The sequence below is a fragment of the Garra rufa genome, chromosome 20 (assembly GCF_049309525.1).
Source record: "Garra rufa chromosome 20, GarRuf1.0, whole genome shotgun sequence".
Classification (NCBI taxonomy): Eukaryota; Metazoa; Chordata; class Actinopteri; order Cypriniformes; family Cyprinidae; genus Garra; species Garra rufa.
The window spans coordinates 31,869,086-31,941,174 of record NC_133380.1 but is presented as its reverse complement, the minus strand read 5'-3'; the positions used below and the strand labels follow the sequence as shown (position 1 = coordinate 31,941,174).

General features: G+C 39.4%; 2 protein-coding genes across 3 annotated transcripts in view; one reads left to right on the top strand and one right to left on the bottom strand.

Moving 5' to 3' along the window:
* The window catches only part of arid3a (AT-rich interactive domain 3A), a 72,283-nt gene extending 64,358 nt beyond the window's left edge, over nucleotides 1-7,925 (bottom strand). The window contains exon 1 of the mRNA XM_073826136.1: nucleotides 7,779-7,925. The gene's annotated coding sequence lies outside the window, so the exon portion shown is untranslated. The remainder of the gene's footprint in view (nucleotides 1-7,778) is intronic.
* A 22,122-nt stretch (nucleotides 7,926-30,047) lies between these two features.
* sp1 (sp1 transcription factor) lies at nucleotides 30,048-71,743 on the top strand. Of its 2 annotated transcripts, none has more exons than XM_073825692.1 (6): nucleotides 30,048-30,125; nucleotides 30,760-30,839; nucleotides 51,667-52,939; nucleotides 60,127-60,268; nucleotides 63,020-63,213; nucleotides 70,513-71,743. In XM_073825692.1, exons 1-6 carry the CDS (start codon nucleotides 30,074-30,076, stop codon nucleotides 70,803-70,805), a joined length of 2,034 nt encoding a protein of 677 aa, XP_073681793.1. In that variant the 5' UTR covers nucleotides 30,048-30,073; the 3' UTR covers nucleotides 70,806-71,743. The 2 variants fall into 2 exon arrangements, with proteins under 2 accessions (XP_073681793.1, XP_073681792.1); XM_073825691.1 differs by having other exon boundaries at nucleotides 60,112-60,268.
* Nucleotides 71,744-72,089: the final 346 nt, after the last annotated feature.

Sequence of the window (72,089 nt, the reverse complement as noted above, 5' to 3'; positions counted from 1 at the left end):
TACACATTATAAACATATACACTACCAGTCAAAAAGTTTTTGAACAGTAAGATTTTTTTATGTTAAAGAAGTCTCTTCTGCTCACTAAGCCTGCATTTATTTCATCCAAAGTACAGCAAAAACAGTAAAATCTTGATTTTTTTTTTTACTATTTAAAATAACTGTTTTCTATTTGAATATATTTTAAAATGTAATTTATTGCTGTGATTTTAAGGCTGAAATTTTAGCATAATTACTCCAGTCACATGATCCTTCAGAAATATTCTAAGATACTAATTTGCTGTTCAAAAACAGTTTTTTAATAAAATTATTATTATTATCAATATTTAAAACAGTTGAGTACATTTAAGGATTCTTTATCTGAAATAAAAAGCTTTTGTAACATTATACACTATACCATTCAGTATATATATATATATATATATATATATATATATATATATATATATATATATAAATAGAAGTTTATAATTTTATTTAAATTGATCAAAATAAATAAATAGAAAATAGAAAACAGTTTATTAACAAAATATTTCAACATTTTGCACTTTTAGCAGTACTGTAGATCAAATAAATGCAGGCTTGGTGAGCAGAAGACACTTCTTTAAAAAAAATAAAAAATAAAATAAAATAACAACTTTTCAAAATCTTAAAGATCTGTTTGTATGAACCCTAAATCACCTAAAAATAAAATCGGTTTGAGCTTCTTTCTTCTGTTGAACAGAAAAGAAGATACTTGAATGGGTAACCAAACAGTTGACGGACTCCACTGAACTTCCATTAAATAAACAAATCAATCATTACTGTATCATAAAAAGTCCATCACATTATATTACCATCATTCTTTTTCTAGCTCTGACTGAAATCTCTGTACAACAACAGTGCTCGGGTCCATAGCTGCATTCCAGAATCTCCATGTGAATGCTGTTATTGTTCTTTAACTCTTTATGATCCCCATCGACAACGGAGCTCAGAGAAAAAGACAGCTTTGTAGACGACACAGACACTTTTCAACTTTTACTATCAAACACGTATTTGCATGTGCAGTTTTTAGTATTCATTCAAAGGGGAGTAGGTTAGGACTGCCAATTTTCCAGCCTTGTGAGGTATGTGTCTGATGGAAATAAACTGGCTGAACGAGTCAGTTGGTAGTTTGACGTAGGACTACGTTGTGAGTGGAGGGTATGTTTTGGCTTTGTATTATAGGCTAAAGAATCCAGTCTTTTCAGTTAATGACAGTCGTATAAATACACGACCCACAAAAGAGCACGGATGATGAATGTTGTACTTCAGCAAATCAAGTTTGTTGATTTTGTTTGCGTGCAACTATGATGGCAAACTGCCAGACTTAATACACCAGAATTGTTTGTTAACCAAATTAGACAATGACCCAAAACGCTCCAGACCACAGATACAAGGATGCAGTTTCTGTTACCCTAACGTATCTCCAAGTTGCTCGGCAGAAAGAAAAGCGAAGATCAGCTGGCCGGGATTCCCTTATGGCACACTCCCAAACTGTGAAATCATTGCTTTTTTGGCAGGTGCTTGAGGTGAACAGCAGTGCACCACAGAAACGTTTTAATATGTGGCTTTTGGCAAAGACGCAGTTTGAACCCGAGCCAAGCCACTCAACTGAATCCACACAACCTCCTCCTAACACTCAGAATGCTATTCTGAAGCAATGAAGTACACAAAGTCCAGTTCGGGATTTACAGCACACAAAGTATGTGACGTATATAACGTCAACTTGTTTTCCTTCCTCACAGATCACATAGCATTTTTGTTTCAATGGTGCTTTCTAGTGTTGTCAAAAATACTGGTATGTTGGCACTAAGTTAGCAGCCTTTCCGTAGTACTGGAGCGATTCAGTACAGGTGCTTTCAGACTTCCCTGTACACTCTTAAAAATAAAGGTGCTTCACGATGCCATAGAAGAACCTTTTTGTCTAAATGGTTCCATAAAGAACCTTTAACATCTGAAGAACCTTTCTGTTTCCCAAAAGGTTCTTTGTAGCAAATAAGGTTCTTCTGATTTTAAAAAGGTAAGCAAGAAATGGTTCTTTGACTGAATGGTTCTTTGTGGAAGCAAAAATGGTTCTTCTATGGCATCGCTATATCGTCAAATGTTGAGGATTGTAGCCAATCACAGACATGTTTGTTGAACGCATCAGGAGCTTTTAAGTCAGAATCAGTGGGAGTTTGTTCAGCAGGATCCCTGCGCGCTTGTGAATCAATTCACTATATCCAACAATGTATAAACCGTTTAACACAATCAGGGATTGAAATTAACTTTTTCACTCACCAGCCAATTTGGCTACTACATTTTTAAGTTACTCGCCATTCATAACTTCTACTAGCCAAAAAACACACCGAAATAAACCAACAGCTTGAGGCTGTCTATATTAGACGTGGCAAAGCGACCATTGCAAATCATTTTGTGTCAGTACTAGGGGTGTGCGGTAATGACAATAAATGATGTCTCAATATTTTCTGGTATTTTAATCGATAATGGTAATTAGACAATATTTTGCCGAGTGTGTTATTGTGCTGATATCTTAACAGGAGGATACTGATAATGTACTCACCCCCTTTCTGTGTTTCTTTCTTCAGTCGTAAAGAAATTAAGTTTTTTGAGAAAAACATTTCAGGATTTCTCTCCATATAATGGACTTCTATGGTGCCCCCGAGTTTGAACTTCCAAAATGCAGTTTAAATGCAGCTTCAAAGGGCTCTAAATGATCCCAGCCGAGGAAGAATGGTCTTATCTAGCGAAACGATCGGTTATTTTCTAAAAACATTTCCAATTTAGATACTTCTTAATCTCTACACAAGAGTACACACAGAGCTGGACAAGATGAGCATTTGAGGTTAAAAAGTATGTAAATTGTAATTTTTTTTAAGAAAATAACCAATCGTTTTTCTAGATAAGACCCTTCTTTCCTTGGCTGGGATCATTTAGAGCCCTTAAAAGCTGCATATTGGAAGTTCAAACTCGGGGGCACCATAGAAGTCCACTATATGGAGAGAAATCCTGAAATGTTTTCCTCAAAAAACATAATTTCCTTACGACTGAAGAAAGAAAGTCATAAACATCTTGGATGATGTTTATGACTTCAAAGGGCTCTAAACGATCCCAGCCCTAGTGAAACGATCTGTCATTTCCTAAAAAATAATTCAACATTTACATACTTTTTAACCTTAAATGCTCATCTTTTCTAGCTCTGCCATGCACATGTTAGACAGTTAGGGTATGTCAAAAAAACTTTTATCTAATTTTCTCCTCCAACTTCAAAATTATCCTTTTTTTGTAAAGAGCATTTGACCTTCTCTGCATGTTCATTTTGTAAACACTGGATCGGTACTTCTGCAGTGATGTAGGATGATTTTGAAGTTGGAGGAGAAAATAAGATTGGCGTTTTTCGACATACCCTAACTGTACTGACCCGGATTACACAGAGTACGCATGCCTTTATTCCTTGGCTTAGAGCTCTTTGAAGCTGCATTTAAACTGCATTTTGGAAGTTCAAACTCACGGGCACCATAGAAGTCCATTATATTGACAGAAATGTTTTCCTTAAAAAACTATTTCTTTACAACTGAAGAAGGAAAAACAAACATCTTGGATGACAATGGGGTGAGTACATTATCCATAAATTTTTGTTATGGAAGTGAACTACTCCTTAAAATGAAATTAAAACCACCAAATTTAGGGCTGGGCGATTTGGCAAAAATGTAATCTCGATAATTTTTTTCCCATATTGAACGATAACGATATATATTTCGATATAAGCTGTTGATGTTGCCAGCTTTAAAATAGTATCCCAACAATGACTAAAGCCACAAAAATGAAAGGGTTCATTAAATTACATTTAAAGTATAGTTTATTAACAAAAACAGATTACAGATTTGGCCTTAAAAATTAAAACAACTTACTAAAATAAATTAAAAAAAGAAAAGTTGTGACAGAGTATGGTAAATGAGAGTAAATGTACAAAATGTAAACATAAAATTATTGTAAAAACATAATTTGTAACATTTATTTATTTATTATTATTAACACAATTGTTTATTTTCTCTATTATAGGTTGAGCTATTTAAATTAGAGGCAACCACTGCATTTTGAAACAATCAACAGTATAAATAACAAAAAATTACGACACGGCTCTTTCTTAATCGTATTAAGTGCAGACAATTCAGCCATAATCTAAGTAGGCTACTCTCTAAATATTCAAAGTGCAAATAGAGACGGATATTTCAAGCATGATACAGAGCTATAGACATACACAACCTATTATAGCCTACATACTAATAACAGCCTAGATAGGTCATGTAGCCTAATTTGCGTGCATTGAGGGGATTAAAATTGCTTTTGAATGCGCATGCGTTTTTTGCTTTCGGTTTCAGTTTTAACAATCGCGCCAAACTCTCAGCTGAGCTAAGAGTCACTTTTCAGGTAGCCAAACCACTTATATAACGGAATTCGTGCTACCTTTTTTAGCGACAATTTCAACATCTTTGGATAATAACTCGAAGTTAGTTTCACTTTCGTCGCTGCTTCCTCTCTCTTTTTTTTGTCGTCCTGGTGTTAAGTTTGCTTCGCAAAGTGCGGTAGGAAATGAACTTTGTACTTTGACGTGCACACGCACGCTGTACGCTGATTGGCTGTTGTCGCATATTTCTACTGTGTGATTGGCTCTTAGATTAATCCATATCGAGCCAAAAATGTCTAGAGCCTATCATCGTTATTAACATAAATTTTATTGCGATTCGATATGATATCGTTTATCGGCCCAGCCCTACCAACAATAGGTAGGTCTGCATGCTTCTAAGTACACACCGCAAAATTTCAGGAGTGACAACCGTATTAAAATTTTACAAAACTGAACAATATCTACATGCTAATATTTAATGTATTTTTACTTCTAAGTATTAACAGCATTAATAACTAGTTTTATTTATTTAATATTTGTTTATAATATAGTCAAATAAAAAAAAAAGTTTGTGGTCAAAATTGGTAATGTTGGTATTGTTCCCATGACACACTAGTTCATACAGCATTTGTGTTTAAATGGTTCTTTCCGTTTCACTTGAGTAAAGTGTTGCCCAAGAGCTGTGCTAAAATGGCCACACCGAGACACGCATATGGATTAATCTAAAAACAGAGCAGTTCCCTCCTTGAGCTGCGACACTAGATATCTGATCCCGCTCAACACTACCTAGTAACACGCGAAGCTGAAACCAGTTTGGCCAGCTCCGAGCAGAGTTTGCCAAACAGAAAACCTGCGAATAAGATGAAGGCTGATACGGTTGCTTCATTCTGATCACGACAGGTGTGACAGGATGCAGGGCCTCATTCCTGCTCGTACCTCACCTTATCAGTTTATACCCCACACCCACTTATTTGACATACAAACAGCCCCAGGACTCGCTAAACATATACATCCCATATGCAGTTCACCAACACCCCGCAAAGGTTTATTGTTGATGGTACTGCAACATTAACTGTAGCATAAAAAAAAAAAAACGTTATCAGGAATTTGAGTTAAAACACAATTTAAGATCGTATCATGTCATTTTCCGAGCTCACAAGCATTATAGTTCCTCTTCCGCTGCTGTCCCTTCATAAAATCTTTATAAAAATCTATCCATTTGCATATCATGCAAATCTGCTGACATACAGTCTTCTACATTATCTATGGTAAAGCCACAGGACTGGTATAGAATCACGTCTGGCACATTGAAAACTGAACCACATTATTAGAAATGCACGTCTGCATTGTGAACATCGCTTCCTGTGCACAAGTTTGAGACTCTTAGACTCGGCTTGTTAGGTCTTTAAGACCTGAAATATATCACCAAACACGTCTTTAACACTAATCCGCTCTCTCTCTCTCAGGCCAAAGGGCATTTAGCAGGAGGCCCCGTAAACCAACACATGAGATTTTTAATAGTGCCTAAAGCACCCGGCGGCAGACAAACAAGCCACAGTGTTCGCTATTCCAAAGGAAAATATGAAGAAAGCAGTCTAAGACTGCCTAACCCCACTCTATACCATGCACTTTCTCTTCCGTTTTGAGCTGCCAAATTAAGTTCAACACAAAAAATTAAACACATTTCTCATTTATAGACATGTCTTGTCCAGGATTTGTTATATTATATCACAGCGTTCTCCAATAAAATATATTCCAAGTTCACTCGGATTTGCAAAAACTGACTAAAAATGCTGTGTTATGCATGTCGGGCCAGTAGTTGGCAATGTCACTTTGTAAAGAAACGCTACGCACCTATAGTTTGAACACATAACAGACATGCACATGATGTCACAGCTTTCACAGATTTGTGTTTTGGTAGTTTTCATGGAGACAATAACGCTATTGTTTTTCTAAAATCCTAAAATCGTCTGTTTTTAGTTGCAAACTCCACAGTCTAAACACTCCCTGCATGCCTATATATCCTTGGATTAAGTGCGAGTGGATACAGAATTAAATATCTTTTCCAGCTGCTGCTGCAAATCGTGCTGTGCACATGTGCGTGTAGTGTTTCAGTACAGCTGGTGATGAAACCATGTGTAGTCTGTGCAAACAAATGTGCTTTTCTGTTTATGTGGAGCAGAAATCTAATTAAGGCTGGAGAAATCTGCTCTGTGCTGATTTAAACAGGTTATTAAGAATGGAGAGAATGAAATCAAATCAGTCTTAACCCATATTTCCAACAGGACTGTTTAAAAAGGTTTGCTCTTCCCTTGGGAGTGATGGATCTGTAAGGATCTAAATCCACATATGAGATAACGCACAAATCAGATACAAGTTTATATATCTCACATTATGAAAGGTGGATGTAGCCTATATATATAACCTAAATAGGTTAGATATGATCCATAATTTGTGTATAATTACATATTATACATTGTGTCATAAAAAATCAGAGATTGAACCAAGTTGATTTTTGATCAATATTATATTAATACTTATTCATAGTCAATAATACATATGCCACAACAATGCCATTGCACTACTGTGTGTAAGATTTCGTTTTCCAATTTAAATCAATTTTTCCAAATGAGCAAATTGCAATATTTATAACAGTTAAAACTAGCTTAAAACAAGGAAGCACATTTGCGCACATTTAGAATGCAAACTACTTTACATAAATAGATATGGCTTAATTATAGTATAATATTGTTACTAGCTATTTATTATTATCATTAATAACAACACGTTTTTCTCAATTAATATTATGGTTTCTAATTGCTAAGAATTGACTAAGAATTTAATTTTTAGTTACTATTGTGTTAGAAGAAAAATTGTAATAAGAATAATAATAATAATTAATTAATTAAAATGAAATCAATACAATACTTCAATTCGCAAGATTACAGATAATCGACCTGATACCAGGAAAAAGTAATTAAAACACTACTTACCTTATCAAACCTACATCTAAGAAGTTGAAATCGTTAAAAAAATTAAAAAAAACAACAACCGGGGGACTTACACTTATTTGCATGTTACACATCGCGTGTCTGATGGCAGTTACTGTAACGTTATGTGTTTGTATCGAGTGTTTATTCCGACGGCTGTAAAATACTGACACTAGCACTACTGCCAGACAAACACATCATCAGATGATTAGCTTTAAACAAGCAAAGACAAAAAAGAAAACTCATCAAAAGTCCAGAAGTGTGATTATACGCCAGGGAGGTAATGTATTCCCTCACAGTCAACACAAACAGGAAAATGTGAATGTAGGCTGAGAGGAAAAAAGACGCACTTCACTTACCACTTTAACTTCCGTTTAGTTTTTCTCTTGGGAAGCGGAAGGAACATTCCTGATTTGCCCGTAAAAACAACCGGGTCGCGACGCTCTCTTAGTCAATATTTGATCACAGTCACGAACACACGAGAGCCTATAGGAACAGTATGGCTTGTGCTCTCTCTAAAGCACGTCTCTCTTCCTCATTTGATTTCGATATAGAGGTTAATTTGGCAGTAACATCATATGTGCGTCTAATCTGAGGCGGTGCCCGCGGTCGGGGAGTCAAACCATTGGTTGACAAACAGCAATCAGATGCAAATTCCAAACCTCTGAATCAATGGGGCTGCCTTCCCCCACTCTATAGGAAACATCTACAAATGACTCAACGCTAATAAGTAGAGGAAGGTCCCACATTAAATCACCTTTAACAGGGCTAAAGACTTGTGTTTGGGCCTAGTGATATATTTGTACTGATGATCGAAACCCATTAAAACAAGCCTCTCATTTAGACACCCGTGTGAGTATGCATACACATGTATATACGCTATATGATGCTATCTATACATTTGGCGACGTTCCCTGCCAGGGGCCCTTCCCTTTTATCGCAGGCACCAATAATGTGTAGCTGCTGCTGGAGTTCTCATGCAAACATATAGAGTGGTATATGTTCGATTATCATTAATAAACAACCTGCAGTGTTGCCAAGAACTAAGACTGTAATAACGAATGAACAAATTTAGGTTAATGACAGTAAGTGTATTTTAACTTCACTGAATGTGTGCACACACTACACACACATCATGTTTATTAAGTGTAATAGTCAACCTAACAATCCACTAAAGATAAATACGCGTCAGAGTACATTTTAAGAGATAGATTATGGCAGTATCTGTAATGATCTGATTAAGTGTGATAAAAATGTCCTATGTATCAAGTAGAGGCCATTTCTGAGAACCGATGTATGCACGTATCAGGTTAAAGTGCAGAAACTTTTGTACAGTGTTTAGTTTCCACCTACTGGACAGACAGAGTATTGCTTTTTTGTACAAAAGCTTTCACTATGGTGGTACACTTTCATATGCACTTATAGGTAATGTACAAAAGTGTACCTTTTGAAAGGTTACCAGTGCAATGGCAGCTTTTGTATATTATGTAATATAAAATGGCTCCAAAATTATTGCACTTCAACAGACTGGACAAAAAAATTCAAAAGTATCAAATTGTGAGAGGCACGCTTTTTATAAAACAAAACTTTTTAACCCTTGTGCATAAAAAAAAAAAAGAGTTACACATAGGTGCAAAATGGACAAAAATGTTCATGTCCAAAAACTGTCTTAAAAATATGATTTATTATTATTATGTTGATTTTTAACCAGCATCTGTTCTAATCTGGGTTGTTTGCATAATGCCACAGGTGTTTTTTTATGAAAAAATGAAAAATAGTAGTAATTTCCATATATATAATGCTAAGCAGAATTTTTTTTCTTTGCTTATTAGATTCTTGGGTGTGTCAGTGAAGAACAGCAACATTCATTTTGAGGCATTTATATTTTTATATAGTGTTAGATTAAAAAAAATGTGAAAAAATGGCACAATCTAGTAAAAAATGGTAAAAAAAATGTAAAATTTGAAGCCTTGCCGATAGAATGAATGCCTATTAGCAAATATTGCATCATTTTATAGTCAAATGGCCCTGGGTTAAAAATTGCAGTTTTAATGGGTTTCAATGTGGGCATTTTTGTCCTTAAGGTCCTGAGTGTGAGTATTTTTTGTACGGAGGGTAAAATTGATTTTTTGAAGGAAATGAGAGAGAACTATTAAAATTTCAATAAAAATAAACACCTGAGCCAAAATTTATGCAGTTGGCATTAACACAGGTACACTTATAAAAAAAACAAAACTGAAATGGACAAAAATGTCCATAAGGTCGCACAAGGGTAAAAGAAAATACAAAACAATGGATATATTGCTCAAAGTGAAGACAATGCATTACTTTCTATTGGACATGTAACCTGTGGTTAACTTTGTTGACGAGGGAAATTGACTTCGATAAATAGGAACATATACATCATGAACCCAGCCAATAAAAATTCATTGCAAAAACAGAAGTTAGTTCAGAGAAAAGCTCTAGACTTTTGTCAGATGCCATGGTTTGATATGTCATATTCATATTCATGTTCAATAAATAACTTTTGGAGCCTCTGTATTAGCCATTAAAAGAACTGTGATATTTATAGTGAAGAAAGCGGTTTCAAATTATTATTTTATTTGATTTAAATATTAGATATTTTAGTATTCACAACATACATTGATATTAATAAAAACAAAAAACAAAAAAAAAAACATGAACTCTGTGACAGACTGAGAAAGCTTCAGGTAAAGGTTAATCCTCAAAAGTTATTACATTTATTAGCATACACTCTTAAAAATAAAGTTTCCATTTATAGTGAAGAAAGCGGTTTCAAATTATTATTTTATTTGATTTAAATATGAGATATTTTAGTGTTCACAACATACACCTTAATGTGTGACAGACTGAGAAAGCTTCAGGTAAAGGTTAATACATTTATTAGCATAGGAAACCTTTCTGTGAACAGTTCTTAAAAGAGCCATTTTGAAGAACATTTCAAAAATCTAAGGTTTGTACTAGAAATAAAAATATTTTTTTGTTTAATGCTGTCATTAAAATGTTCAACTTAATAAATTATTTTTTAGCTTTAACACTGTTTACCCACAAATTCCATACTTTTAAATATTATTCTATTATTAATTTACTTACCCTAAACAAAACTGAAAAATATTAATAAAACCTTGGTCTCAAAATGTATTCGGGAAATGTATTGTTTCTCATTTGCTACATAAATCTGACGTTCGATTAAATAGAAATAAATCTTTATTAAAAAGCGGCTGTGGCTCTTGTGCCATCTAGTGGTTTAGAGGAGAATAAAATTTAGCCCCGGAGCGTTTTTAGACTTCCATTAGTATCCTACTGGGGCAAAGGCCCCTTATCAAAAAATGTGCCCATATTTTGATACTCCTTTTTAATCCTTTAATCCTCTAGGGTAAGGTTAAACGTAGTTTAACATTAGTGTAATCTATTAACTACACACTTCACAAACCTGTCTTTTTAAGCAAGTAGATATGGGTGTCATCAAGCCCAGTTTAAGGACACTATAGCAAACCCAACCTAATGGCCCCCCTTTATAGTAGCCTATATTGGTGCCATAACATTTTCCACCTCAGGAATAATTTGTGATATTTTAATCAAATTTCCAACACATCCCTGCTGAAAAAAAAAAACAAAACAGCTAAAACCAGCCTAGGATGGTTGGGTGGTCTTAGCTGGTTTAAGCTGGAAGTAGCTGGTTTTAGCTGGTCTCCCAGCCTGGCCAGGCTGGTTTTACCTGGTGGTTTCCCAGCCTGACCAGCTAAGACCAGCCTGGCTAGGCTGAGAAAGTGGCCAAAACCCCTCTAAAACCAGCCTGCTGACCAGCTAAAACCAGCCAACCAGCCTAGGCTGGTTTTAGCTGTTTATTTCACCAGGGATGGAGATACAATTAGTATGTACACTAAATATTCCAGGCTATAACTGTCATGATCGGGGCTGTGGGTCTCCCCTCAGCCTCCTGAGGTCGCTGTTCACACTGCACTTTCTGATTGCATTCACCTGTCTTTGTCATTAACACTGATTCACTCACATCTGTTCACTATCATCTGGTCTTTAAAAACTCTCACCTTTCACTCCTGCTTCATGGTTGCATTGTCTTTTGTCTTGTGTGTATTTCTGTGTTTCTGAATCCTGGCCTTTGATCGTGTTCTTGGTTTTGTTTATTTAGTATTTCAGTTTATGTCGTGTTGTGCCGTGTTGGCCTTTTGGTTTTGTTTTGTTATTATTTTCATTAAAAAATACTTACCTGCATCTGGACCCAGACCTCATCAATTCAACGTGACAGAATGCAACCATCATCGATGGGTCCAGCGGGGAGTAATTTTTTTTTCTGAGGAAGCGGCGTCTTTTGAGGCGGCGTCGGCCGCTCGGTTCGAGGAGGTACCTCCAACTGGCCGAGATGGAGGCCTGTAGGGCCGAGTCGGCGCGACGGCGTTCCTGCTTTGCGGTGGGGGCGGAGTGGCTCTTCCGTGGGAAGGCGGAAGTGTCCGTGGTCTCCGTTCCTAACACGCAGGTGACCGCGCCCTCTGTTCCTGACGCGGCGGTGAACGCCATCTCTGTTCCTGACGCGGAGGCGGCTGCGCTCTCTGTTCCTGACGCGGAGGCGGCTGCGATCTCTGTTCCTGACACGGAGGCGACAGCGCTCTCTGTTCCTGACGCGGAGGCGGCTGCGCTCTCTGTTCCTGACGCGGAGGCGGCTACGCTCTCTGTTCCTGACGCGGAGGCGACAGCGCTCTCTGTTCCTGACGCGGAGGCGACAGCGCTCTCTGTTCCTGACGCTGAGGCGACTGCGCTCTCTGTTCCTGACGCGGAGGCGGCTGCGCTCTCTGTTCCTGACGCGGAGGCGACTGCGCTCTCTGTTCCTGACGCGGAGGCGACAGCGGTCTCTGTTCCTGACGCGGAGGCGACTGCGCTCTCTGTTCCTGACGCGGAGGCGACCGCGCTCTCTGTTCCTGACGCGGCGGTGACTGCGCTGCACGGGCCTAGCGCGGCCGTGACCGCTCTCTCTGTCCCTGACGCAGAGGCGACCACTCTCTCTGTCCCTGACGCAGAGGCGACCGCGCTCTCTGTTCCTGACGCGGAGGCGACTGCGCTCTCTGTTCCTGACGCGGAGGCGACTGCGCTCTCTGTTCCTGACGCGGAGGCGACTGCACTCTCTGTTCCTGACGCGGAGGCGACTGCGCTCTCTGTTCCTGACGCGGAGGCGACTGCACTCTCTGTTCCTGACGCGGAGGCGACTGCACTCTCTGTTCCTGACGCGGAGGCGACTGCGCTCTCTGTTCCTGACGCGGAGGCGACAGCGGTCTCTGTTCCTGACGCGGAGGCGACTGCGCTCTCTGTTCCTGACGCGGAGGCGACCGCGCTCTCTGTTCCTGACGCGGCGGTGACTGCGCTGCACGGGCCTAGCGCGGCCGTGACCGCTCTCTCTGTCCCTGACGCAGAGGCGACCGCGCTCTCTGTTCAGGACGCGGCCATGGCCGCTATCTCTACGCCTGACGCGGAGGCGACTGCGCTCTCTGTTCCGGACGCGGAGGCAACCGCGCCCTCTGTTCCTGACGTGGCTGTGAATGCGCTCTCTGTTCCGGATGCGGCCATGACCGCTATCTCTGCGCCTGACGCGGCGGTGACTGCGCTGCACGGACCTGGCCCGCCATCCCTCCCCCTGAGTTGCCTTCCTCCGTGCCTCCTCCCTCCAGACTTTGGGAACGTCTGGGAGCCGTTCCGTAGGGAGGGGGTACTGTCATGATCGGGGCTGTGGGTCTCCCCTCAGCCTCCTGAGGTCGCTGTTCACACTGCACTTTCTGATTGCATTCACCTGTCTTTGTCATTAACACTGATTCACTCACATCTGTTCACTATCATCTGGTCTTTAAAAACTCTCACCTTTCACTCCTGCTTCATGGTTGCATTGTCTTTTGTCTTGTGTGTATTTCTGTGTTTCTGAATCCTGGCCTTTGATCGTGTTCTTGGTTTTGTTTATTTAGTATTTCAGTTTATGTCGTGTTGTGCCGTGTTGGCCTTTTGGTTTTGTTTTGTTATTATTTTCATTAAAAAATACTTACCTGCATCTGGACCCAGACCTCATCAATTCAACGTGACAGAATGCAACCATCATCGATGGGTCCAGCGGGGAGTAATTTTTTTTTCTGAGGAAGCGGCGTCTTTTGAGGCGGCGTCGGCCGCTCGGTTCGAGGAGGTACCTCCAACTGGCCGAGATGGAGGCCTGTAGGGCCGAGTCGGCGCGACGGCGTTCCTGCTTTGCGGTGGGGGCGGAGTGGCTCTTCCGTGGGAAGGCGGAAGTGTCCGTGGTCTCCGTTCCTAACACGCAGGTGACCGCGCCCTCTGTTCCTGACGCGGCGGTGAACGCCATCTCTGTTCCTGACGCGGAGGCGGCTGCGCTCTCTGTTCCTGACGCGGAGGCGGCTGCGATCTCTGTTCCTGACACGGAGGCGACAGCGCTCTCTGTTCCTGACGCGGAGGCGGCTGCGCTCTCTGTTCCTGACGCGGAGGCGGCTACGCTCTCTGTTCCTGACGCGGAGGCGACAGCGCTCTCTGTTCCTGACGCGGAGGCGACAGCGCTCTCTGTTCCTGACGCTGAGGCGACTGCGCTCTCTGTTCCTGACGCGGAGGCGGCTGCGCTCTCTGTTCCTGACGCGGAGGCGACTGCGCTCTCTGTTCCTGACGCGGAGGCGACAGCGGTCTCTGTTCCTGACGCGGAGGCGACTGCGCTCTCTGTTCCTGACGCGGAGGCGACCGCGCTCTCTGTTCCTGACGCGGCGGTGACTGCGCTGCACGGGCCTAGCGCGGCCGTGACCGCTCTCTCTGTCCCTGACGCAGAGGCGACCACTCTCTCTGTCCCTGACGCAGAGGCGACCGCGCTCTCTGTTCCTGACGCGGAGGCGACTGCGCTCTCTGTTCCTGACGCGGAGGCGACTGCGCTCTCTGTTCCTGACGCGGAGGCGACTGCACTCTCTGTTCCTGACGCGGAGGCGACTGCGCTCTCTGTTCCTGACGCGGAGGCGACTGCACTCTCTGTTCCTGACGCGGAGGCGACTGCACTCTCTGTTCCTGACGCGGAGGCGACTGCGCTCTCTGTTCCTGACGCGGAGGCGACAGCGGTCTCTGTTCCTGACGCGGAGGCGACTGCGCTCTCTGTTCCTGACGCGGAGGCGACCGCGCTCTCTGTTCCTGACGCGGCGGTGACTGCGCTGCACGGGCCTAGCGCGGCCGTGACCGCTCTCTCTGTCCCTGACGCAGAGGCGACCGCGCTCTCTGTTCAGGACGCGGCCATGGCCGCTATCTCTACGCCTGACGCGGAGGCGACTGCGCTCTCTGTTCCGGACGCGGAGGCAACCGCGCCCTCTGTTCCTGACGTGGCTGTGAATGCGCTCTCTGTTCCGGATGCGGCCATGACCGCTATCTCTGCGCCTGACGCGGCGGTGACTGCGCTGCACGGACCTGGCCCGCCATCCCTCCCCCTGAGTTGCCTTCCTCCGTGCCTCCTCCCTCCAGACTTTGGGAACGTCTGGGAGCCGTTCCGTAGGGAGGGGGTACTGTCATGATCGGGGCTGTGGGTCTCCCCTCAGCCTCCTGAGGTCGCTGTTCACACTGCACTTTCTGATTGCATTCACCTGTCTTTGTCATTAACACTGATTCACTCACATCTGTTCACTATCATCTGGTCTTTAAAAACTCTCACCTTTCACTCCTGCTTCATGGTTGCATTGTCTTTTGTCTTGTGTGTATTTCTGTGTTTCTGAATCCTGGCCTTTGATCGTGTTCTTGGTTTTGTTTATTTAGTATTTCAGTTTATGTCGTGTTGTGCCGTGTTGGCCTTTTGGTTTTGTTTTGTTATTATTTTCATTAAAAAATACTTACCTGCATCTGGACCCAGACCTCATCAATTCAACGTGACAAAAACACATTAAAAGAATAAAAACTTTACCACTGGATATATGAATTCAAAGCAAACAGGTTTCCCTTTATATCACAGGCTCTTAATTATTGAATTAATATTTTTCTGCAATTAGAGTTTATTAGAACTATTAAATTCTCATTTGTAGTTGCCCTAATGAACAACTTCTTGAATCCAGAATGAACTGTCTATACAGTAGGCCTGTTAGTGAACTTCTTTAGGGTGTGTTCACACTTGGTTTGGTTCATTTGGTCCGGACCAAAAAGGAAAATTATACATTTGGTCCTGGTCCGCTTAGCGTTTACACTGGCATTTTTGACAGAGAACCTAAAGATACTGAACCTAAAGGAATAGTGATATGTTTGAGACATAGTGATATCAGGTTGAATGACGTATATTTTGTGATGAACTAACTGAACACTCCAAACAAAAGGAAATGTGCGTTTGACAACAAAGTACCCATTCACTGATTGGTTGCTTTAAGTCGAATACACCTAATGTCATCTGCTGGACTAAGCACGCTTATTGTTGCGTGTATATTATTTTATTTTCACCACCTGCAAACTCACAAAGAGCTCATAAAAGGCACTTTACCTCCTTGTTACTCCATGTTTGCCCTCTGTTCATTTTGTTTTGGATACACCATGTCACATAGCGTCGCATCTTGTCATTACTTCCTGTTTTTGGTTCATTTAGAAGCATTTGGTCTATGTTGCGTTCATATTTCATTCGAACCGCACCAGAGTTTGTTTGGAAGCGGACCGAGAGCCATCTTTTTGGTGCACACCAGGGTTTGGATGGCAGCGTTCACACTTTACACAAATGAACCGCACTAGAGCAATCGCACCAGAGTTTGTTTTAATCGAACCAAACATGACAAGTGTGAACACACCCTAAATATGACTTATTGCCATTATTTTACCCAATATTTAATATAAGTAGCCTATAATAATTTTCATGACATTAATGCCATATTTCTATAGTGTCAGTAACTGGATGTTAAATAGGTGTGGTATTGCAGATTAAATTGCTTCCCTGCGGGGCCCATGCTGGCTTTTTGCGGGCACAGTGGGCTAGGACCAGCCCACTCCAAACCTAAACAGGCCTATTGCGGGCTTGCCCAGGCAGGGCCCACAGCTTTGGGCTCACCATGGGCTGTCTGTGACCAGCCCACACTAGCGGACTGCCCATATTAATCAGCCCATTCGGGCCAAGATCAACTTTTGTACTTTTGGGCCCATGCAGGTTTTGTGTAGGCAGCTCTGTATAATGCAACTAGGAGACTACTAACAACATTGACTAGCCATTCCTTAGTCACTCAATTGAACTGGAATGGTTCAAACCAAAAGAGACAAGACTTTTCAGAACCTATAGTTTCATATAGGCTTGCGAGATCCACTTTCCTGCAGATGGAGCTAAACTCTGCAGGAAAGTGGATCTCACAAGCCAGATTTGAGAATCCCTAAATGGCTTATTTGCTTTTCAGAGGCTGACTGAAAATGCTCCTTTCAGCCAAGTCCTCCTGATTCTGAAGTTGAGAGTGAGATAAAGGTGTGGATGTGGAATTCAAGAGACAGAACGGCTGGACGAAAGTGTCCAGCTACCAATGTCTGGTGACTATTTGAGAGACCTCAGGGAAAGAGTGAGCTTTCCCACACCAAAACTTACTTTCAGCAGAGGTCAAAGTAATATGCACCTACGTCACGCTCTGGTCAGTTACCCGGATGCGCAGCCATTGCGGCGATACTCATATGTAAACAGCAGCATTGATTGCACTGTTAATGTACTACCGAAGATGTTGTTCTACAAATTTGTGATGTCTAAATCACAGAAAAAATGTGTGGGAACTGCTAAATCGTATATATAAGGACTTAGCAGGAAAGGGCGTATATTTTGACAAACTAAAGTTAATACAGGGCTCAATGTTAAGCAGCAATAGTGTTTCCTTGGCTACAGCTGTATACAAAGCTGCGCTACGCTTATTAACACTGCTTTATAATGCATTATACAGATGCTAAATGAAAAGAAAACGACATGTAAACTTTTCTGAAAACAGACAATGTTCAGCAGAGACACATTCATATAAACTCTTACCCCCATTTCATGATTTAGGAGTTTCTTCCAATATTTTGTGCATTGTGAACAGTGAGAGTGATTTGCCTGCTACAGTATATTCTCCTCTTTATGTCCGTCTTCAGTGTTTCTGGCCTCTGTTAATGACTTTTTACAGACTAAATGTAATAATAATGTAATATTTCCATGTTCATTTTGGAACAGGAATGCATAGGGCAGACTCCTGTAATAGGTGGTAAATGTACAACCTGCCTCCTTTGTCAATGACTGACGACCCAACAAATCTTTCTTCTTTTTCTTATCCGGACATAGTGAATTACTTCCATTTCTTGTTTTTTTCACCAAGCCCACGCACAAGTTATATTCGGTTCAATGGCACTGTTTACATTCCGTGCCACTGCAATAGGCGACTTCCGGATTGATGACATAATGTGAAAACACTCTATAGCAGGGTTTCTCAAATCTTACCCTGGAGGGAAAATGCGCTGCAGAGTTTAGCTCCAACCCTGATCAAACTCACCTACCTGTGATTGTCTGATAATTCTGAATACCTTTATTGGCATGCTCAGGTGTGTTTGATTAGGGTTAGAGTTAAACTCTGCAGAAAAATGGACCAGATTGAAGAATCCCTGATCTATAGTGCCTAGTGAGGCCTTCCTTTGGGCTAAGTGAGGGCTGCAATACAGGGCCAGCACTAAGGGGCCAATGTTTTGCCAATAAGCAAAGTCTCAGTGGCCCTGTGCTTGTTTGCAGTGTTGTTTACAGTTTTCAACACTTCAGTTTACAGGCTCTAAACTATTTAAAGGATTACTTAATGAAAATGGTGTCATTAATCACCTACCCCCATGTCGTTCTAAACCCGTAAAAGCTTTTTTTCGATTTCAGAACACAATTTAAGATATTTTGGATGAAAACCGTGAGGTTTGTGACTGTCCCATTGACTGCCAAGTAAATAACACTGTCAAGAGAGTATACCCTGGACGCAAACAGCGTATGCTGTTCTCTGTCAGCTGCATCATGCGGATAAGCTTTCTACATTTATTTGCGCTTTGATTTGAATGAAAACAGCGTAGCCACATGACGCCTGTTTGCATACAAAAAGTATTCTTGTAGCTTCGTAAAATTATGGTTGAACCACTGATGGCAGATGGACTATTTTGACAATGTCTTTCATACTTTTCTGGGCCTTGACAGTGCTATTTACTTGGCAGTCAATGGGAAACCTCCTAAGCTTTTATGGGTTTGGAACGACATGGGGATAAGTGATTAATGACAAAATTTTAATTTTGGGGTGGAGTAACCCTTTAATCTGGTTTCAATAGTGGGGCAAAAGCATCAAACTTCAGCTGTTGTCAAGCACTGTGTGGGTGGGAGACACTGGTCCAGTCTGGTCCAGCTGTTTTCTAGTTGCTGTGCGGTTTAATCAGGTAGCACTGTTTCACTTGCTTCCCATGCCTTTTACAGTAAAGCCAAGGAGCTTAAAAGGAACTTGCAACTCGCAATAAATTTTTATCGTTCATACATTTTAAAGAGAAATAGCACAGACACTGGTCACAGACATAGACATCTTTCCATTGTGATTGTGTCGAGCGCTAATGTATTCAATTCAATTTCAATTTAATTCAAGTTTATTTGTATAGCGCTTTTCACGATACAAATCGTTGCAAAGCAGCTGCACAGAAAATTTAGGTTACTACAATATATTTAGTAGCTTACTAGTGGTGACTACTGTATGTCAAGTTGATGTACATATGTTATAGATGTATGTTAAAATCAGTAATAGTGTAATCAAACAGACAATGAACACTATTAATAGTAATGATTATGTGTTGCAATCAAACTTGTAGCAAAATTGTGCAGTGCTGTATGTTGTTTCAGGGCTGGCATCATCTGAGGTCCTCTGAGGGGTTGCATCATCCCTTCTCGGGTATTCTGAATCCAGACTGAATCTTGTGTAATTCCTAGTTACCACGGGATGGCAATCCCGTGGCAGAAACAGAGAAACAAATAGAGAAAAAATTAGCGTAGCTGCTGTTCCAACCAAGCAAAAACTATGTGTTTAGCCAAAGCTGAAGAATGTTGATGTACATTTGATCAGATGTAACTGAAGTACAAGGTTATGAGATGTGGATGCTTGGCTAAAGAGATGAGTCTTTAATCTGGATTTAAACATAGAACAATGTCTGAACCCCGAACATTATCAGGGAGGCTATTCCAGAGTTTAGGAGCCAAATGTGAAAAGGCTCTCCCTCCTTTAGTGGACTTTGCTATCCTAAGTACTACCAAAAGTCCAGAGTTTTGCGACCTTAAGGAGCATGATGGATTGTAGCGTGGTAGAAGACTAGTTAGGTATGCAGGAGCTAAACTATTAAGGGCCTTATAGGTAAGAAGTAATATTTTGTAAGTGATACGGAACCTAATAGGTAGCCAGTGCAGAGACTGAAAAAAGGGGTAATATTATTATATTTTCTTGACCTGGTAAGGACTCTAGCAGCTGCATTTTGGACTACCTGTAGCTTGTTAATTGAAGATGCAGGACAACCACCTAGTAGTGCATTACAATAGTCCAGTTCAGTCTAGACATCATGAATGCATGAACTAACTTGTCTGCATCAGAAACAGGTAACATGGTCCATAGCTTGGCAATGTTTCTATAATGGAAGAATGCTGTTTTTGTAACATGAGAAATATGATTTTCAAAAGACAGGTTGCTGTCTAATATAACACCCAGATTACACACTCTGTTAGCTTTGATAAGTTAGAAGTTTCATCTGGTCTTGTTGAAATATATAGTTGAGTATCATCAGCATAACAATGGAAACTAATCCCATATTTCCTAATAATATTACCAAGGGGTAACATGTAAATTGAATTGTCGATCGGACAGGTATAATCTGAACCATCTTAAAGCCTGCCCTTGAATACCTGTATAGTTTTGTAATCGATCTATGAGTATGTCATGATGTATAGTGTCGAACGCAGCACTAAGATCAAGTAAAACTAGCAATGAGACACAGCCTTGGTCTGACACAAGAAGCAAGTCATTTGTGATTTTTACAAGTGCAGTTTCTGTGCTATGGTGGGGCCTGAAACCTGACTAAAATTCTTAATTTTTCTGCAAGAAGGAGCACAATTGAGCAGACACAACTTTTTCTAAAATTTTAGACATAAATGGAAGATTAGAAATGGCTTAGTAATGTGCCAATTCACTAGGGTCTAGCTGTGGTTTCTTAATAAGAGGCTTAATAACTGCCAGTTTGAATGGCTTTGGGACATGACCTAAAGATAACGATGAGTTAACAATATTAATGTACACGTAAAAACGTGAAAAGTTTGGGTGCTCCTGAAGGCCAGTCAATCTAAATGTAGATCTGGAAGATTTTCTTTCCTCCACAGCTAGTCATGGGCCCCCTCCACCCACAGGCCCTGGGGCATTAGCCCCACCAAGCCCTTATGTTAATCTTTCCCTGTTAGGTGGAGCAATCAATAGGACCAAAACTGATTCCATTTGCAGTTTCACTGTACCAGCCGTGTCTACTTAGATCTCCATTGCTTAATCTTAGAGACATGCATATGTTACTGGCAGGATCAACCAGGTATCCTGGGGGATGGAAAACCGCAGCATGCCGTCTTCCATGCCGTCACTTGCCATGGAGCCCCACAGTGTGGCCAATCACAATAAGGTGACAAAATGGAAGTGCGACCAGACAAAGGACTTTGGAGAAGGTCAAGCATGCTGGTTCCCTGACGGTTTTTTAGTCGACTCCAAAGAAAGAGCACTCCACTGAATCAATATTGTCCTGTTTGTCACAGTAAAAGTGCTTTGAAACAATCTGTGCTATAAAGGTGACCTGACTTGACATAGAAGGTGTTATTGCGATGCTTCTATGTTGGGCCGGCGCAAAATGCTGGGGAACAAATGATGGAAGCATGACCTGACAAAGGATTTTGGAGAAGGTCTCTGCCTTTAGTTGACCTCAAAGAAAGAGCTGTCAAAGCAGGGATTGTCCAGGATTTGAACCTGGCACTTCTCACACTCTAAGTAGAATCATACCAATAGACCAACAAGTCACCGACAGCTGTCTCAAGAATTCGCTCCACACATGGCTTTAGAGGCAAGGTGTGGCAGCGGTGTAAAATATTTGTGTAATTTTACTTGATTACTGTACTTGAGTATTTGTCTGTACTCGTCTGGGTTTTGAACAGGATTCACTTTACAAATGGCATCAGAGGCGAAGAGCAGTCAGCAATCCACAATTTGGTTATGCCTGGGCTCATCAGTGTTATAGATTTTAAGCAGCAGAGGGGGCTAGCAGATGACAAATGTACATTAGTAGGCTGTTTTACATTGTTGTAAGAAATGCTATTTGCCTAGACTACAACGGAACAAGTTATTGCAGAGAACTGAACTGAGCTGGATGACGATATAACTGTTTTCTCCACAGCTGCTTTATAGATGAATTAAACTAATTCCATAACTGAAGAACTTCACACAGCACTTCTATGTTGGCCCAGCACAAAATGCTGGAACACACAAAAAAGGCGTCAAAGGCCTTTGGAGAAGCTCAAGTGTCATGTTCCCCCACTGATTCTTAGTCGACTTCAAAGAAAGTGCTCACAAAGCCCTCTGCTTGTGTCAAGGGCTCATCGGGGACTTAAACCCAGGACCTCTTGCACCCTAAACATCATACCCCTAGACTAGGGGTGCCCAACCCTGTTCCTGGAAATCTACCATCCTACAAAGTTCAGCTCCAACCCTAATCAAACAAATCTTAACCAGCTAATGAATCTCTTAGGTAGCACTTGATAATTACAGACAGCTCTGTTTACCCAGTGCTGGGTAAATTACTTACAACATTGTAGTCCGCTACTGATTGCAAGTTGCATAACAAAAATTGAAGTTAGTAATATAATCCATTACATTTCACATTTTAGGTAATATAATTATAATTTTTGATGATGTTTCGATTAGTTTTGAACTGTGAGTATGCAAATGTGTTACATAATTATAAACTTTATGCAAATGTATAACTAAATTACCTTAAAATTTCAGGGGTTACTAGTTTATGTGGTGAAATTTGGTTCGGTGGACAAAAAACAAAAACAAACAAAAAACACAGAATGAGTTTGTCAATAGTTGACGCATGTTGAAATGTTGAGAAAACACTTTTTACAGTGAACCCCGGGTATAAAGAACTGTACGGTACGGTTTAATATAATGTAAATGATGTCTTTTACTGAAATATGTATTTTAAAAACCCATAAAAGAAGCATTACTAAAAAAAAAAATTCACATTGTTTTACATATTTTGGACTATGGTCTCTGTGAGCTACTGGCACTACCTGTTGCTATTTTTACCGCAACTCTGAATATAAAATACTGATACAATGCCACATTTTCAATCGAAGGGCAACAAGAGAAATTATGTCAGTCCTAATGATGTAAGAAGAGGAGAAAAATGGGAAGATGCAAATGGATGAATAAAACTTCCTAAAGACCCGCGTCATTGTTCTTTTCACTTTAGCCCTGATACTTTGAGGCTTTTAGTAGACCACAGCTACTAAAAGAGCTTACAAATGGCAGAGACAAGAAACGCTAGATCCCATCTTTGCAGGATGTAAACATGCTGACGCTTGTCATGACGCCACAGCCACTGAAGGAGTTTCTCAGCATGGATTTCACTCGATATCTTCCTTGTGGGCAATTGGTTTAAGCCTACGCTTATATCCAAGCCCTTTCAGTAGCTGTGGTCATCGTATCAGTATGTTATTGTACCGAGTGCAACCATTTCATGTCACAATGGCGCCCCCTATAGTCCTAAATGTGTAAAAATGACGTGGATTTTTTAATAACGTAAATCTTTAATGGGTTTTCTACTACACATTTCAATAAGGAACTAAATTTACATTATAAGCCATACAAGTCTTAAAAGAGAAGTTCACTTTCAGAACAAAAATTTACAGATAATGTACTCACCCCCTTGTCATCTAAGATGTTCATGTCTTTCTTTCTTCAGGTGTAAAGAATTATGTTTTTTGAGGAAAATATTTCAGGATTTCTCTCCATATAGTGGACTTCTATGGTGCCAGCGAGTTTGAACAATTTAAATGCAGCTTCAAAGGGCTCTAAACAATCCCAGCCAAGGAAGGAAGGTCTTATCTAGCGAAATGATTGGTTATTTTCTAAAAAAAAAAAAGACAATTTATATACTTTTTATCCTCAAATGCTCATCTTGTCTAACTGTATTCGGTTCAATACAGTTAGGGTATGTCAAAAAACTCCCATCTCATTTTCTCCTCCAACTTCAAAATCACCCTACATCGCTGAAGAAGTACCGATCCAGTGTTTACAAAGTGATCGTGCAAAGAAAATCAAATTCCTGTTCCAAAAAAGGTAAAACAGCGATGTAGGATGCAAGCATGTTTCTCTCACTTTATAATATTCTATTTTTGCTGATTAATATGGCTTGACTGAGGGAAGGTCATCATGCAATGTCAATACTGTTACCATTTTTTAAATGTAAATTTAAACAATTATTTATTACATTTAATATATTTCATATCTACAAGTAACATCCTTTTAAAGTGTACAACATGTGCTTTTGTGAGCTTGACTATTAGCTATTAGCAAATTAGTGAAACCTGTTACTGTCAGCCCTGTTACTTTTCAGAGTAACTGTCATGATCTGGGCTGTGGGGTTTCCCTCAGCCACCTGAGGTCGCTGTTCCCCTTGCACTGCACTTCCCTGATTGTTCACTTCTGTCTTGTCATTAGCACTGATTACACTCACACCTGCTCACAATTATCTGGACTATAAGAACTCTCATGTCTCACTGCTCATTCTGGCTGCATTGTCTTTATGTTCTGTCGTGTTACTCTGTGTTCCTGAAGACTCTGGCTCTAGATCGTGTTCCTGTTCTGTTTATTGTGCCGTGTTGGCCTTTTGTTTATGTTGTATTTTGTTCTGTTTTGATTAAACATCCCTTCCCTGCATTTTGGACCCAGATCTCCTCTATCTCACCATGACAGAATGCAGCCAGCACAAGTGGGTCCAGCGGGTAAGAATTTTTTTGAGGGGGCGGCGCTCGCCCGCTCTGTGCCTGATGAGGCAGCTGTGCCCGAGCGGATGACGAACATCTCAGCTCGTCTGGCGGCGATGCCAGTTCACGTTGAGGCGGCTGTGCCCGAGTGGATGGCAGTCATCTACGCTCGTTGGGCGGTGGAGGACGCTCGCTTGGCGGCGGCGCCCGCTATCTCTGTTCCTGACGCGGAGGTGACCGCGCTCTCTGTTCCTGACGCGGAGGTGACCGCGCTCTCTGTTCCTGACGCGGAGGTGACCGCACTCTCTGTTCCGGACGCGGAGGTGACCGCGCTCTCTGTTCCCGACGCGGCGGTGACCGCGCCCTCTGTTCCTGACGCGGCGATGACCGCGCCCTCTGTTCCTGACGCGGCGGTGACCGCGCCCTCTGTTCCTGACGCGGCGGTGACCGCGCCCTCTGTTCCTGACGCGGCGGTGATCGCGCTCTCTGTTCCGGACGCGGAGGTGATCGCGCTCTCTGTTCCTGATGCGGCGGTGATCACGCTCTCTGTTCCGGACGCGGAGGTGACCGCGCCCTCTGTTCCTGACGCGGCGGTGATCGCGCTCTCTGTTCCTGACGCGGCGGTGATCGCGCTCTCTGTTCCTGACGCGGAGGTGACGCGCTCTCTGTTCCGGACGCGGAGGTGATCGCGCTCTCTGTTCCTGACGCGGCGGTGATCACGCTCTCTGTTCCGGACGCGGAGGTGACCGTGCTCGCTGTTCCTGACGCGGAGGTGACGCGCTCTCTGTTCCGGACGCGGAGGTGACCGCGCTCTCTGTTCCTGACGCGGCCCTGACCGCGCTTTCTGTTCCGGACGCGGAGGTGACCGCGCTCTCTGTTCCTGACGCAAAGGTGACCGCACTCTCTGTTCCTGACGCGAAGGTGACCGCGCTCTCTGTTCCTGACGCAGCCCTGACCCCACTTTCTGTTCCCGACGCGGAGGTGACCGCGCTTTCTGTTCCGGACGCGGAGGTGACCGCGCTCTCTGTTCCTGACGCGAAGGTGACCGTGCTCTCTGTTCCTGACGCAGCCCTGACCCCGCTTTCTGTTCCCGACGCGGCGGTGACCGCGCCCTCTGTTCCGGACGCGGCGCTGACCGCGCCCTCTGTTCTGGACGCGGCGGTGACCGCGCCCTCTGTTCCGGACGTGGCGGTGACCGCGCTCTCTGTTCCTGACGCGGCGGTGACCACGCTCGCTGTTCCGGACGCGGCGTTGACCACGCTCTCTGTTCCTGACGCGGCGGTGACCGCGCTCGCTGTTCCGGACGCGGCGTTGACCGCGCTCTCTGTTCCGGACGCAGCGGTGACCACGCTCTCTGTTCCGGACGCGGAGGTGACCGCGCTCTCTGTTCCCGACGCAGCCCTGACCCCGCTTTCTGTTCCCGACGCGGCGGTGACCGCGCTCTCTGTTCCTGACGCGGCGGTGACCGCGCTCGCTGTTCCGGACGCGGCATTGACCACGCTCTCTGTTCCGGACGCGGCGTTGACTGCGCTCTCTGTTCCGGACGCGGTGTTGACCGCGCTCTCTGTTCCGGACGCAGCGGTGACCGCGCTCTCTGTTCCGGACGCGGAGGTGACCGCGCTCTCTGTTCCTGACGCAGCCCTGACCCCGCTTTCTGTTCCCGACGCGGCGGTGGCCGCGCTCTCTGTTCCTGATGCGGCGGTGACCGCGCTCTCTGTTCCGGACGTGGCGGTGACCGCGCTCTCTGTTCCTGACGCGGCGGTGACCGCGCTCGCTGTTCCGGACGCGGCGTTGACCGCGCTCTCTGTTCCGGACGCGGCGGTGACCGCGCTCGCTGTTCCGGACGCGGCGTTGACCGCGCTCTCTGTTCCTGACGCGGCGGTGACCGCGCTCGCTGTTCCGGACGAGGCGTTGACCGCGCTCTCTGTTCCGGACGCAGCGGTGACCGCGCTCTCTGTTCCGGACGCGGAGGTGACCGCGCTCTCTGTTCCCGACGCAGCCCTGACCCCGCTTTCTGTTCCCGACGCGGCGGTGACCGCGCTCTCTGTTCCTGACGAAGCGGTGACCGCGCTCACTGTTCCGGACGCGGCGTTGACCGCGCTCTCTGTTCCGGACGCGGCGTTGACCGCGCTCTCTGTTCCGGACGCAGCGGTGACCGCGCTCTCTGTTCCGGACGCGGAGGTGACCGCGCTCACTGTTCCGGACGCGGCGTTGACCGCGCTCTCTGTTCCGGATGCGGCGTTGACCGCGCTCTCTGTTCCGGACGCAGCGGTGACCGCGCTCTCTGTTCCGGACGCGGAGGTGACCGCGCTCTCTGTTCCTGACGCAGCCCTGACCCCGCTTTCTGTTCCGGACGCGGAGGTGACCGCGCTCTCTGTTCCTGACGCAGCCCTGACCCCGCTTTCTGTTCCTGATGCGGCGGTGACCGCGCTCTCTGTTCCGGACGCGGCGGTGACCGCGCCCTCTGTTCCGGACGCGGCGGTGACCGCGCTCTCTGTTCCTGACGCGGCGGTGACCGCGCTCGCTGTTCCGGACGCGGCGTTGACCGCGCTCTCTGTTCCGGACGCGGCGGTAACCGCGCTCTCTGTTCCGGACGCGGCGGTGACCGCGGACGTTCCTCTGGCGGCGGGGTCCACTCACGGTTCTCCGCTGCACGGACCTGGCCCGCCATCCCTCCCCCTGATTCGCCTTCCCCCGTTCCTCCTCCCTCCAGACTTGTGGAACGTCTGGAAGCCGTTCCGTGGGGAGGGGGTACTGTCATGATTTGGGCTGTGGGGTTTCCCTCAGCCACCTGAGGTCGCTGTTCCGCTTGCACTGCACTTCCCTGATTGTTCACTTCTGTCTTGTCATTAGCACTGATTACACTCACACCTGCTCACAATTATCTGGACTATAAGAACTCTCATGTCTCACTGCTCATTCTGGCTGCATTGTCTTTATGTTCTGTCGTGTTACTCTGTGTTCCTGAAGACTCTGGCTCTAGATCGTGTTCCTGTTCTGTTTATTGTGCCGTGTTGGCCTTGTTTATGTTGTATTTTGTTCTGTTTTGATTAAACATCCCTTCCCTGCATTTTGGACCCAGATCTCCTCTATCTCACCGTGACAGTAACAGGTTTTGACGTGGGTAACAGGGATGACATGGATTAGGTGGCGCCCTTTTTTTATTGATTGTTTGTGTAAAATTCAAACATTTTAAAGTCACCCTGGGTTGGCATATGAGCAGCAGTTACTTTTAGTAGATTAGTATTGTTGGTATTGTTACTATTGTTGCTGTTAATGACCAGGATAAAATGACCAGTCTCTCTCTCTCTCTTTCTTCATAACTCATTGCCAATAATGCATCCATTTAATTCAATTACAAACAAGAACAGCAAGGTGACTGCACGCTCTCACTCCAGTCAATGTTTAAGAAAGTGAAACTAAATTTCAGCATCAAGATCTTGGTCTGATCATCTTCCTTGCCTAATAATTGAACCAGATCAGTATAGTTTTAGTTCTGTGAGGGGACACAATTACAGCTGGGTCATTACGTGTCAAATCAACCAAATTTTAAAAACTTCCCCAGCTCAAATTTTTGATTTTTGCTAGTATTTTTTCTGAGGAAAGATAGACGTGTATAGTGATGAAAGCCAAAATATCAAATGTCATGGATGATTATTTACTGAGTAAAGTTGTAGAGGAAGGTCAACATGGAAATTTTCACCTGAGACAGAGTCAAGTTACAGGGGGGTAAAAATGACTTCAGAAATTATGTTATTTTTCCACAGAGATTGGTAGGTCTGTTAGTAAAATCTGTTGACTTTAGCAGTCTTGGTGACCAATAAAGGGAAAACAGCACTTTTCAAGTTTTTCTCTATGTCTGTAACTCAAGAAGTACTAAATGTACCGTAATGCCATTTTAGATGATGTGTCTTTACAAACTTTCCTTTTGGTATGTTTATTTTTAAGACCCTATGAGATTTGGTTCCAGAGATATTGGAATTTCAATATGGCTCCAGGAGTAAATCATTAAAATGTACACATTTTCAAAGATCAAAAACCAAACGTGCGTCAATTTGCAAAAATATGATACATCTCTAGATTTCTTCTTCAGACATTCCTTTTTAAAAGAAAATAAGTATCATATTCTTGCAAAATGGCCCACATTTGGTTTTTGACCACTGAAAATATGTACATTTGAACAATTTAGCTGAAACCTACATGGCTGTAAAAATGAAGATGCCAAAAGAAAAATTTGTGAAGATTTCTAAAATGGCATCTTTAATACTCCTCGAGTCAGACATGCAAACTGTGGAGAAAAGGTTTAGGCACATAATGCAACAAAGATTGCTAATTACTAACAGACCAACCAATCTCTGTATAAAAATAACATTATTATGCTGCCATCTTTCTACAGTCATTTTTAACCCCCTATAATTTGGCTCTAAATCTTAGGTGAAAATCCCCCTCTACAAAATAGTGGATTACTCAGTGTATATTCATCAATGACATTTAATATTTTGGCTTTCATCACTACACATGCCTGTCTTTCCTCAGAATAAATTTTTTTGACTGTTTACTATTGTCATAGAACTATGCCAAGTATGTGCATAACAATATAATGCAATTTAAAATAGCAAAACTTTACAGTACTAAATTCTGCTCATATATGTGAAAACTATCACATAATTCTAATTCAATTATAGTATATAATAGTCAACATTTGAAGTGGATCAAAAAAGTTGATCAAAGTTGTTCTAAGACAAGAACAGGTATTGTTTTGATTTGAGGACAAATTTGATAAAAGGTTTTGATCCGCTTCGAATGTTGACTAAAAAATACCAAAACAATAGTCGTAAAATAATAAATTACACAGCCTGAGATGGCACAATGCAATTTCTTCTCATTTTTTAAGGGGTCTTCATTTCATGGATATTTAAAAAAATGTTGATTATTGCACCTAATATACCTGCACATAGTAATGGCATACTCAGTATATTGTGTTTTTGCTATTTTGCACTTTGTCTTGTGTACTTGTATATTGTTCTTTTTTATAATCTATGTTTCGTCTTGTCACTGTCACTCTGTTGCACTGTGGAGCTGCTGTCACTAAAACAAATTCCTAGTATGTGTAAACATACCTGGCAATAAAGCTCATTCTGATTCTGATTAAACTTATTTAACTTTTTATATTTTTCCAAGGCACCAATTTTATGAAACAACGTTTAAAAATATGTATTTGTTAGCTGAAAGAACATGTATTAAAGTGAAATGTGCAAAGACTTTTATCACAACCTTTTTTTTAGTATTATTTAACAAAAATACACACCTGTAGACATTCCAGATGTTCTCTGCATCTTTTGTTTTGAATAGCTTACATATTTTGAGATTTTGACTCTCAAATAAAAACAAACTAACAAAAAAAATGAGATAACATATCAGCTGTGGTACTTCACAGTGTCTCAAACTTGTAAAAGGAGAGATTACGAGTAATATCTCTGAACGTCTAAATGACAAGGGGTTAAAACAAAGAATCCTATTGGCCGAGGGGAAAGCGATTCGTTTTTTGATTGGCCCATTACCCCCGCCGCTTTAACTCCGTCCTTTCTGTTCATCAAGTTTGGTTGAGTTGTTTAAGAGTTCATGTCAGACTTAAAGAAGCGTGAAAAACTCGCGCCTTCACACATTATGAGCGGTGAGTTCACTTTTTATTATCTAAGTGTTTATTAGCTTTAATCATTATGAAGGACAACTGTACGTGATGAGTTTTGTGTCGATTTTTTTATATTGTCAAACACCGTCATCGATTCGCCCAAAACACTAAATTCTGTTATTCTTATACTGCTTAAGTGACCGTAAACAGTAACGTTAATAGTCGTCTCGTAATCGCTAACAGGAGCCATCTGACTTGGTGAGTTCGTCGTGAATTTAGTTGTTTTTGTTTCTGGAGTAAGTAAGCGTAATCTTGAGCTTGTTTGCTAAGTTGTGGAAGTTGAGTTGATCTTTACAGCGACCTACATTGAGTTAACGTTATATAACGTGAGCGACGATAAACAGCGCTTTACCAAAGTGAGAGAATGGACGTTAGCGATTATGATGCCGATGATGATGGCGACGAAGATTATGAAGAAGCGAGTGATTAATAAAGTGATTTTAGTAAACGAACATGGCCACTGAACGCGTGTCAGGACTCCTCAGCTAATGTTGCTCTGCTAACTTTTAAACCGGTTTCATCTGTTGATCTGTGAACCACATAATGGATAAACACATGCTGCTTGTATTCGTTAGGCTGATCAGTTTGCACTGAGTTTATGTTGACTGTGTGTCAGATCAACAGCAGAATGAAATGGCCGCGCTGGTGGACAACGACACGAGCTTCATTCAGAAGAGAAACTCCAGCACAACTCAAGTAAGTCTTCGACTTCACCCGTTTATTTCACTGCACTTAAGTTTAACCGTTCGCTTTAGAGTTTGTCTGTGTGTTTGAGTCGAGCTCACTGTATTAAGTCCAGTCACTTTTCCTCAGAGTCGTCCTATACATTATGCAGCTTGTGCTTATGTGAGTTTGGAAATGAAGACAGCTCTGATTGCGAGGCTTTCGAGTCACTGTGACAGTCTGTCACTTCCTGCTTTGAGCAGGTTCACTGTGGATTATGGGAGGGAAATGGGTGGATCAGGAAGGAGTATCTACTTTTAAAACTGTCAGTGGAGCTAAAACACAACCAACACTTCTTCTCGGTGAGACCAGATCAAATTTCTTCAGTCATTCTCAAGCTTGATTGTTGACACTTGGGCCTGAAACTTACTGTATGAGAGTATGGGAACCCAGAGGTTGATTTTGTGTGGCGTTGCTGTTTTGAATTGCGTCGTTTAACCCTTGTGCATTGTTTCAATTTACAACCTTTCGTTATGTTTCGTGGCTGAAAACAGCCACTACTTTAAACTGCTGTAAAAATGTATCAGATAAATATTTTTTTCACATTTTTTTGCATAAATCTATTAATCAACCTCAGTCCTGCTCAAAAATAGTAAATGTTAAAAAAAAAAATCAGGATTTTAACTCTTTAATTGCCAAATTCCTAAATGATGTCACTGATTTTGGAAAAAAAAACCCCACAAAATTACTAATTTTCAATATAAAAGGTAATTGTGGCCTGGATTTTTTTTTTTATACCTTTTTAACAGTCTTGGACATGTGAAAGATTAGTAAGAACATTGGCTTTCATGCATTGTTAGTTTTGGCGCAGCATCGGATTTTCTTTTTTTCTCCCTTATTTATTGTTTGTGGCTGTTTTTGCCCCATTGACTTCCATTATAACCACATTTTTTGATTGCAAAGCCATGACACCATATAATGCTGAATTCTTGATTGTTTGTGGTTTTCCCTGTTGGGAAGGGGTCAAATTTGTAAATTGTACTGTTGATTATCAGTTGGCCCCATTAACCCTTTAGATAGGCCTTTGCAAAAAAAAAGCTTAGTTTTACATAGAGTTCTATGGAGTATAACGGCATATTATAGTGTGTGTGTGAAAGTGTGTGCGAGTGTATGAGAGTGTGTGTGAGTGTCTGTGAGTGTGAGAGAGACCTCTGTGCACCTTGATACATCTCAGAAAATCAAAAAAAAGCACTTCAGCTCTCAGAACTATATGGTAAACAAATACATAAATATACTTTCTTTATTTTTGTTTACTCCATGTCGTTCTGAGAGCTGAGGTGCTTATTTTGATTTTCTCAGGGGTATCAAGGTGCACAAAGGTCTCTCTCACACTTTCGCACTTTCACACACTTTCACACACTTTCACTCACTTTCACTCACTTTCACACACTTTCACACACTTTCACTCACTTTCACACACTTTCACACACTTTCACACACTTTCACTCACTTTCACTCACTTTCACTCACTTTCACTCACTTTCACTCACTCAAACACACTTAGACACACATACACACACACACACTATAATATGCCGTTAAACTCCATAGAACTCTATGTAAAACTAAGCTTTTTTTTTGCAAAGGCCTATCTAAAGGGTTAATGGGGCCAACTGATAATCAACAGTACAATTTACAAATTTGACCCCTTCCCAACAGGGAAAACCACAAACAATCAAGAATTCAGCATTATATGGTGTCATGGCTTTGCAATCAAAAAATGTGGTTATAATGGAAGTCAATGGGGCAAAAACAGCCACAAACAATAAATGAGGGAGAAAAAAAGAAAATCTGATGCTGCGCCAAAACTAACAATGCATGAAAGCCAATGTTCTTACTAATCTTTCACATGTCCAAGACTGTTAAAAAGGTAAAAAAAAATCCAGGCCACAATTACCTTTTATATTTAAAATTAGTAATCTTGTGGGGTTTTTTTTTCCAAATCAGTGACATCATTTAGGAATTTGGCAATTAAAGAGTTAAAATCCTGATTTTTTTTTTTTAAACATTTTAGTATTTTTGAGCAGGACTGAGGTTGATTAATAGATTTATGCAAAAAAATTTAAAAAATATTTATCTGATACATTTTTACACCAGTTTAAAGTAGTGGCTGTTTTCAGCCACGAAACATAACGAAAGGGTAGTAAATTTGCCCACAGTGTACTGTTGAGTTTTTGAAAAATTTCAAAGCATTTTCCCAAAATATGTATCAAAATAAGATTAGTCACCAAAAATCATTCCATTTGCTTTAACAGAGAAAAAGTTGTGGCCAAATTAAGACTCAACAGCACCCCTCAGTGGACGAAAACGTCCCTAACAACACATAAGGGTTAAGTTACAACATGAGGCTGTGTAGAGGGTAGTTGTCGTCATTAAATGGTCAGTTTTCTCTTTTAGGGTTAGCAACTGTCATGTCAAGTCAATCTGGCTATTTAGGTTTCACATTAAAGGATTGGTTCACTTCCAGAGCAAATATTTACAGATAATGTCGTCCAAGATGTTTATGTCTGTCTTTCTTCAGTCATAAAGAAATTGTTTTTTGAAGAAAACATTTCAGGATTTCTCTCCATATAATGGATATGTATGGTGCCCCCAAGTTTGAACTTCCAAAATGTAGTTTAAATGCAGCTTCAAAGGGCTCTAAACAGGGTTTCCGCGGGGCATTAAAAAGCATTAAAAGTCATTAAATTGATTTTGCGAAAATTAAGGCCTTAAATGGCATTAAAAAGCATTAAATTGTTTTATACAGGCATTAAAACTTTAGATGGTGTTGAAGAAACAAATATTACCAATTTATCTTCAATGTAGCCTGTATAATTAATAACTTTGATTCACTGTCGCGAAGTATGATAAACACGGAACCAGTTTGGTAATTGCTTCTGGCCGGTCCAAAATTGTGTGAGACAGACTTTTTAAGAGCGGCCAGTTTTAGCCTCTAAGAGTTCAAAGTTTCTGAAATTTTTCTGTTCAGAATTGATGATATTTGAAATTTTGAAATCTGCAAATAAACGCTGACATTTTAAGCTGTCTCTTGATCCATTTCTAATTATGTTCAGCAGAGTAATGTATGTTCATTGTTGCCTCATTGTAAGACAGCATGAAAAAATGCATTATGATATACGCATTCATACACAGCCGTGTTAAGTTATTGGTTGCATATGGCATTAAAAATGTTAGAAATGGCATTAAAAAGGGCATTAAAAGGCATTAAATAAGATTTGAAAATCCTGCAGAAACCCTGTCTAAAGGAAGGAAGAAGGGTCTTATCTTGTGAAACGGTTGGTTATTTTCTAAACAAATTGACAATTGTATATACTTATAACTTTATAAATATCCTCAAATTCTCGTCTTGTCTCGAGCGGTCAGTCCGGGTCAACACAGTTTCTTTTGTGTCTCTGTTTTACCTTTTTTTTTTTTTTTGGTAAAAAGGACGTTTGATATTCTTTGTATGTTCACTTAAACGCTAGGGATGGGACGATAAATCGTTGCAACGCGAATCGAGACATGATTCAGCTAGTGTTGTCACGGTACCAAAATTTCAGTATTCGGTACCAATACCATTGAAAATCCACGGTTCTCGGTACCAATTTCGGTACCAAAGCAAAACACAATAACAGATTAATCGAGCAACACACTATTTTTTATTAATAAAGTTAAGCAAAAATAAAATGTACAAAAAAAACTTTGTAAAAAAAATTCTTTATACTTGCGTAAAATTTTGTTAGTTTTTCCACAGGTTAAAAAAGTATTTCAAGGATTGTAAACATTTTAGTAGTTAAATAACATCTAAATAAATTACAGGCATAAAAAATGTAAACAAGCTTCACCCAAAACTTTTTGTCATATTTCTGCTGCTGCGGTAAAACATCTGTAACTGTTGTCTGTTTTAGAGTTCGCTGGGGTCTTTCATGATCTTCTGCAACTGTAAAAAGAAAAAATAATATACTTAAGTAAAGCAGTGTGCTAAGTCTGACCAGATGTGACATTAGATCATTGACACCAGCAAAAATATTAATTTTCAGTAAATAACAAACCTCAGCTGTTATAATAAATTTAGATAAGATTACATATATTAAGACCAGTGTCTATCAGATGAAAACTGCAGTATTTAAAACACTTTACAATTTTCATTAGTTAGATAGCATTGCCTAACAATAAACAGTAGTTACATGGCAATTATTCTTCATGAGGTTAGGCTAATTTCAACATGTACTAATGCATAAAATCATGTTAAACTGTTAAACATGAACAAACATGAATGATCATGTGTTTGTATTAAATAACATTCACAAACATGAATTAATGTTGTAAAAATATATTGTTCACTTTAAGATTATGTTAGAATATGATGCATGAATTTGATCTTATTGTAAAGTATTACCAAACTAAACAGGGAATAAAACGTGTTTTATTTGATTGTACTTTTATTCTATCCAAACTGCATTCATATTTATTATTAATAAGCTTTTTAAACCTGCTAGAGTTATCCAGTCAAGAACGTTTTCTGACAGACTGATATTAAGGACATAAATTAACGTCACATTTGTACATTCTCTAACACACATATTTTGGATACACGGGTCATTTGTGTGTAAAAAATAGTAAATACATCATGTCCTTATTTTTTTTTACTCTAACAAAAGTTATAGGAGCGTTGTTTCAAATTCATTCTAAGGCCCAGCATATTAGCGTTAGCCGCGCTTATGCTAACGATTCACTACACAAACGGTGGTTTATTTCAGTCTGACATTCAAATTAAAATACGCCACAATGCTCTAAATATGAAATTAAAATGAAACTTACCTTACTTGAAATCTTTTATTTGATCCTGGAGTCGGTCTTTGAGGTGTTTTAAGTTTGATGTGTTTCCTCCTTTCGAGAGAACCTAGACGACATCCTTTGCAAATAGTTTTTTGATGATCTATGATGTTCGCCTTGTTCAGCCGCAAATCCAAACTATTTGGAGCAAGCCTGGCTCTTCTTTGTAAACAAGTGGAGTCAGAGCCGCGGCATCAGCAGCAGCGCTGGTGTTTTAATAAAGAGAGCGCAACTGCGCAGCGCGCACCTTTTGTATAGCGTATCAAGAACCGGGTTGACCGGATAGTCGGTACCACCGGTACTTAAGAAAACCTGGTACCGTAACGTTTTATTTTTTTTAGTACCGACTTGGTACCGAAGTACCGGGACTTTTGACAACACTAGATTCAGCATAGATTCTGAGATTTTCCGAACACATCATGATTCTTTTGCAAATCGATTCTGATCTTAGTTTTGAACAGCAGATGGCACTGATTGCTGCTTGTTTCCAAATCTTTACAGGTACTTGAACCTAAAATGATCATTCATACAATTCGAAAAGGTTGAAGCGAATTACAAGGGTGTTCACAGTGGGCTGTGTTTACATTAATCTCGCGTCATAAAAGCATTTTGAGCCGAGGTGAAATTACATGACTCATCTGAACTCATACATGTTCTGCTCTTCAGCAGTCTTCTTCATGAGCGTTTGAGTGTGCGGATTAAAATTAGATTAGAGCGCCACTTGCTGTTAAAATCAAAGCTCAGAATCGGTTCTTGATGTATTCGGAAGATCTCAGAATCGATCCACGAATTGATTTATCATCCCGTCCCTAGTAAACACTGGGTTGGTTCTTCTGCAGCGATGTAGGACGATTTTGAAGTTGGGGAAGAAAACGAGATGGGAGTTTATCGACATACTCTAACTGTGTTGACCCGGATCACACAGACTACGCATGGGCATCGCAGAAACGAGACAAGACGAGCATTTGAGGTTAAAAAGTATATAATTTTTAAATTTGGTTTGAAAATGACCAATCGTTTCGTCTGGGATCGTTTAGAGCCCTTTAAAGCTGCATTTAAACTGCATTTTGGAACTTCATATTAGGGCTGGGCGATATGGCTGAAAACTATATCACGATATCAGTGTTTCATATCGGTCGATATCGATAATTATTGATATTTTTTATGACCCATTTAAAATAAGGACCAGGAGAAAAATATATTACATTCAAACATTTTTATTTTAAACTTAACCTTCGTCTGATCATAATCCCCTCAGTTATTAAGACAGAAATGTCAACAACCATGGAAAACTCAAATAATTAAAATGTAAACATAAGTCTAAAGTCACAATATACACTTAATTATCTCTTAATCCTCAATTCAAACCCCATTCGTTGTCGATGAAGTGAATGGTCAAGTTAATGTATGGCCCAGAAGTACGGCTTGACCACAGGTCAGAGGTTGTTGCAAAGTACTTGGCTGATAATATTTATTGCTGCACAGATTGCTGGTTTCCAGTAGCCAACATTACTTCTTTCCCGTTACTTTAGTGTACTTTGTGTAATAACGAAAACATTTATTTCAGTGAAAAAATAAGTCCAAAACTTTCAACATTTTGAACAATAGGGCCCTACAATCTTTTGCTTTTTTCAGAAATTCTTGTTTTAATTTTTCTGATAATCAAATGAAAGCAAAATCACGGATTTATTTTTAAAAATAAAAATAAACGGAGCTTTACTGTTAAAATTAATACATAGAAGAAAAATTATATTCAGTTAAAAAAAGGTTTAATAATAATAGTATTTTTTCAACAATAAAGTGGTGACTCTTTATTTTATTTTTTATCATATATATTGTTTTATGTAAATTATTTAAATGTGAACGTATAAACACCTACATTATACTGTACAGTAATACAAGACTAATATTGTTCTGTTACATGTTAAACCGTACTTTTATTTTGACAGGTTGCCGTGAAGTTTCAGTGTGTAATACAGTATGAATGATGCTAGTTTCACTAATGAAACGGTAAAATTGACAAAAAGTGACACTCACAGCAGCTTTGGAAATGTATTTATATTGGAGTTTGTCTGTTCATGTGAGATGCAAAGGCCAAAAATTAGCGGGAGCGTCACGTGTGCAGTATGCGTGTAGTGAAAATAAAACGGAACACGCAGGATTCATATTGAAACGGTCTTTTTGCATTTCAGTTTTCACAGACACTAGTCCATATCGCGATCTGAATTCTGAACAGACCAACTTTTGATTTATTGGTCCAAAAATCGACGAATTCCGCGGCATTCCGCCCTATAGTAAAGTCCGTTTTTATGAATGGAGTCCGCGATCCCGTCTGTGAGGAGACATTGTAAACGCGCGATCATGTACAGACAAATCACATGCCGTCGTGTAAAAAGATAAATAACATAAGGCTATTTAGTTTGTTTAATACAACAACATGGACCCGTTCTGTAGAAAAGATAACCTTAACTTCTATTGTGATCTGGCGCTATATTGAAAATAAAATTAACTGGACGTTAAAGGGGGGCTGGGCGGGCCGACGAAGAATACAAAATATCGAACGTTTTATCGAACACATTTTTTATTGATATCGATCTCTTGTCTATCGCGATATATATCGTTATCGTTTTATCGCCCAGCCCTACTTCATATATATCCACTATATGGAGAGAAAACCTGAAATGTGTTCCTCAAAAAACATAATTTCTTTAAGACTGAAGAAAGAAAGACATAAACATCTTGGATGACAAGGGGGTGAGTACATTATCTGTAAGTTTTTGTTCTGAAAGTGAACTAATCCTATAAGTGAATTCAGTGGGATGTTCTCTGACCGTTTTTTTGGCCGAACACTCATGTCTGAGTTTGCATATTTGCTTAAAGTGCTTCTGACATTATTTAGCACTTGCTCAGTAGTCTATGTAATAGTGTAATAGTTTCATTTTTACTTTTCTTTATCAGTTTTGTTTTAAAATGGGTGACTAGATTTCTGAAAAGGAAACCGAGGACATTTCCAAGTTTAGTTGTCAAAATATCTTTGAAATCTCTCTTTTTAATTGCATTAAAGAGCAGGTCATATGGGTTTTCGATAGGGCTGGACAATATATCGAACGATATTGTGAGGCGCGTTTAGTCAATGAAGCCGGTGCTTTGATTAGTAGTAAATCTCCATCACGTGCGTTCCGCTCAGGTTCCGCTGGAGCGGCAATTAATACACAGAAACGTATATCTCTGACAAGCTACGCCATATCGAGCTTAATATCGAATGCGATATTGAGCGCGATATGGCGTAGCTTGTCAGAGATTTACGTCTCTTTGTGTACATTGAGTGCTTTATGTTTCCAGGTAAACTGTGAGATCACCCATCTGTAATCATAACCTGTTGTGTTGTTGGATTCTAGAATCGACGTAGTACAGGCTTCAGTTTAATATTTTACCACATACCTTCTGCCCCTTCCAGACAAAAAAAAACTACGTCAGCTATGGTTAAAAGCGATAAAACGAGAGGACTGGACAGAAACGATGGTCAAAACTGCTTACGTTTGCAGTGCACGCTTCTTATCAGAAAAGGTTAAATAAAGTATTGTGTGTTGTTGTTATGGATTATGGTTTGTGTTACACATCTAAAGATTTCTTTAAGTGTGTAAAACGACAAACTGACGATCATCTGTAATTGTGTATACATTGATGCTGGAATTTAAGAACCTTGTAAGAAAGAATGATCAGATACAGAAAGTGTAAAATTAGCAGTTTATGGAATTTTTATTTCTAGAAAATATTCTACATTAAATGTAAGTAATGTAGAAGTATGTTATGGTAATCTTACATCATTTACAGGAGGAATATACTTTAAAATAACTATTTGGCCATTACATGATGCATACATCTTCAAATAATATATCCATCACATCGAAAGGTTAAATTTTTACACTCTCATGTAAGTTAGCTGTAAAAATATTTGCTTGCTGAAATATACACACACAAACACACACATTTTCAAGACTAGATTACATCAGCTGTGGGGATGAAGACAGCAGCTCCCATAATTCTACACTTAATTACGGCATGATCAAACTATGCCTTTGTTTCTTTTAGGGATGTTAACCGATGACCGTTTGACCGGTGGTTGACCGTATCAACGTTAACCGGTTAAAGTTGTCGGTAGTCGGTTAAAAAAAAAATGCCGGTGCGTCTTTTACGCATTCTGAAGGTGCCTGTTTTATCTATTGGTTTTATCATGTTGCAGTCTATTAGGCAACATTCCACATAAGATGGGCTTAGATTTGGAAATACATTACATCTACATTTCATTGGTAACCGATAAGGTGATGATGATCATCGTCTTTCTTTATTATGGTTAGCACTGTTACCTCAACTAAAGCGGCGTCTCTTCGGAGCTGTCATTTTCTTAAATGAGCCGTGGCAATGTTTCAAATGAGCTTCTAACCTAGACAAACGCCTTTATTTTCAAAGCGATCACCTTGTACCCAAAGTTACCATTTGAAACTAAGGAGCCATTTGTCCTACGATTACATACAACAAGCTCTTCGGCGCCGCGTTTGCGGGACTCATGTTTCGCGCTGTAGAGGATTTTAAAAAAAGTGACGTGAGTGGCAGTGTGTGTGTGTGTGTGTGTGTGTGTGCGGGAGGCAGAGCGGCAGTCTGGCCGCGATCACACCGAACGCGTTTTTGCAGTTGGAGGCGCCTCTTTTGAATGGTTTTCTGTTGGCAGTGAGCGTTCTACGCGCTGCTTATGCGCCCCAGGCGCCTCGCGTTTTTGCAGGAGCGCTCTGAGCGTGTGAAGTTGAAACAAAATCAACTCTGAGCGGAAAAACGCCCAACGTCATTCGCGTTCTTTTCCATTGTCCAATCGAATGAATGGAGAGGCGGGCCTTCTGTTGTGGTGACGGAATTTTACGGTTGTTTAAAAAGTCCGGAGACTGCAAAGAAATAGGGGAGAAACCTTTTGTGACTATCGTGGGTAACCCGGAGCTGTATTATTTAGGGTTTCTGCTAATATGACAGTTTACTTAACAGCATAAAACTAAGATTTTAGAGTGCTCGCGCTATAATCCTTTGATTTGACTGACAGGACAGCTGTTTTGGTCGTTGCTTAGCAACATTAAAAAAAAGCAGCACGCTCTTTTATTAAAAGTCACCAAAAAAAGGCAGTGCTGTGCGCCTCGCGTTTTTAGAACTAAAAGACGCGTTCGGTGTGATCGCGGCCAGATGCGACAGAGTTGCGAAATTGCAGGCGCGGCTCGAAATGGCTGTTATTTCAAATAGCGTACCATATTTTAAACTAATCGGTTAACCGGTTTCAACCGGCTAATGAGGCTCGGTGGTCGGTCAAGAAATTTTTTAGTTTTCGCCATCCCTAGTTTCTTTGTATGTTTTAAATATGTGCCCTCCAATGGCAAAAACGTACATTATTGTGCCTTTAATGCAGGGAGTAAAAGACACGGACGAGAGAGACAAGCGAGTTAGCTAGTCTGGTGCACGTGTGATATAGCTGTTCTGAGTCTAATTTAAAGTTCAGACGCTGAGCGTCTTTTGTCTGTCGTTCTTCAGACATTACAGTAGTGATATTTTGCTTTACATACTGTATTAGCACCCGATTAACGTATCCACATTATTGTTTTGTGAAGCGTTTACAGTTTAGCAGCTAAACTTTAGCTGTGTGCACTAGTGTTGTCATGATACTGGAATTTCTAACTTCGATACGATACCTTGAAAAATATCGATATTCGATACCATTTTCGATACTATGGAAAAAAGAAAACACAATATTAAGGGGGTACATTTTTTTTTATTTAAAGATAAATATAACAAGTCTAGAACATGACAATGAGGTATATTTTACATAAATGTCAAAAATGTCTTGTTGAGGTAGTGTCCTTGTTCAAAAGCCTCTCAGATTGCCATACATTTAAAAACCAATAAAGTGCAAATGAAAAAAAGTGCAATCTTTTGTAAGTAAAATAAAATCCAATCACAATATCACCAAAAAATACTTAAACTTCAAGCAAAAACAAAATCAGTGCAATCTTATGCATCAAGTAACAAATTAGTAAACAAAATATTTAAATGGAATCCCTTACTGCAATATGCAGATTTTCTTAACAGAGGTGAGTGAGATTGACACCTATTACTATATCCTAAAGTTGTTTTGCAACTTTCAGATTTTGAGCTAGGAACACCAGCATGTCAACGTGATCCTCTGTAAGTCGTGCCCTTCTTGGACTGCAAATGAGCCCTGATGTACTAAATACACGCTCTGAAGCTGAACTTGAAGCTGAGATGCACAGATACTTCTTAGCAAACTGGGCAAGGTGAGGTAAAGTTGTCTCATGTGTCCCCCACCATGTGAGTGGGTCCTCTTCTGCACTGATTTCAGGCATCTTTTCATACACTGAGAACTCATTTTTGAGTTCCGTCTCTGCACCCTCACCTTCTTCTCTGGATGATGAACCCTCTCCATGTTCACTCTTTTTATCCCCTGTATGCTTGTTAACAGTCTCTTCAGATCTGATTTAGGTTTTTTTGCTGGTTTCTGCTTGTCATCTGGAGATGATGTTTGCTGACTTTGGTCCCCTTTTTCTAGCAAATTGACACTGACCATAAGATTCTGTTTAACCTCCTCTTTTAAGGTTACAAAACTGTCCTTGAACCTTGGGTCAAGAAATGTGGCTGTGTTTAATATCAGCTGCAGATGTGTGTTCTCATATCTCTGCCTGAGATCTTCTCTGATGTTGTCTTTAAGTTGACGTTTTAGGTTGCTGTCACCTTCCTCAACTGTCAAAGTAGAGAAGATCTTCCAACTCAGAGGCAGGACTGCAGAGAGAGTGGTGTGTTTTTCACCACTAAGGGCATCCGTGAAAGAGCTGACAGGGCTCAATACCTCTTTTACAGTCTCAAGAACTGTAATATCAGAATCTTTGGGCATGAGGTGCCATTTCTTCCGATCATCAGCTAGAACTGAACAGACAGCTTGCTGCTGTTCTAGAAACCTCTCCACCATTTCATAAGCTGAGTCCCAGCGTGTGGGCTCATCATGGATCATTCTGTGTTCGGGCAGTTGCAAATCTTTTTGTTTTTTCTTCAGCTGCCGCAACATCTTCGGAGACCTGCTGAAGGCAGACACAGTCTTTCTCAACCTCGACAGTGATCCAGACACACGGTCTATATCCAGGCCCTTGTTAATGGCTAGGTGCAAGTTATGCCCAAAGCAGGGGACCCATGTGAAGTCTTGCTGAAATGCTTTCTTGTTTGCTGAAGCATTATCAGTGGTGATACCAGCCATGTATGACATGTCCAGCTTCCATGTTTCTTGTATCATCTCTTCCAGTGCTTCCCTCAAGCATTCTGCTGTGTGCTCAGAGTTAAGCCCAGTGCAGCCCAAACACCAGCTCTGCATGTCCCAGGTTTCAGTGACAAATTGCAGAGTTACTGCCATGAATGTGGAAGTGGCCCTGCTTGTCCACAGATCAGTGGTGCATGAAAAAAAAAGTTTTCCTTCCAAGATGGTTCATGACCATTTCTTTCGTTTCGTTATATAGGGCTGGGATTTCGTTGTGCATGAAAAAGTTCCGTGAAGGAAGGGCATACCTGTTGTTTAATTGTTCAAGAAGTTGTTTGAAGCCAGGTTTCTCAACAGTATACAAAGGAACCTGATCCATGCAAACGTACACTGCTACAGCCCTGTTAAGCTTTTTAGCTTCATTTGAGTTTGCATCATATTTTTTTTGCTGTTCAAATAGAGCTGGTAGTGTAGGTTGTGAGCGTGATTGTTATAGTTGCAGGACGAGTCTCATCATCTTTCTGGTGCTACAAGAGAATGCCAAACTTTAATAAACTTTTTTTTAGACCACACTTTTAAAATTAACTGAACTAACTAATCTTAAAACTTAAGTTAATGGTAATGGATATTTCTTAACATTCGTTACCATGAATAAACAATGAAAAATACTTCCAAAACATTTATTAGTCTTAGTTAAAAGTTAATTTAAACTAACATTTACTAATACATGAACTAATTAAAATTATGTTCTGTTATTTTTTCATTGGACCAGAGCTAACATGATCCTTTGTATTTGTATTACCTACCGTTATCAAAGATTAAAATATACTGTAACAAATGCATTGCGTCGAAAATGCTGGTTAATACATAAACATTATTTGATGAACAGATTTTAATGCCGGATTCATATAATCACCGATCCATGCATGCAAACATGCGTGCATCACATGCAAAAACAATGCTAAGTTGCTCACTGGATAGACATTAAGACAAATCGCAGAATTTAAGTAATATTTCTTTTTAATAAAGTTAAATAAGCAGAAGTTAGTTTATATTTGACCACAGTTAAGGGGGTCGCACACCGAACGCGCAGCACAGCGTCGCGTCGCGCCACGTCTTTAAAATTCGAACACATAGTTTTCTATGAGCATATGCACACCGGCGGCGCCATTCGGCGTCTGTCCGCGGCGCCCAGCCACGACTCAGGAAGCTGTTCAAATTTCTGCCGTGCCACAGAGCGCCATCTGCATAGTTTTATATTAAATAACATCATATTTGTCTCAAATCTTCCTATTAGATTAAAAAAACAAGATACCACTGCTGCAAAATACTACTTACATTAGGTTTACAGCTTGAAAAAAATGTAAACCTATATAATTAATTCATATTTTATTTTCTCGAGACATTTTTACATAGGCTACGCAAAATCTAAAGTCCTATGTAACATTTGCCTGTCATTATTATATTCACTGTCTTTGACTGCCATCTATTGGATTTACAAGGTCACAACCGTCATTCAGGTCATTGAAAATGAAAAACTGATCAAGGAAGTAGGGAAATAGAAATAGCCAGAATTATTTGCAACAAATCATAGATTCAACATAAGGAATTCATCAGCTTGGAGGAAGATTACCGATGTCATCGGTTTTTCAGGTAAGAATGTTCAATTTTGTTTACGTACGATCTGAGGTAAAATGTATAGTGAGCAACTGTATGTAATTGTACAGTACAATCATAAAATAATGTACAGTACAGGCATTGTCATTTCATGTCCTTAAAAATATCAATACTGTTGACCACAAAATGACAATTATTTTATTTTAAATACAAACCCTCATGTTGAATTTAGACTCCAATAAACTGCCTCAACAACAATACGATTATAATTGAAGTTTACAAAGAAATAAGTATACCTTACACAACAAAATAGCATGTAGTTTTTTTATTGAGCAAACAAATCATATTACTAGCTACAGCATAAGGAATGTTGAAATTGCTTGTAATAATACAAAATGCTACTAATTGATGAATGGGAATCTAGCCTAAAAATGAGCTGGCGCGTATAGAATGTGTGCGTCCGGTGTGCGATACCTCCAGCTGTCCTCGACGCGACGCGACGCGACGCTGCGCTTCTCGTTCGGTGTGCGACCCCCTTTAAAGTATGTACTTGTCTAAGGTTCCTCAGTCAGATTATATTAACGAATTACGGCGAAAAAACGAGCAACAATACTAGGCAATCTTAGTTAATGATTTAGTAATGTTAAAATAAGAACAGTTACCAACCTCTCGAAATTGTTTATACAGATCCGGGTGTCTGTCTTTCAGGCGCTTCGCTAAATTGGTGGTGTTGGCGCCTTTTGTCGGGACTGTTCTGTAGCAACTCTTGCATTTTGGCTTACTTGTATCCCTCGGCTTTCCATGTTCATTGGCTTCGTATCCAAAATACTTCCAAACAGCACTCCTGCTATGTTCTTTATCTACCAAAGCCGGTTGCGGGGGAGCCGCACTCGCCATCTTTCTATTCGCCTCACTTTAACCAGAGCGAATGAGATGAGACAGGCTCTGCGGTCACGTGTGGTTTTTGTCAACGCGCCTTTGGAGAGAAGTGAAAGTGACAGCTAGTATCGATACTACGGGGAGTTAGTATTGGTACCGTTCAGATATTTCAGTATCGATATTTATCGAAATATCGATATTTTTGACAACACTAGTGTGCACGATTTGCTTGCATTGTATACGGAAAGCCCAATCACAATAGACTTAGCCGGCTGACCAATCAGAGCTGAGTAGGCTTGTGGAAGGGAGGAGTTTGCAGACAGAACTGTTCGAACAAATGGTTTTAAAATCATTGTGAAATTACTCCATTATTGAATGTGTATTCTGAGAAAATTACAATGTTTTCTGAAATTAGATGCATTTAAACCTGTTGTAGGGGACTCTATATTAGGACACTTTAAAATACCATATGACCTCTTTAAATATTTTTAATCCGATAAACTAAATTGTGCAATTAATGCGTTAATTTTGAGTTGACAGCTCTTCTTTCAACCAATTTTAGGACCATTCCTCCCAAATCTGTTTTAGTGTATTAGAATTTCTGGGTTGTCTTATAGTACACCCCTCTTTAGGTTATGCCTCAGCATCTTAAGGTCAGGGATATATATATATTTTTTTCTCAGCCATTGTTTAATTATACATACTTGTGTGATTTGTGTGGGTCACATCACCCATCTGTAGTCATAAACTGTTGCCCTGATTTTCTCCTGTAAAATGTCTTGATACACATTATTCATTGCTCAGTGGTTGCAAAGTGTCTAGTCTATAAGGCAGTAAAGGAGTTGCTCCATCCATCATTCTTCACAGTTGACAGATTGACAGGTTTTCGAGTCAGTGTGTGGTGCCATTTTTTTCTCTAAATAAAATGTTATGCATTATATGTAAGTTCAGCATTGTTCTCAACTCTCCACAAATCATTTTCCAATTTTCTAGTGTTGTTAAACCAACATTTTGTTGAGTATTTTCTCTCGATTTAGTTTTCACACACACACACAAAGAGAGTAAGCCATAGAGTTTTACATACCACATACATGGATTACTGAGTTATCTGGATTTGACATGATCCAGGATTGTTAGGTTCTTTGAAGCTCATCCCAGAGTTGCTTTCATTGCATCAGGTCCATAAGCTCAAACCTGTTCAGTAGCAGGCTTATTTCACATAAACAGCATTAGCTTGTTTCATTTTAAGTGAAGGTGATACTAAAAGTCTGCCTGAGTCACTGCTTGTTTTCTTTTCTTTTTTCTTTTTTTTAACAAGAGTGCCATATTAAACCAGGGACAACAATAATTTAAGTTTGTTTGAAAATAACAGTATAATGTTGTGCTGTCTATAATAATATAGACAGCCAGTTTTACTCACTAAGAGATTTATTTGTGAGGGAATAACCCTAAATTAAAGCTGCAAGCAGTGATGAACGGGCCCTTGCCATCTGCGCAGTCGCCATCCCAATAGCATCAGGAAAACGGTGCCCAGTTGGCACATACATTCACAGTAACGCTCTGCCAGTTTAGATTTAAAGTTTACAGCATTGAAAGGGTTACACTTTAAAATCAACACCCAGACACATACACACAATATAAAAAAATTGCCATCCAGTTTCATTTGTTAACATTAACTATATTAGTTTACATGAACAATAATTAAATAGCATTTATTACTGTTAATTAATATTAAGCTAAAAAAAGTATTCATACATTATTAAAATGTAAATTTGTATATTTTAACATTAGTTTATTAGTTATACAGCAATAGACAAAGTGCTATATAAACGCTTTATTCTTTCAAAATATCTTTAAAAAACAAGTTGAGTATTGTAATGGGGCGATGTAAATATAACTCATCTTAAAATGGTATAATTTTCAGATGTTTTGAACCGATAACAGCAAAGTTTGTTTTGTCAAAGTTTGTCTTGAAATTGTTAATTATAATTTTATATTCAATAAATAACACTATGAAAATAATTGTCTAACAATGAAGATAAATCGCTCATGCTATTTATTAATTATTAGAAGTTGTATTTTTTAGTCTTTTGCTATGTGACTGCATAGGACAAGTTCATGGTACAGTTCAGTAAAAAAATAAAAAAAACTGCAAAAAACAAACAATGAAAGAGTTAGTGACCCTTTATATTTTCTCAAAGATCAGACTCTCAAAGATCAGACATATTTATGTAGATTACACTACATCTTTGTGCATTTCTTCCTCAAAGATGGTCTGCAAGACAGCATGTGTCACTGATCTCTCACCCTCCCTCCCTTTCACCCCTCCCCCCTACACTCACTCTGACACTCAACACACACACATACTTAGAGGTAGGCAGAGTGAGAGATTTCTGATTTCTTTTTTAAATTTTCTTTAATTCATAGAAGCTTGTAAACTTGTGAAAATAACAGTGTTTGCTCAGAATAACTAGTTCTCTGTGTGAAAAAAGTTTTAAAGAGTTTGGATGCTGCACTTTAAAGATTAAAAAATGAGGGTTATCTTTTTTACTATCACTTTAAAAAATCACCACGTCAACACCGTTCAAGATATCCCAAATCCGCTCGCAATTTAGCATCTTCAGAATCTTCTCTTCATGTTAAAAAAGTTTGGTGTGAACAGCTTGTTGTTCTTAGTAGGGGTATGAATTTGTTTACAGCCTGATTTTTCCAAAAATCTACATTCAAATCAAAATAGCCGGCTTCCTGTTGGTCTTGGCTAATGAGTTTAATTTAGAAAGTTGTCCAGATTGATGAGAACAATATATGTACAGAGTTTGGTGACTGTAGGAAAAACTAACCCCCCAACTTTTGTCAAAAGATGGCGCTATAGAGTGCCTGCTCCACGCCCATTTATGACCTTTTGCCAGTGTCTAACTATCATTAATATTGATGTGTGTGTTGAGTTTCACGAAATTCTAAGCATGTTATCTGCCTCGGAAAGACAGGAACCTAATTTTAAAGTTTGACACGTTGCCATGGCAACAGCATTTGATTTATCATCGACCCCTTTACATATTCTCATCTGCTGTGTTTTGACATTATTTTGAAATTTGAAGAAAATCGAGTAAAATTAAGAGGCTGATTTCAAAGCATTTTGAAAATGACACACTTCCTGCTGCCAGTTGGTGGTGCTATAACTTTGACTCATAATAGTCACGTTTATGTAATCTGCATCATACAACGAACAAACTGGTGAAGTTTCATCAGAATCAGGCAACGTGTGCAACAGTTATTAGACACTTCCTGTTTCTCATTTCTCGCCATAACTTTGTCGCCTTGCCACGGCCAAACCGTTCGAGATATCAAAAATCCCATCGCAATTTTGCATCCCCAATGTCTTGAGATCATGCTGACCGAGTTTGATGACAATCCCATGGAAATCCTGGGAGGAGTACATCAAATTCCAGAGCATGCGCTTTTTAAACGGCCCTAAATATCTCACTTCCTGTTGGGTGGAGCCTATGACATACAAAAGTACAAAAAGTTGTTTGGATCAGTGAGATCTATATGTGTACAGAGTTTCATATGAATACGTGTAAGTATGTGTGCGCTAGGGATGGCTCGATACCACAATTTTGACTTCGGTACGATACTAGGATACCAAATCGATACCGTAGGTAAAAAGAAAACAGGCAAATATAGGTGAATTGAAAACAGTTTTATTAAACGCAGTGCATGAAACTCTATGAACAACTGTGCAAAGGAATTGTTACAAAAAAATAATAACTACAATTTTGATTTTAGAAGAAACAAAACTGAAGAGATCTAATTAAAATAATCTCTTAATATATTTTCAGTCTTTATCACAAAGAAAATGTGAATGCAACCAGAATGCAACAACAACAACAACAACAACAACAACAAAAAACCCAACAGAGTAGAGGATACAGGTTGGATTGTGATTTTTGGGACTGAATAAAATGGGTTCACATATACATATCTTTTCAGTCTTTATTTTTTTGCTAGCTCCTTTGACCGCTGCAGAGCGTGTTTCATCTGTGTGATCCATTGCCGTTTGTCTGTTATCACGCTTGCCAGTTTTACGCCAGTTTGCGGAACACTGCCGCATGGTGGTGAAAATCGGAACAGTGGATGAAATACCGAACTGAGCAAACTTTTGATATTGTACCATTTAAAAAAAATAAATACCGGTATTTTCACAGTACTGGTATACCGCACATCCCTAGTGTGCGCAGTACATCAAGTTTTCTAAATGTGTTCCAGGGGGCGCTGTAGAGGCCCTGTACCACGCCCGGGTCCCAGCCTCTGTGGCGTCCTGATGGCCGCAGATTCCGACGTGTGTGCAAATTTTCAAGAGTTTTTGAGTATGTTAAGACCCCCTTAAGTGCCCGGAAGGTTTAAAAAAATAAATAAATAAATCCTTAGAAGAACAATAGGGCCTTCGCCCATTCTGGGCTCGGGCCTTAATTACCTTATGAAGTCTTACACACATGATGGTACAGTTAGTCTGAGCTGTGCATTATTCTGAACGGTAATGGCTATTATGCAAGTGGCTTGATGTAGCGCAGAACGTGCAGATAACTTAATAAAAATGCTTAAATGTTCTCGAATCACAGTAAACTTCAATGCCGTCACATAGCATATTTACATAATTTATTTTACATGATCTCCCACACATGACCGCTTTAAAGATAATTAAGATAAAGATAATTATTTAGTTGAGTAATAGTGAGTGATTTTCTGTTATTTCTTGTTTGATAAACATTAAAGTGTCATGAAACCCCTCTGTTTTAGCACCTCAGATTTGAAAAAGACTCACTTAAATGAGTGTGTAAAGCTGTGGAAAAATGGGAGTGTAGAAAGTGGAAAGAGATGAGAAAGCAACCAATGAAACAGATCTATGACACACTCATTATACAAACAAATTAACGTTGAAAAATAGGCAGAGGGGAAAAACCCCCAATTTGATCCATTTTAAAAATATAATCCAATCATAACAAACTTGAGAAACCTTATTATTAGAGACTAATAACTATCATGAACAAATCAAATACATTTTGGTAAATTATTCTTTGAAATGATCATTATAACTATGCAGATCTATTGGTCTGAAAACAACAAACATTTGAAGGATCTACTAATATTTTCATTATATTTACAAGGACTACAGTCTCAAATGATTCATCAGTTTAAGACATAAAGACAAGGCATAGTTACTTTTGTATCAGTGTCCTTTGCACATATGGTAACACTTGATTGATTAAATCTTTCATTTAGAATGTTAGTACAGTTGAGGTCAAAAGTTTACACATACCTCACAGAATTTGCAAAATACTAATTATTTTACCAAATAAGATGGATCATACAAAATGTGTTTTTTTTTTTTTTAGACCTGACCTGTTTTTTTTTTTGTTTTTTTTTTAAGTGATAGTTGTTAACAGATGACTGTGATTAAGATCCATCTTTTTGCACTGAGGACAACTGAAGGACTCATATGCAACTATTACATAAGGTTAAAACACTCACTGATGCTTCAGAAGGAAACACAATGCATTAAGAGCCAGGGGGTGAAAACTTTTGAACATAATGAAGATGTGTAAATGTCTTATTCTGCCTAAATATCTTTGTGCGTGTGTGTGTGTGTGTGTGTGTGTGTGTGTGTGTGTTGCTCTTTAGAAGCTACAGAAGATAAATGTTCCCCAGATGACAAAATCTTTAAATTCTAAAAAAGTTTTCACCCCCCATTTATGGGACCAGAAGGATTTTACTGAAGAACAGTGGGCAGTTTAACTAAAAAAAGATTCATGACCAACTATAAACAAAAAACACAGGTGTGGATCATTCAGGTAACACAGATTTAAAAAAAAATCAAGTGTATGTAAACTTTTGAACAGTCATTTGTAAAAATTCAACTATTCACGTCTTTTGTGTGAAATATCTTATTCAGGTCAGTGCTTAATAAAAAAATATGAAAAAAATTTGTATGATCCTTCTAAAGCTGGTAAGATTCTACAAGGTGTATGTAAACTTTTGACTTCCACTGTACATAGTTTATAAAGACACTTAATAAAAAGTGGGTTCATGTTGTCTACTTTTTAAATGCAGTAAATGAGGTGACCTAATTTTTTCAAAAAAGCAACAACAGACATTTCTAAAAATGACTCTAAAACACGTTTCTCCTTGCAGGACTCGCAGCAGCCGTCACCTTTAGCGTTGTTGGCAGCCACATGCAGTCGGATTGATGAAAACGACGCGGTAGAACAGTCACGGCAAAGCCAGATGCAGGACGCACAGATTGACCTCCATCAGTCCCATCTGTCACAAGCCACCAACGGCTGGCACGTCATACCTGCAGGAGTTCCGGTGTCCACCAGCTCCGGTACCTGTCCCACGACGACCTCTGAGGACAAAAGCAGACAGACAGTGTCCACAGGAGGCGTGGTGCAGCAGCAGTACGTGATGGCGTCCTCACAAAACCTACAAAGTCAACAGGTGCTCACTACCCTCTCTGGTGTGATGCCAAATATTCAATATCAGGTAATCCCACAGTTTCAGACCGTAGATGGACAGCAGCTTCAGTTTGCTCAGACAGCCCAGGAGATGTCAGCCACAGCATCGGGCCAGTTTCAGCTGGTGTCTTCGCCCAACGGTAATCAGCAGCTCATCGCTGCCCCCACCAACAGAGCTGCCGGTGCTGGCAACATTTTAACTGTCCCTGGCCTTTTCCAGCAAGCAATCCCTCTGCAAAACATCAGTCTGGGTGGTACAATGCTGCCCAATCAGACACAGTTCCTTACCAACATGCCTGTACCACTGAATGCTAACATCACCCTTCTCCCAGTGGGCTCTGCTGCCACTGTTGGATCTGTAAGCGATGCAAACGCTGGAGGAACTTTAGGAACTTCTCAACAGCTGCTCCAGACCACAGCGTCTACAAGTGCAACGGAGTATTGCACTACTTCTACCAGCACACGGACGGCTGCATCAGGTGGTGTTGTAACACTAACCCAGAGTAACAAAGGAGAGACTGGAAAGCCCTTCCAGAACATGTCCGGAGCGTCTGATAATAGAGACGGACAGAAACAACAGTGTCAAGCTCAGATTCTCATTCAGCCACAGCAGGTCCTGCAGACCGTCCAGCCTGGCTCTGTCTCAGCCGGTGGTCAGATGTATGCAACACAGACCCTTTCTCAGGATGGAGTGCAGAATGTTCAGATCCAGACCATTGCCAATGGCAGCCCCATCCTGATCCGTACCGTAGGTCCGAATGGCCAGGTAAGCTGGCAGACCCTTCAGTTGCAGAGCCCCGCTAACACCCAGATCACACTGGCACAGCCCGGGACGACGGGAACCGTACAGCTCTCTGGTCTTCAGACCATCAACTTGAATACGCTTGGCAATGCAGGGTTGCAGATGCATCAGCTGCAGGGTGTTCCGATCACCATCGCCAACACAACAGGTTAGTTTGCTTTGTTTTTTTGGTGTAGTTCTGTTGAATTTCTTCAATGAACATGTGTGCTCAGTTTTAGGATGTGATGAAATGGCTCTTTCTTTATAAGCGAAATCTCTTTGCACTTAGTTGATGTTCTGTATGTGTGTGGCTGTCTGTTATATTGGAAAAAGTGCACGTGGTTCAAACTGTAGTAATTAGGGATGTAACTATATCAAAATCTCACAACACGATTTTGATTTCGAAGTCCAGGATACAATATTTATTGCGAGACAAATGAAGAATTGGAAAAAATTGACATTTTGTACATTTAAAGGTTGAATTATTCTATTTAATGCACTTTAAGAATTCAAAATTAAGAACTCCAACCCATGTTCTTAAAGGAGAAGTCCGGTGTGATATTGACCTAAAGTGTTATGAATCATGATACCGATTGTGAACTTACCTTTCATAGCTCATCTCGGCTTGTCCCCTGCACTCCGAAATCTGGCGCTAGTTAACCGATGCTAACAACAGGTTGTCGTTGAGGGTGGCTCGGGCATCAGACTAGCCGTGTAAATAAATCACTGTTTTACACCATTTACGAGGCACAAAGTAGCTCCACACTTCATTGGTAGACTTCCAAGGGCCCTGACATTTAAAACGAGACATTGAGAACTCAGAAAAAGCACTGGTAGTTTATTTACAAGAAGATTTATACACACAGTACCTTCAGGAAATTTACCGTTCGCCGCCATCTTGAATTTAGTCACGATAAGTCAAGTGACGAGCAGGAACTACAACCTGACAAGTCACGTGAGTACTCGCATTACTTTTGGACTGGAGTTAGTGCAGACAGTTGGCAATTGCAAGGATGTCGGACGATGAAGCTACTGAGTTTTATGAAGTAGTAGTTTATAGAGATCGACCGATATGGGTTTTTCTATAGCCGATGTTTAGAGGTCAGGGTCAGCCGATGTCCGATATGTGCTGCTGATTTTTTTTTGGCCGATTTTTAGGGCTGATATCTTTAAGTTCTCCCCTTTATTTGCATGCTAAAATGTCACACTAATAATAAGTGGATGCACAACATTTCTAAACTTAACATTAGGGATGGCGAAAACTAAAAAGTTTCTTGACCGACCACCGAGCCTCATTAGCCGGTTGAAACCGGTTAACCGATTAGTTTAATATGGTACGCTATTTGAAATAACAGCCATTTCGAGCCGCGCCTGCAATTTCGCAACTCTGTCGCATCTCTCTGCCGCTCTGCCTCCCGCACACACACACACACACACACACACACACACACACACACACACACACACACACACACTGCCACTCACGTCACTTTTTTAAAATCCACTACAGCGCGAAACATGAGTCCCGCAAACGCGGTGCCGAAGAGCTTGTTGTATGTAATCGTAGGACAAATGGCTCCTTAGTTTCAAATGGTTTGGGTACAAGGTGATCGCTTTGAAAATAAAGGCGTTTGTCTAGGTTAGAAGCTCATTTGAAACATTGCCACGGCTCATTTAAGAAAATGACAGCTCCGAAGAGACGCCGCTTTAGTTGAGGTAGTGCTAACCATAATAAAGAAAGATGATGATCATCATCACCTTATCGGTTACCACTGAAATGTAGATGTAATGTATTTCCAAATCTAAGCCCATCTTATGCGGAATGTTGCCTAATAGACTGCAACATGATAAAACCAATGGATAAAACAGGCACCTTCAGAATGCGTAAAAGACGCACCGGCACTTTTTTTTTTTAACCGACTACCGACAACTTTGACCGGTTAACGTTGATACGGTCAACCACCGGTCAAACGGTCATCGGTTAACATCCCTACTTAACATCATGAACACTGACTTGAACCATCTCTTGGATCTTAATTTTGTGCACTGCACAGTATTAAAATAAACGATTTAACCAAAGTTAACCAAACAAATCAAACTGACCAAGTATTTTATGTATAAAACAGATAATTAGGGATGTAACGGTATCAAAACTTCACGGTACGGTAATACCTCGATATGAATGTCACGGTACGGTATTTATTGAATCATTTACAGGAAAAACAAAACTAATGAAGAGACTCGAAAAAAGTGCCAGAAGTGCTTATTAAACAGTTTACATGAACACTGAACATATCAATGGCATACAAATTAGCCATCTATCACTTTGAAACAGGAACTTCAATTTTAATAACAAAAAATTATTAAACCGTGTAAAAAAATAAATAAAAAAAGTTTCAATTTAGTATTCTAAAACACTCACCTCATTCACTCACACACTCACTTATTCAGACAGAGACAGGTTTTTTTTTTTAAAGGAAATCTAGCATATTAACATTATCTGGTAAAAGCTGGGATCTCTGAGCATTTACAATGTCCCCTGCAACAGAAAAAACCCTCTCACTTGGGACTAGACTATGTGAGCGGAGTGGAGCGGCAACAATTTCCCCTCCGCGCTCTGTGCATTTAATAATCACTCCGCTCCAGCTCCAGCTCCGCTCCGGGTTCACAATTTTCCGCTCCCGCTGCACTCCTCGCTGACTGATGTCAGAAACACCGCTCCGCGTCAAAAAAAAAAATCAGAAATAATGTTTGAAATATAACGGTCCTGTTCATAACTTATATTAAAATAAATCCTAAAATAAAATAACAGGAGAGTTTGGAACACTAGTGTGCAAACTTTGTTCCTACCACATACCAAGCTAATAACATCAGCATTAAAAGAGTATAATTGCTGCTTTATGCAGTGCAAAGTTTGTAATGAAAATAAAAATACATTTTCGTCAGTTATTTTACTTATGGATCGCTGCATTTCTTACAAATTTCTGCTCATTCGAAATCGGATACCATTACATTTGTTTTAATGCATTAACAGAGTGATTGCGTGTGAATATGATGTCCATTGCCGTCATCATAGCCTTCACATTATTTCTGATTTGAGTGATCCATCTCTATCAAGCGAAATATGTTTAGCATGTGAATTCCTGCTTAATATGCAGTTATATTACGGACAGTTGGCGTGAATTGTTCTCATGATGGAGCGATGGTGGAGCGGTCTTGGAGCGAGTTAAAACCACGACGCTCCGTCTTTTCAAAAATCCGCTCCTCCCTCCATTCAGAATCACAACAGGATGATGGCCACGCCTGGGCTGATGGGAATTGTAGTTCCCGATACCTCCCGTTTGCTCCATTCGCCTGAGCAAACTTTTCTCAGAAGACCTATCGTTTTATCGAGTCATGCGACCACGGTAGTATCGAAAAAATGTGCTATTGCGGTACGACGGTATTTACAATACCGTTACATCCCTACAGATAATATAAAAAGCTGTCAATCATTTACATAAAAGTTTTAGAGCTGAGATTAATGTTGAGATTGTTTTGAATATACAATTTTGAATACAGAAATATTAAATGATTTATTAAATGATTTGCAATCATGCGCAGCAACGCTCTAGCTCCCGCGACAGCGTCTCTTCCACTGGCACACATAACACCGGGCCAGCTGTGCTGTATTGTGTATGTGTATAGCTTAAGTGCAACATGAAGCTTGAAGACGTACAGAAAAAAAAATTAAAACGGGGGAATTAACTTTGAGCAAGTTTGGAGGAAAGTCGGAGGTATGGAAACATTTTCAACAAGTCGTGGGCAGTGACAACATATGTGTCGATCCATTCTGAATAAACAATGCAGTTTGCATGCTTCGTCCTTGTTGCATTTTTCATTAAGATAAATCTAAACTAATTTCTGTAGTTCAAACAACTTAGAATTGTAGTTGAGAACTTCTGTTATAACGGCTCACGTATTAAAAAATAGTCGGGTTTAAATCGGGCTCGGGCTCATAATTACAGTTAATGTGTCGGACCGGATCGGGCTCGGACACAAGGTGCACGGGCTCGGGTAGGATCGGGTTTCATTTTTTGGGCCCGATCTAAGCTCTATCTCCACTCCACGCACAGAGTGAAATTCTCCGACTCGGATACAGGAAAAATAAAAAACATAACACTGGGGCTAATATGTTAGCAAGCTGCTGATAGTTTTCGACTACAGTCCTTAAACTTAACTGCAAGTAAGCAAACCTTTATCCAGCTGTAGCATATGCCAGTTCCTGATGGTTCTACGCTATTAGTTTTTTCTTTCACTAAGTGAAAGCAACACTTCATAGTTTACTAGTAATATATAATAAATATATGGCCATAGGACTTTGAAATATTAGAATTTAAGCCTTACCTTTATCTCTTAGAACTGTTATTGAATCTTACAAAAGCATGGGGCTGCCCGCGGACGTGCCTGACTTTAAATCGGCGCTACTAAACACGGATATCGGCCAATGCCGATATATAAAAAAAAGGCAAATATTGGACCGATATATCGGCCGAACAAAATATCGGTCGACCTCTAGTAGTTTAGTTTCCTTCCTGCTCGTCACTCGACTTATCGTGACTAAATTCAAGATGGCGGCGAACAGTAAATTTCCTGAAGGTACTGTGTGTATAAATCTTCTTGTAAATAAATTACCAGTGCTTTTTCAAAGTTCTCAATGTCTCGTTTTAAATGTCCGGGCCCTCGGAAGTCCACCAATGAAGTGTGGAGCTACTTTGTGCCCCGTAAATGGTGTAAAACAGTGATTTATTTACACGGCTAGTCCGATGCCCGAGGCACCCTCAACGACAACCTGTTGAACGTTTTCCTAATATAAGGCCTTAAGAAGTCTTAAAAAGTCTTAAATTCAGTTTCGATAGGTCTTAAATAGTTTTGGTCACATTTCCGCTAAAATATCTTCAGTCTTCATTACTTAATTTAGGTCCTGATGGAAAATATCAGGTAAAGCATAAAGAAAACGCCGTTCTAACAGCGTCTGTACATCCATTTTGACCGCTCCCAGCACCCATACCGAAAGTGCGTGATTAGACGTGCATGCAAAAAAAAAAGTGCGGCTGGCGTGACCGTGTGTTTTCAAGATGCGACTGGAATGACCGCAGTGTCTAACGAGATTTTTTTCTCCCCCTGCGGTAGTTACTGCGTCTTCAGACAGAATCGCAGTAGCAGAATACTTGTTCAACAAGCTGTTTTCTGTATATAATGGTCTCAATAATAATAATAATAATAATAATAAATATAAGTCGAGCTATCCCAGCCTTCGAGATACATTTAAAATGTTTTTTTTTTCTTTTCTTTTCTAATTTGTACATTCATAAATGTATTTAAAACATTAATCTCATAACATCTTTTATTGCACTTTTAATTTTGTAGTGTAAATTATGTAATCTGACTGCTAACAGTCGTATAGAATGTAATAAATTGCAATAATTTCAAAGGTGATGCATACATTTCAAAAGTAAAAAAGACATTTATAAAGGTAAATCAAATATGCAGATTTAAGATGTAAAAGCTAATGGAGCACTGATGAAAATATTGCTTTAGAATAAATTGTTTACATCACCAGATATCTCTAAGTGGTACTTTTAAGGGGACATTTGTGTGGAATAGTATCTGCTTATATGAAAAGTTCACTATATATCGTAGTAATAAATATAATTTATTACAGCCATGAAATTGTTTACTTTTTACATTAAACACATTAAATATTACATATATGCATGTAATATAATGTGTATTTCCATTACAGGTTTAGGTCTTAAATTTCATATAAGGTGGTATTAAAAAGGTCTTAAAAAGTCTTAAATTTCACTTGTTCATATCTGCAGATACCCTGTTCTAAACTTGAAAGAGATATTCTGAATTTGGACTGCAGTAATGTTACCCATTTAAACCGCTAGCTGTCACTTTTTTTAAGCTTTTATTTTGTCGGAAATGGCAGTAGAGCTTTCATTTTGAAGGAAAACTCCAGCTTCAGTGAAAACAGGCTTACAAAAACGTGTCTCACTACAAATCTAGTGAAATGCTGTAATCATGTGCCGCAAAAATAAATGTAACTGATGGTCGTTGTGTTCCCAAACACACGCTAAACCCTAAGACTCTTCTTCCTCAGAAGAATGAAATCAAATCCGACTCCTGCCGCTGATCTGCGACTGTTGTTCTGCATTGTTCAAAGTAAAAAAAAAAAGAATATACTTTATGGCGTTAGTTTTAATAAATTAAAAAATTGTAAAAATCCAGAATTTCTCTGCCATTTTTTTTTTTTTTTTTTTTTTTTTTTTGCTGTGACACCACAGTGTCATATCGAACCAAACTGTGAATTTTGTGAACGGTTACATCCCAAGTATGTATGTGTATATATATGTGTATGTCTTATAAAATAAAAAACAAACTCTCAGCTTTAAAATCTGTTAATTTTATCACAATTCAAACAACAAATACATTTTTGTTGCTCTTGTTGTTACCAATAATTTCTTCCTCTTAACAGGATGAAATAAACATGAATAAACTCATCATCAGAAGGTGTTAAAAGTTATGGAAGTGAATCATGTCTCACTTAATTGCTCAATCAGTGTTTCAACCGCAGAAAAACGTCAGTAACACAGCTAGCACATAACATCATATTTACCCCAGGAAAGACATTCAGTGTCAATAATTCTAACTAGAAAAATAACTAGACAGGACTGCTGGCTCTGCTTTCACTCAGTTAACTAAAGTAGTGGGCAATTTGCATTTCTTTCAGCCTCTTTGAAAGCAGAATCAAAAGTGATTGTGTCCACCAGCTACTTTCCATTCTGCATTGCATCTCACATCATTTGCCAGTTGTTGCTGTGAGATGTTTCTCCACTCTTTACATGGTTACACGTGGTTTGCCACTTCACCAATTATTTAGTTCACTTAAACCCTTGTGTTCACCTGCCTCCACATCTCAATATCCAATTAACAATAAAAATTAATACCTGAGTCCAGGATTTTGTGGTGTCACATATCTTTAGAATTGACCATTTCTAGTCCAACACAGAGCAGAACACATCTATGGAAACTTAAGATCAGATGTGGAAGTGTGTGCAATGTAAAATATTATTTCTACTGAGGCAAAGATTGCAGTGCACACTGATGAACACAGTTATTTCTGTATGTTGTCAGATCAGGAACAAAAACGCCTTAAGTAGTGGAAGCCAACTGCAATCTCTGTTTTGTTTCAGCAAGAACTGGTCCCTTGAATTTGGCAGTTTAGTTAATTTTCCCTACTTTTCCAGGCTGCTTGTGGCTGTTTGTGTGTCTTACAGATGTGTGATTTTTCAGGTGTTTGTTCTGCAGGTGAGGTGAGCGGGGCAGCTGCAGACGGTCTGGATGACAGCGGTGTGATGGATGAGAATGTGGAGAGCAGTCCGACACCCACCAGCAGACGCACACGCAGGGAAGCTTGTACCTGCCCTTACTGCAAAGATGGAGAGGGACGGTACGCCTTAAACAACACCTTTCTGTTGTCACTCACACTATTTCATACAACCAAAGGCTTCAGCATGCAGGAGGCATGGAAAGTGGAAAGGAAGTGAGAGAGGGTCACTTTTTGCAAGCAAATGTTTGCTATAGATCAGGGGTCCTCAAATCTGGCTTGTTTAGCTCTAACTCTAATCCAGTGTTTCTCAATGGGGACGTTCGGAGAGCAACGGGGGGCGCTGAAAGCAATCATTTTGAAAGGGGGGCGCTGAGGTGTTCTTGGGGGGGCGTTTGGTTAAGACGAGTTTAAACTGAAGATGTATGTACTTTAGTGTTCTCTTGCAGTGTAGCGCAGCTGCCGAACTTCCCGTCAAAATAATAGCAAGCTTTTGGAAACGAAAAAACATGATGCTTTTTCTTGTTTAGTAAAAATAATATAAAATATTTTTGTTTGCCGATTGGTTTAAATGTCACATTTTTAAAGAGTGTATTCAAAGCTCAGCCTAATTTATACTCTATGATAAAACTAATGATATTTCAAGCCCCGTCAAATCAAACATGTCAAAAATGTCATGTGGCATTCAATGACACATATTTAAAATAAATTTTGTATGGGCTAATGTGGGTTGTTATATTTGGGTAAAAATTGGCTACATGCTTTTAAAATAAGCCTATATATTATAAATAAAATATAGCATATAATATACACTACTGTCAGAAGGTAAATAAGATTTGTTAATGGATTAATAAAAAAGGTTGCATTTGTTAAACATTTTGTAAATATTCTCAAAATTTGTAGTTTACATTTCTTCCATTTGCATGTGTAAACGTGGTTTTACTCACCAAAATAACCATGTCCACTTAGGGCTGGGCGGTATGACGGTATATATCATTACCGTGGAATGAAATGTGTACCGTAAAATAATTTTTTTTATTCCGTGTATACCGCGAAATGTAAATAAGTGGGCGTAGCCAACTCACATGCAGCACGCAGAAACCGTTGAATGCAAGACTGAAGGATACTCTGGGAGGTTGTAAAAACATGGAAAAGGAGAAACGAACAGACGAGGAGGGCTCAAAAGAAAATCTAAAGAAAATATTTACTATATTTATAAGGTTAAAAATAAAATACAAAATAATCAAATAAGATCAAGTCCTTTTCTTTTCTTAAATATTCAAGCTTATTTATTATAAAAAGCCCTTTTGTACATTTTCTGGAATAACTACCTATATAAAAAACTATATCGTGAAAGATATCATTACCGTGAAATAAAATTTGTCATATCGTGAAATAAAATTTTGGTCATACTGCCCAGCCCTATGTCCACTATACCAGAAAAAAGGGAATTCAATATATTCTCAAAAAAACAGGGTATTTCGAAAACTAAGGCATAAATATTATTTTTCACTGAAAGCGAATTGAAAATATCCAAACATATCACAGCAGTAAAAAGGGTGTTCAAGAGTTCCAGGAATGGAAGAACAAACTAAAATCATGTTAAAATGTCCGTTTGGATATGATCTAAACCGGAATCTTTGTTTAGTCTTTTTCAACTAAATAACAAAGTATATCAGCATCTCAGCAACATAATATAAGCAATAAAATGTTATTACTCTTTTTTTTAAAATACTTTGCTTCTTATATTATTATTATGTTGGCTTGGCAAGTCAACATACTGTTATGCTTTTAAACTTGCTAAACATGCTATTAAACCAAACTTGGCAGAGACCTGGGTCCTGATGTGTAGTTTCTTGCTATATCTTTTTAGACTGATCAGACTTAATTTTTTTTTATTATTATTAATTTTTAAAACTGAAAAATGTCCTATATCCTATAAAATCAAATTGAAAGATTTGCCTGTTTTAAAACATCATCTAGCTTTATAGTCACCTATATGCTAGTGTACTACTAAATGTTGACACAGTTTGTTTTGAAATCTACAGTCTGTTGTCCAAACAGTGACACATTGCAAAATTATGATGCCACATAGCAACTGAGAACCTTTGCTAATTGCTAAGTACGAATGGTAAACTTTAATTTTGTTATGGTTAAACTTTGCAATTAATCCTGAAATCACATGCGTGCTAAACCATGGGGCCTAGTCGTACGGAACGTAGATCCACTATAATCTGTTTCACATGTATGATAAATCTCCTGATCATCCTGGCAGATATACTTCCAGGACAAAAGTCTACAGATAATTTACTCACTCAGTTGTCATTCAAGATATTCATGTCTTTCTTTCTTCAGTCATAAAGAAATTGTTTCTTAAGAATATTCTCCATATAGTGGACTTCTGTGATGCAAATCTTGAACTTCCGAAATGCAGTTTAAATGCAGCTTCAAAGGACTCCAAACGACTTCAGCCAAGGAAGAATGGTCTTGTCTAGCGAAATGGAAAATTGTAATTTATATAAATTTTAACCTCAAATGCTAGTCTTGTCTAGCTCTAGTGCATACGTACTCTGTACTCCGGTTCAAGACAGTTAGGGTGTGTTCACACTTGTTATGTTTGGTTCGATTAAAACAAACTTTGGTGCGATTGTTCATTTGAGTAAGTGTGAACGCTGCCATCTGAGCCCTGGTGCGCACCAAACAAGTGCTTATTACTGTGAAGCTGCTTCATAACCAACTATTATAACCAGAGCTATAGAAAGAAATTAGACTTGATTTAAAAGCCTGACTGTGTTTTATTCCTTACATCCAGCATTAAACTACAGCTGAGCTCTATGTGCATTTCTAAATGTGTCCTACCTGCTCTTATTACAGCAATGACCCTAGTAAGAAGAAACAGCACATCTGTCATATTCCCGGATGCGGCAAGGTCTATGGGAAGACGTCTCATCTGCGGGCACACTTACGCTGGCACACAGGAGAGAGGCCCTTCGTTTGCTCCTGGTCCTTCTGCGGTAAACGTTTCACACGATCTGATGAGCTGCAGCGACACAAGAGGACACACACAGGTGAGTTCAGCGGCATCACGGGTACTGCTGCATCACCTCATATATGCCTTTTTTTTTTTTTTTAGAGCTCAGAGTTTTGAAGTGTGTGGTTCAAGTCAAGCCAAAGTTTTAATGTTTTATGTGTGCATCAGTTAATAGAGATTTAATGTTGTGCTATGTAAATATAGCCTTACAGGTTTCAGAAATCTTTAAAATTGTTGACAAATTGAAAAATAAAATAAAGAGCGAGACATGCTTGGTTATTTTAAAGAGTAATTTAACAAAAAACTGTAAGCCTTGGAAAAAGTTGATTCTGAACTTGCATTGACCGGCTGCTGTCTGTGTACTTGTGATTAACTCAGCTGTGTGCATGAACAGTCAAATACACAAAGTCCCTATCTTGCGGATTCAATTGATTACAGACAATTATATATTTATAAGAAAAAATATCAAATGTGTAATAATGACCTGAGCTGTCACAAGTATGATCAACATCACTGGAGCGAAGATTGAGTCTAAAAGGTTGTTTATTTCGAAGAGATGTGCAAATAAATGGGTTTGAAAAAGATTTGTTAATAAAAAACGTTAAAGTAACTGCCAAGCACTTAAAACGGTACTGACTCTCCTTCACAACATTGAGGCTGGAGTTTCATATGCTACACAACAGTCTTGTTCACAGGCTCTCGATCTGTCCACCACCCTTACTACCAGTGATGACCGTCTAAATACACTTTTTTTTTTTCCCGCTCTCACAAATTAGAACATATTTTTATATAATAAACTTAGGGCTGCTCGATTTTGGCAAAAATCATAATCACAATTATTTGGGTCAATATTGTAAATCACGATTATTTAACACTATTATGACTGGGTCCAAAACATCATATTAGTGATTAATTTAAAGATAGCAATACAGCAGAAAAAAAGATTTAAAAAAAGAAGAATACTTTTATGCAAGTCTTAAGTAGTATAACAATACTACAGAAATTGAATGTAATTATTTGAATGTAAAATAAAACGGCGTCTTCACTGTAATAGTTAAGCATGTTTCCTATTAAAACTACAAAAGTCCTTTATTGAAGAGCAGTGAGTGATTTCTTGTGTTTTATTAATATTAAGCACACAGACTGCAGAAGGAATATTATTTGTTGCCGCTTTAAGTGCCACACGGATCCAATATACTGTTACACACGTATTTTCAACCGTTTATGATCATTTAAGACAGTGTTTCCCAAACTTTTTTTCTGGGGACCCACATTTTAAAGTCGATAAATCCTTGTGACCCAATAAACATTAAGCCCATATAGTTCATATATCACGAAGAGAATTTATGCATTAAAAAAATGTGACCATTTTTAAGGTCATGCTTCCACTTAACTATTTAAAAGAGATACAGATATTTGACAAAGCACATTTTTTTTATTTAAGTAAAATGCAGATTTGCAGAAAATGCTGTTTACCACAAACACAATATTTATCCGTTATTTTGATTTCAAATCCACAAGTGCTTTTTCAGCATTGTGATCCTCTTTTATCACAGTACACTAATACAGTAACAGACATTTTCACGTTTAAACTCAACAATGTTAAAAACAACATATTATTCAATGCACTTGACTTCTAGATTTGTATATTAAGTTGCTCAAGCAAGTTACAACACATTTAAACACAACATAGGGAGGCTATAGCTTCCTTTTCTAATTGAAATTGGGCTATCAAAAAATATTTTAATTAAAACTTACCACAGACAGAAACAGTCGGCTCTCATGCTTTTCTTTCGCATTAAATCTTTATTAAAAACAATGCTAAAGAACTTTTCTGCCTGGACAAGTGCACGTATTATGTTGCCTTTTTCTTTAAAACTGCACTTTTCCTTATTTTAAACCTAGCCAAAAAGCCACGTGTTGACACTGAAAAAGTGGACTTCATTTATGGGACATTTTCGTGTCAATCCATGTTCATTTTTACAGCGAACAATGCGCTGTCACTTTAATTCAGCACATGCAGCGCTTGCAGCACAGCAAAAAATAGACTCTGCCGAAATGATCGCTGTTCTGCTGCAAACGCACTGCTTCTGGGACGCACTGCTGGACTGCAACCGCGTGCAGTGTGAACGCTCCAATCCGTTAACATGGGTGCGGAAAAAAATACGCAACGCATACGCACTGCAGACGGAGTATGAAACAGGCGATGCAGAGCGCAGCTAAAGAACAACAACAACAAAAAGAAAGCATAAGAAGAAAACAACGAGCTCCCTCGTGCGGCTAGTGAACTACACATATAAATGGGACGCATGGGGCGCAATAATAGTTTAATCTCAATTACTGCATTTTCATGATTGTTTGAAGCAGAAATCGAAATCAAAACCAAACTGATTAATTGCACAGCCCTAAATAAACTCTTGATTTACAATTTGGGCTGCCCTTGACTAAAGGTTTTTCTGGTCCACTAGTAGTCATTCATTTTAAGCATTAGTTGACTATTATTAAACCAGTATTGAGCCTTTAAATAGTCTAATAAGCGCTCAAGCACATGCAAAAAAAGCTTGCCACAGTTCACCGGCAGATATAATAATTTTGAATGTGTCAAGGAAAAACAACAAGGAGACTGCAATGAAGTTTTAAGAATTTGAAAAAAACAGTGCTTTGTTTTCGGCTGAAGAGATGAAGTCAGTGACACTGACTCGTCATCTCCGCAGTAGTGAGTGCGCCAGCATGTTTTATACGGATTACATACATCTGGAGAATATTTTTTTCTTTTAAATTGGTTTATTCGAAAGACATTTCACTCTCTAAAGATATATTTTTCATGTCTGTAATGCAAGTTTACAAAGAACTAGATGGCTGAAACACTTGTATATTTTACAAAAGCGCAACATTTTATTTAAAAAAAAAAAATAAAATCTGCTCACAAAGTCTGATCAAAAATGCAGTAAAACAGGAATATTGAAATATGTGACCCTGGACCACAAAACCAGTTGTAAGTAGCACAGGTATATTCAGTAGTCAAAAATGCATTGTATAGGTCAAAATGATCAATTTTTCTTTTATGCCATAAATCATTAGGATGTTAAAGTCCCACTGTAGTCAAAAATGTTATCCCTTAAAACTAATCTTTGATAATCAAAATTACATATTTAAATGTTTTTTTTTTTGTAAAAAAAAAAAAATTTTTCTCATGCCTTAAAACAGCTTGAATGTAACTCTACCCCCTTGCCTCCTTTACTATACGCAGATCTATGAATATGCAAATGAGCCCCACCTCCACTTACTCACACCAGCCAGAGCCTCCTGGTCTGTCCACTAACTGAACTTAACTCTAGTAAACACGATATAATGGCGATACACGGATAATGACTGATAAAACTGTGTTTTTACTAGCGGACAACTACAGTGGATACTGTAACATTCGTTAAAAGTTAGTTACTTGATGATGTTGTGTCCTCAAAATGCCTCGAATGCTCGAATGCAGCCTAGATAACGATTCCAGTTTGCGCCCATGAGCATATGCGTCTGAAGTGCGGGAGAGGTGTTTCTGACTCTGGGTAACTTTTACACTGTTGCTGCGGGTTATTGTTCAAGTTAACGGTTAGTGGTTTTGCTCTATTTAAATTTAGTTTTTTTTTGCTGGTAATTTTGTGCATGCTAATGATATGAATCTATCCATTGACGTGATTGGTTTCAAACCGCATTTCTGGGACAGCCTTTGAAAAACCAGTTTTAAGGAGAAAATACTAAGCAGTGTTGTTGATTAATGGATTGGCACAGGGTCTGTCTAATAGCATATTAAAAACACCACATAGACAAATAAACAACATAACTTGATTTTCACTACAGGGGGATCTTAAGTAAAGATCATGTTCCATGAGGATATTTTGTACATTTCTTACTGTAAATATATCAAAACTTAATTTTTGATTAATGTTATGCATTTATAAGAACTTAATTTGGACAACTTTAAAGGCGATTTTTCTCAACATTTAGATTTTTTTGCACCCTTAGGTTTTAGATTTTCCAATAGTATCTCGACCAAATATTGCCTTATCCTAACAAACCATACATCAATGGAAAGCTGATAATATATACAAATCAGCTTTAGACAATTGCCCCTTATGACTGGTTTTGTGGTCCAGGGTCACATATTATTACAATATAAAGTAGCTGTTTTGTAAGTGAATATACTGTAAAATGTAATTTGAGTCAAAGCTGAATTTTCGGCATCATTACTCCATTTCTCAGTGTCACATGATCCTTCAGAAAGCATTCTAATATACTGACCAGAAGGGGTCACTCAAACACCATTAAATCAATAATAAACAGTTAATTTTACTAAAATATCTTAACATGGAACAGTACTGACCTTATATCAGTTATGCAGTGATGCACAGATCTGTTCAGTGAAACAGTCATAGCTGTGCTTTATTGTAAAGCATCAAGAACCAGAACTGTCCATTTTCTAAAACTGGAAATATTATAGAAATATAATAAAGCACTGTTTATTACATTTGGTGTACATAATATCATTTTGTTATTTTTATTATTATTATTTTTTTTTTGCTGTTTACTTGTTTTAATAATTGCTTGTAGTGCTTAGTTTTATTGTGATATACTTAATTTCCAAATCATTACGGTTATAAAAAAACTCAAATCTGTTGTGATAAAAAAACAAGACCAGAAACACCACATTTTTATCGCACTCTCCTTGTCAAGCGCTAATGCTTGCTAAAGTAGTCGAACAGCAAAAACATGTTATAAAAGGCAAGTTCAGCCCAACATTAACCAGCACTGACAAGAAGAAGCTCCTACTGGCAGCTCCTAACCACTTGAGAGACCTTTTGAGCTGTATTAAATAACTGGGACTGTAAGAGTGATTCTTGGCTTTAAGAAATTTGATACTTTGCTTTTATACTTAAGTTTGAAAGTAGGAGTACATTTCATGAATTCTCAGCACTTAAGACTAAAATGGCGCTTTGAGAAGCTTGATAAATACAGGCCCTGATTGTCAAGTGTATTTTTGAATGAAAGAAGGCGTAAGATTAGACAAACTGCTTAGAAGACAATTATCTGTAGTTCTTTGGAAAAAATCTAAATCTTTGTCTTTATATATTCCAAAGCAACCTAAACTATATTTGTTCAACTGTAGAAGAACATGTTCAGTCACAGTTCCAGTAGCGTGGACTCAATGCTCGGATGAGTAGTAACAAATAGGTTGTGAACACAAAAAAAAATTTTAAATATTGCTTCAACAGTGTTGAACTTAGAATGAACTCCACAAACAAGCAATGGATTCTAGCTGAGATAAGATTTGACCTTGAAGGTCAAGTTACTTTTATTATCTATATAGCACCAGCTCACAATAGAAGTCATTTAAGGTTTCCTATAGAACAGGTCTATACTATGTTCTTTGATTAAACAAACTAAATAGCCTTATGTTATTTCTTATTTACATGACGGCATGTCATTTCTGTCTTTACATGGTCACGTGCCTACAATTTCTCCGCGAAAACATGCACAGGATTGCGGAGTCCATTCATATAAATGGAATTTACTCCATAGCACGGAATGCCACGGAATTCGACGATGCATGTTTCGTTTGCCTCTGTATCTATGAATGGTGGAGACGCAGTTTTGTTTACTACTGAAGCACGCTTGACGCTCCCGGTAATTTTCGGCCTTTGCGTTTCACAAACGGATAAACTCAATCTCCAGAGCTGCTGTGAGTGTCACTTCATGTGAATATCATACTATATACACAGAGAAACTTCACAGCAACCTGTCAAAATAAAAGTACAGTTTAACTTGTAACAGAACTATATTAGTCGTGTTTATATATTCCTGTTTCTGGAAAATTTAAATAAAACAATTAAATCTAAAAATAAATATTACAACAAGCTTTTTTTTTTTTTTACCTTTTTAACTGAATATTCACACAATTTTTCTTCCATGTATTAATTTTAACAGTAAACCTCTATTTGTTTGCCAAAAATAAAAGGGTTTAATTTTCATTTGATTAAAAATAAATAAATGTTTAATGCCTTTGATTACCAGACAAATAAAAACACAGGGCCCTATTGTTCAAAAATGTTGAAATTGAGAGTTTTGGACGTTTTTTTTTTTTTTTTTTCATAAAAAAAAGGTACTTGGACAGGTTGTCTTCAGCAAACCGTTTGCAGGCTTACTTGTGAGCAAGCTTCAGATTAGGCTTCCTCCTAGGTCGACGCCTATGCAAACTGACTTGATGCGGCATATGGTCAGAGCACTGACAAGCTGACCTTCTACTTCTGCAACCTTTAAAGCAATGCAGGCAGCACTCATGCATCTGTTTTTTGAAGTTAGGTTCTGCACCTGACACACAGAACGAGTGCTCAACTTCGCTGATCGACCCTTGCAAGGCCTGTTCCGAATGGAAACCATCTTGGAAAACCTCTGTATGACCCTGAACACTGTAGTGTAACTCTGTTTCAGGGTGTTACTGAACCTCTAATAGCCTTGGCCATCTTTGTAGAGAACAACAATTCTAATTCTCAATTCTTCAGAGAGTTCTTTGCCATTAGATGCCATGTTGAACATCCAGTGGTCAGTGTGAGAGAATTGTACTTAAAGCAACTAATATTAACTGCTCTACGAGATACACAAGTTTGGATGGTCCTGTCAAGCAGACAAAAACATAAACATGATGAAAAGGACACGTGGCTTTGCATGGTTAAACAACATACTACTGTTATCACTTAGGGTGTACTCACTTTTGTTGCCAGCTATTTTGACAGTAATAACTGGATGTTGAGCTATTTTTAGAGGACTGTACTGCCCTCCAAAGGCAAAGCGCAGTAACTACACATTTGGTCAAAATTGAGTTAAGGCTTAAAATGGACTTTGTGACAACTGTTTTGTCTTGTGGCAAAGTCTTCTGGTTCAATTTTGTCCTGTTTCAGAGGAACGTTCAGAGAAATGAGTGTCAACATGTTTGACTAGCTGTGGTAAAAACTTTAAAGGCATTTTTCTCAGTTTCAGTGTTCGCGTAGATACTGCACTTTGCCTTTGGAGGGCAGTGTAAATCTATACTGCTATACAAGCTGCACATTGACTACTCTAAAATATATCCAAGTCTTATTTCTATAGTATTGTCCCCTGAGAAGATATACTAAAATGGTTGCTGAAATGTGAGGGGTGTACTCACTTTTGTAAGATACAGTATGTTTAATACAAAGGACTGAAAGCCAATCTCACAGAGTACTTTTTTTCTTTTAAAAACATGAGATACAGTGGGATGGGGGGAAAAGCAGCATAAAGTCTTGATATGTTTCTCCTTGTCTGTTTACAGGTGAAAAGAAGTTCTCATGCCCAGAGTGTCCCAAACGTTTCATGCGTAGTGACCACTTGTCCAAACACATCAAGACCCATTTGAATAAGAAAGGATCTGCTGGGCCTGTGAGCAACACCGATAACACCGTCAGCACTGCAACCGCCACCGACAGCAACACGACACCTGATCAGCAGACTCTAGTAACTATGGACCCCTCATCCGAAGGGTTTGCGCGTTTGGCGTCCAGCGGCATCAGTGTCTTGCAAGTCACAGATCTGCACTCCATTAATCTGAATAGCAATGGCTATTAATGCACTTTGGGTGGCTAGAGCGGAGTGAGCTTTTGGAGAGATCTGACTGAGAAGAATGAATGCACTGCAGTTTGTAGGCATTAAAACTGCGGCTCAAGGACGGAGCCTTCAGTGAGCGACAGCCATGCTTTCACAGAGGACGGAAAGGGGTTGTGATAGTGCTCCTTAAAGGTGTTTGTTTACCTCGTCCTCTTCGAGACTCCAGCCTCCTCTACTTTTTTTTGCATCCTTTCCATGTATATTCTAAATCCAAGTTTTCTCAGCTTTCTTTTCCCCTCTTTTACTGATTCCCTGAACTGTAACCTAAACATCACTCAGCGGTCCACGTGACATCAAGAAATGGAGATATATTGGGTTAAAACAGACCGACGCCAAAAGAAACATTTAAAAAAAACAAAAAACTGTGTGATATCGTAGTCTTCTTTTTAATAGTTTACTCACAAGCCATCATGCTTTCATGTATTAATCACAGTAAATAAGATAAAGCAAAAAGATTTGATGCTTTTTGTACATAAGTTATATTTTTTCTAAGTATGGAATACTGCGAGTTCTGAAATGACCTTTGTTTTGTGAATGTATGAATTATGCAGTCTTAAATGTCACCATTTTTATATTATGTAGATCTTCCATAACAATTTTTTTTTTGTATTGCTTTAGTTCTGTCTTGATATACAAAACACATTTAAGTTACAGTAAATGCATACAGTCGCTTAATGCTAATTGTCCCAGTTTTCTTGGTCGCTGTGGTCTTAATGTTTCGTTTATAGGGAAAATGTTAACCAGTTGAAATACAAATGCCTTAAACCCTTTATTTAGAGAGGGCTCTTTTATGAATTTGAGTTCAAACCAAAGCTTTACACTTTCCATTACATGTTAACTCAGGTGAATGTTACTCTTTTGGTGATGAGCATTCATAATTATTAAATTAAGATGAACTTCAGAAAGACTCCTAGTCGTTATTTATGCTTTCTTATCCCGAACCTATCACTGTTTAGAAGTGACATGTCATATGTCTATGAATTTGTCTGTGCACAGCTGCACATAAAATTGTCATTTTGCAAACCATGAGAAGATGTAAACAACTGTTCTACTGAATTTAAGACCAGAAACTAGAGTAAATATAGGACATTCCCATTAATGCTGCCAAGCTGTTATTCATTGCTTTTTATTACCCCCAATGTAATGCCCTGACAATTTTGCACAACAACAATGTACTCATTTTTTTTTCCTTTGTGTTTTTGAAATGTTTTGCATAAAGGCAATATCGGATTGACACAGATTCTA

Excerpts from the sequence above, each read along its gene's own strand:
- sp1 (XM_073825691.1), top strand. The coding sequence starts at position 30,074 with ATGTCAGACTTAAAGAAGCGTGAAAAACTCGCGCCTTCACACATTATG. Across the intron at positions 30,840-51,666 it reads GAAACTCCAGCACAACTCAA|GACTCGCAGCAGCCGTCACC; the intron begins GTAAGTCTTCGA and ends TTCTCCTTGCAG. Across the intron at positions 52,940-60,111 it reads CACCATCGCCAACACAACAG|GTGTTTGTTCTGCAGGTGAG; the intron begins GTTAGTTTGCTT and ends GTGATTTTTCAG.